The sequence below is a fragment of the Poromitra crassiceps genome (assembly GCF_964638095.1).
Source record: "Poromitra crassiceps genome assembly, chromosome: 3".
Classification (NCBI taxonomy): Eukaryota; Metazoa; Chordata; class Actinopteri; order Beryciformes; family Melamphaidae; genus Poromitra; species Poromitra crassiceps.
In genome coordinates this window covers 41,331,627-41,403,715 of record NC_139625.1, presented here as the reverse complement: position 1 = coordinate 41,403,715, position 72,089 = coordinate 41,331,627, and the positions used below count along the sequence as shown (strand labels likewise).

At 46.3% G+C, this 72,089-nt stretch overlaps 1 protein-coding gene across 2 annotated transcripts; it reads left to right on the top strand.

Moving 5' to 3' along the window:
• The first annotated feature begins 31,451 nt into the window (after nucleotides 1–31,451).
• On the top strand, nucleotides 31,452–60,035 carry LOC310773962 (G patch domain-containing protein 2-like). Of its 2 annotated transcripts, XM_083634001.1 has the most exons (10): nucleotides 31,452–31,480; nucleotides 33,722–34,414; nucleotides 42,251–42,312; nucleotides 43,352–43,510; nucleotides 43,609–43,688; nucleotides 43,799–43,863; nucleotides 44,004–44,043; nucleotides 44,167–44,258; nucleotides 51,380–51,465; nucleotides 59,700–60,035. In XM_083634001.1, exons 2-10 carry the CDS (start codon nucleotides 33,726–33,728, stop codon nucleotides 60,032–60,034), a joined length of 1,608 nt encoding a protein of 535 aa, XP_083490127.1. In that variant the 5' UTR covers nucleotides 31,452–31,480; nucleotides 33,722–33,725; the 3' UTR covers nucleotide 60,035. The 2 variants fall into 2 exon arrangements, with proteins under 2 accessions (XP_083490127.1, XP_083490128.1); XM_083634002.1 differs by lacking the exon at nucleotides 44,167–44,258.
• Nucleotides 60,036–72,089: the final 12,054 nt, after the last annotated feature.

The following is a 72,089-nucleotide window of genomic DNA, read 5'->3' as shown; positions in this document are numbered from 1 at the left end:
ATTCTTTAAATAAATAAATGCAATTTGTTTAGTTTGCACATTTAAAAAATCATCTGCTTTGTGTGTCTTCAAACACATTTATTGCCACAAAATTGCAGCTTGAGCTCAAGTTGACTGAAAATATCCACGTGCCACAGTTAAAGGTCACTTAGGTCATAGAACATTTCTTAATTACATGAGAAATGTAAAAATTATTTCACCAGAAAACTATTAAAACTCAGGAGACTCAAACCTCCCAATGCATGCTCCCACAATGATCAATCATAGAGGGCTAATTAGCCATTTTACAGCTATTAAAAAAAGACACTCAACCCTTTTCATTATAGCCCATCTATTTTCACCCCATTACTGCCTTTTCTCTCTTCTTTTTTTCCTTCAAACTTTTAAAAGTTATGAGAAACCTCTGGTCATTTTAGGTGAAAGCATCAAAGCCAACTTTCTGTATTTGACACCCCGGGGCTGCCTTCAAGTCCATCCAGCAAGTTTGGTCCTTTGAATGAGGTCAGCAGTTGGATCACAAGCGTTGAATGTCAGCTGCTGTTTTTCCATTGAAACATCTACTCCGGTGTTTAGCCCTCTGTCAGGCTTGACGCTGGCAGCCCGGTGACCACAGAAACTGATCCCACATCAGCGTGTCTGTCGCTCACCTGGCCCAAACATGTCACACGTCTCACTTCCTCCACTCTCAGCTCCTCCTCTCCTCTTACCTCTCTTCTCTCTCTGCTCCTCCTCTTATCTTCTCTCTCTGCTCCTCCTCTCCTCTTCTCTCTCTGCTCCTCTTATCTTCTCTCTCCGCTCCTCCTCTCCTCTTCTCTCTCTGCTCCTCCTCTCCTCTTCTCTCTCTGCTCCTCCTTTCCTCTTCTCTCTCCACTCCTCCTCTCCTCTTACCTCTCCTCTCTCCGCTCTTCTCCTCTCTCACTCCGCTCCTCCTCTCCTCTTCTCTCTCCGCTCCTCTCCTCTCTCACTCCGCTCCTCCTTTCCTCTTCTCTCTCTGCTCCTCTTATCTTCTCTCTCTGCTCCTCCTCTCCTCTTCTCTCTCTGCTCCTCCTCTCCTCTTCTCTCTCCACTCCTCCTCTCCTCTTCTCTCTCTGCTCCTCCTTTCCTCTTCTCTCTCCACTCCTCCGCTCCTCCTTTCCTCTTCTCTCTCCGCTCCTCTCCTCTCTCACTCCGCTCCTCCTTTCCTCTTCTCTCTCTGCTCCTCTTATCTTCTCTCTCTGCTCCTCCTCTCCTCTCTCACTCCGCTCCTCTCCTCTCTCACTCCGCTCCTCCTTTCCTCTTCTCTCTCTGCTCCTCCTCTCCTCCTCTCTCTCTGCTCCTCCTCTCCTCTCCTCTCTCCGCTCCTCTCCTCTCTCACTCCGCTCCTCCTCTCCTCTTCTCACTCCGCTCCTCTCCTCTCTCACTCCGCTCCTCCTTTCCTCTTCTCTCTCTGCTCCTCTTATCTTCTCTCTCTGCTCCTCCTCTCCTCTTCTCTCTCTGCTCCTCCTCTCCTCTTCTCTCTCCACTCCTCCTCTCCTCTTCTCTCTCTGCTCCTCCTTTCCTCTTCTCTCTCCACTCCTCCGCTCCTCCTTTCCTCTTCTCTCTCCGCTCCTCTCCTCTCTCACTCTGCTCCTCCTTTCCTCTTCTCTCTCTGCTCCTCTTATCTTTTCTCTCTGCTCCTCCTCTCCTCTTCTCTCTCTGCTCCTCCTCTCCTCTTATCTCTCTGCTCCTCCTCTCCTCTTCTCTCTCCACTCCTCCTCTCCTCTTATCTTCTCTCTCTGCTCCTCCTCTCCTCTTCTCTCTCCACTCCTCCTCTCCTCTCTCCGCTCCTCTCCTCTCTCACTCCGCTCCTCCTTTCCTCTTCTCTGTCTGCTCCTCCTCTCCTCTTCTCTCTCCGCTCCTCCTCTCCTCTTCTCTCTCTGCTCCTCCTCTCCTCTTCTCTCTCCGCTCCTCCTTTCCTCTTCTCTCTCTGCTCCTCCTCTCCTCTTCTCTCTCTGCTCCTCCTCTCCTCTTCTCTCTCTGCTCCTCCTCTCCTCTTCTCTCTCCGCTCCTCCTTTCCTCTTCTCTCTCTGCTCCTCCTCTCCTCTTCTCTCTCCGCTCCTCCTCTCCTCTTCTCTCTCTGCTCCTCCTCTCCTCTTACCTCTCTCTTCTCTCTCCGAGTTCCAGTCGTCTGCTCTTTGCAGCGGCGGGCCCTCTGGTTGGGTACCCGAAAGCTGGTACCACCTGGTCCCACAGTGGTACCAGGTGGTACCATGGTGGTACCGGTACCTTTACAACCGGTACTACACCGGCGGTACCGAATTGCAATGCAGATATACAGTAGGTGCCTCATTTAGGTGCCATGCCCGAGCTGCTGAGTGAAATATCCGCCCTCGGGTGCTCCGAAACCGGCGCTGCACACACCTTCACTAACATTATCATTTGCAGCGCGCCGCTTGAAATGCTCTTAAAAAAAATATATATATATATATATATATATATATATATATATATATATATATATATATATATATATATTCATACACTTAAAATTAGCTTTAAAAAAGTATGGGTTCAGGCACTGTTTAGGCCCCGGTATCGGAAAAATACAAAACCCTGCTGGTGACGCTGATGGCGTCCATATTTCCCTGTTAATGTGGTGGAAGCCCTGTGAACGTTCGTATTGTCTAAGTGATCATTAAAATTGATGGCGAGCTGACTTCATCCAGCTTGCTAGGCCGCGCTGGCATAAGTCATAATTATGTGATGACAGTGTAAGACGGAGCGTCCACACTGGCCCCTCATCCAGGCCAGTTAAATGATATAATTAACCCAATAAGAGGTGAACGCTCCACATTGGATAAGTTATTAAATGTTTGGATGAACCTGAGCTCCATTTCCCTAACTACCGCTGTCTTCCTCACCCCCTCCCCCCCTTCCTCCATTAGCCCATTAGCAGTTATGTGATACTATATGCTGATGGGGCAGTGGACAGAGAAAGTGGGGAAATTAAGCCTGACCATTGGTTGTGTTATGGACTGCTCTTATAAGCCGGCACTGAAGGACACTAAAGTGAACAGCACATCACTGAGGGACATGCAACTAGCACAGTACAGCACATCACTGAGGGACATGCAACTAGCACAGGCCTGATCTGACTGTAATGTGAGCTTAGCTGGTTTGTCAACAAAACAACAGGCTGGCTGACCTTGCTATGCATCCGACACGCAGCACGTTTGTGTTGATGGCGTTAAGAGATGAAGGTAGGGACAGATGATTGTGTTTAAGAGATGAAGGTAGGGACAGAGATGATGGTAGGGACAGAGATGAAGGTAGGGACAGATGAAGGTAGGGACAGAGATGAAGGTAGGGACAGAGATGAAGGTAGGGACAGATGAAGGTAGGGACAGATGAAGGTAGGGACAGAGATGAAGGTAGGGACAGAGATGAAGGTAGGGACAGATGAAGGTAGGGACAGAGATGAAGGTAGGGACAGATGAAGGTAGGGACAGATGAAGGTAGGGACAGATGAAGGTAGGGACAGAGATGAAGGTAGGGACAGAGATGAAGGTAGGGACAGATGAAGGTAGGGACAGAGATGAAGGTAGGGACAGATGAAGGTAGGGACAGATGAAGGTAGGGACAGATGAAGGTAGGGACAGATGAAGGTAGGGACAGATGACAGCTGAGTGTGTAACAAAACATGAACTCAAGTCGGTCCGGCAAACGCATCAAATTTAACCAATCAAATTGCTCAATTTGTCCCTGGTTAAGCTGTAATGGAAGGGGTTGCACTGAGCCTGACAGCATGCCTACCGCTGGGCCCGCGAGCCTCTGTGAGACGTGTGTGTGTGTGTGTGTGCGCGCGAGGGACCGGAGAGGGTCCCACCAAGCGTGACTGCGTGTTATTCACACTGACGAGTTGCGCTGTTCACTGTCACCTCTCATTGTGAGGGGAAATAAGCCTGTGGAGAGAGCCGTGGCCAGGGGAGGGTGGAGGACAGAGGCGAGGCTGCGGGAAGAGACCCTCACAGCCTCCACCCAAGGACTAGTCACTCTTCCAAGGAGAACAGAGCTCCCAGCCTCCGTACGCCTCTCGCTGTTGGCCCACGTATGAACGAAACACTGAGAAAGCTCCTCGGCGAGCGGGCGTACGCCAATATTCAGATGCTTAACAACCAGGTCCCCTCTCCGTTCTAACACATTCTTCCAGACAGTGGGGGCCCCCTGGCTGTGTGTGTGGCTGGGTCTGGGGAGGGGCGGGTGGGTGTTATGGTGTTTGATTTGTTGTGAAGACTGCAGCAGCAGGTCCTCGGCAGAGTCCAGGTTGGACGCAGCAGGCCCGCCGAGAGTGACACTTCCTCTCTCTGTCTCGTCCTGCGGAGAGCCCCGACAGCCAGAACCAGCCACCCACCGTGGGCAGGGGGGACTCGCTTATCTGTGTCACCCCGATGTCCCTCCCCCCTCTCTTCTGCTTCTGGCCCCTCTCCAGAGAGACCACACAAAAAAGCCGGTCTCTCTCTCGCTCGGCTCCCTGATTGTTTTTGTTCCTGTGAGCAGACAAATAGAGTCTGGCCTCTTACAAAAGAAAATGGCGGAGCTCATCTGATCGTACTGCCCTAAGGAGCGGCCTGGCCTGAAGGGCTAGTGATTGGAAAATTACAGTGCTGCTGCAGCCATATTGTCAGGGAGTCTCTGCCTTTCTGTTTGGGTCAAAGGTCATCAGCTGAATGGCCGGCGGGACACTTTTAGAGTGCGTCCATCAATACCGTGAAGTGATTGGCCATCGTCATACCAATTCAGATCCGTTTCATCCTTTTACGCGGTAATCCTAATTTCTGCTCATTTCCCTGATGTGTGAATACAGGGCAAATGGCTGTCAGTGTCAACCTCATTTTGTACATCAATTTGAAACAATGTAAAATTTACATTGTAAATCTTTACTCTGCTTTGTATGATTCCAAAGAAAATCATAACAGTCAAATGAATGCTGACTGAACGGTTGGGTGGGATCCGTTTGAGACAGCAGTGAGAGATTTGGGTCTTTGAGTAAAAATACCTGTTGTGTGATTATTGTTGAAGCCGCCTGCCCCTGTCCCTTCCACACAAGTGGTCTGATAAGTGATTACAATTGGGTGGTGGGGTGGAGGGTGGTGGTGTGGGGGCTGGAGTATAACAAGGGCCTTGTCAAAACAGACCCTCCATCAGATTTGAGGTCAATTTCGCCCCCCTTGATTGCGTGTATTTTTGTGTGTGTGGTTGCGTGTGTCTGTCTGTGGGGGGAGGGAGAGAGAGAGATTACTGTATGTCCATTGGAGCCATCATGCTTGAGACCAGATGTTTGAAGCCAAGTTATCTCTCTCCTCCTCCCTCTCTTCCAGTCTCCCACCCTGCTCTCTCTCTCCTCCTCCCTCTCTTCCAGTCTTCCACCCTTCCCTCTCTCTCCTCCTCCCTCTCTTCCAGTCTTCCACCCTTCTCTCTCTCCTCCTCCCTCTCTTCCAGTCTTCCACCCTGCTCTCTCTCTCCTCCTCCCTCTCTTCCAGTCTTCCACCCTTCCCTCTCTCTCCTCCTCCCTCTCTTCCAGTCTTCCACCCTTCTCTCTCTCCTCCTCCCTCTCTTCCAGTCTTCCACCCTTCTCTCTCTCTCCTCCTCCCTCTCTTCCAGTCTTCCACCCTGCTCTCTCTCTCCTCCTCCGTCTCTTCCAGTCTTCCACCCTGCTCTCTCTCTCCTCATCCCTCTCTTCCAGTCTTCCACCCTTCTCTCTCTCCTCCTCCCTCTCTTCCAGTCTTCCACCCTGCTCTCTCTCCTCCTCCCTCTCTTCCAGTCTTCCACCCTTCTCTCTCTCCTCCTCCCTCTCTTCCAGTCTTCCACCCTGCTCTTTCTCTCCTCCTCCCTCTCTTCCAGTCTTCCACCCTGCTCTCTCTCTCCTCATCCCTCTCTTCCAGTCTTCCACCCTTCCCTCTCTCTCCTCCTCCCTCTCTTCCAGTCTCCCACCCTGCTCTCTCTCCTCCTCCCTCTCTTCCAGTCTTCCACCCTGCTCTTTCTCTCCTCCCTCTCTTCCAGTCTTCCACCCTGCTCTTTCTCTCCTCCTCCCTCTCTTCCAGTCTTCCACCCTGCTCTTTCTCTCCTCCTCTCTCTCTTCCAGTCTCCCACCCTGCTCTCTCTCCTCCTCCCTCTCTTCCAGTCTTCCACCCTTCTCTCTCCTCCTCCCTCTCTTCCAGTCTTCCACCCTGCTCTCTCTCTCCTCCCTCTCTTCCAGTCTTCCACACTGCTCTCTCTCTCTCTCCACCTCCCTCTCTCCCAGTCTTCCACCCTTCCCTCTCTCTCCTCCTCCCTCTCTTCCAGTCTTCCACCCTTCTCCCTCTCCTCCTCCCTCTCTTCCAGTCTTCCACCCTTCTCTCTCTCTCCTCCTCCCTCTCTTCCAGTCTTCCACCCTGCTCTCTCTCTCCTCCTCCCTCTCTTCCAGTCTTCCACCCTTCTCTCTCTCTCCTCCTCCCTCTCTTCCAGTCTTCCACCCTGCTCTCTCTCTCTCTCTCTCTCTCTCTCCACCTCCCTCTCTCCCAGTCTTCCACCCTGCTCTCTCTCTCTCTCTCTCTCCACCTCCCTCTCTCCCAGTCTTCCACCGTGTGCTCTCTCTCTCTCTCCACCTCCCTCTCTCCCAGTCTTCCACCCTGCTCGCTCTCTCTCCACCTCCCTCTCTCCCAGTCTTCCAACCTGCTCTCTCTCTCTCCACCTCCCTCTCTTCCAGTCTTCCACCCTGCTCTCTCTCTCTCCTCCTCCTCGCCTCATCCCCTATCTCCGTTCCTCTTCCGCCCCTCGGCCCTGGCCCTCTGCCTGCTCTTTCGCTCACCCCCCGTGTTCGCAAATCACTTCTTCCCGTGTCAGCAGGTAAATTGTTTTGTCCTCCCATTCCCTGCTTTCATTACCTTGTGTAAATTAAGCGATATGTCGTCCACCGGTGCGCGCCAGAGCACTCACCGCGCCAACGCCAAAATCATGAGATTTGGCATAATAAATGAAGACAAACTGGCAGTAGCAGTGCTCCTCTCCGTACGGACTCGCCTTCATTATTCGCTTAACTTGCCGGAGAAAATGACTTAACCCTGACCTGTGCATTACGTCCCATATTCACTTCAGATAAAAGCCTTTTTACAGCACACAACAATTTATATTCCGGCAAAGAGGCTGCTTTTCTCTGTCAGTTTTCCAATCTCAGCTCCTGAACACACGTCATTAAACTTGTCTTGCCTTCCTGTATTTGTCCATCAGTCCTTCTTTTTACATAAAATCTGGCAGCATTATTCTGGAATTTGATGGCACCCACTCATTTTTTCCCCTTGGAATGTTTGATTGGAAGAAATATAGCTGGGCCGGGGCTATCTCCTCTCTTCTGTGGAATCATGTGCTTGATGAAATAGTGTTCCCCCAGCAAGAATAATAAAAACAGACTTGTGCATTACAGGGGGCTCTCAATCTGCCAGCTGGGCTGGAGCCGGGAGAAAAAACCCACCCCGCCTGCCTCCTGACAGATTTTTATAGTTATCCCAGCAGATAAATGGAAATGGGTGACCAGGCTGGGGAAGGCCATTCTGGAGCCGAGCATGGGGTCCATGGGGGATGAACAGTAGCGTGGGGTACATGGGGATGAACAGTAGCGTGGGGTACATGGGGATGAACAGTAGCGTGGGGTACATGGGGATGAACAGTAGGGTGGGGTACATGGAGGATGAACAGTAGCGTGGGGGACATGGGGGATGAACAGCGTGGGGTACATGGGGGATGAACAGTAGCGTGGGGTACATGGGGGCTGAGCAGTAGCATGGGGTACATGAGGGCTGAGCAGTAGCATGGGGTACATGGGGATGAACAGTAGCGTGGGGTACATGGGGATGAACAGTAGCGTGGGGGACATGGGGATGAACAGTAGCATGGGGGACATGGGGGATGAACAGTAGCGTGGGGTACATGGGGATGAACAATAGCGTGGGGTACATGGGGGATGAACAGTAGCATGGGGGACATGGGGGATGAACATTAGCGTGGGGGACATGGGGGATGAACAGAAGCGTGGGTTACATGGGCGCTGAGCAGTACCGTGGGGTACATGGGGATGAACAGTAGCGTGGGGGACATGGGGGATGAACAGTAGCATGGGGTACATGGGGATGAACAGTAGCGTGGGGTACATGGGGGATGAACAGTAGTGTGGGGGACATGGGGGATGAACAGTAGCGTGGGGTACATGGGGGATAAACAGTAGCGTGGGGGACATGGGGGATGAACAGTAGCGTGGGGGACATGGGAGATGAATAGTAGCGTGGGGGACTTGGGGGATGAACAGTAGCGTGGGGGACATGGGGGATGAACAGTAGCGTGGGGGACATTGGGGATGAACAGTAGCGTGTGGGACATGGGGGATGAACAGTAGCGTGGGGGACATGGGGGATGAACAGTAGCGTGGGGGACATGGGGGATGAACAGTAGTGTGGGGGACATGGGGGATGAACAGTAACGTGGGGGACATGGGGGATGAACAGTAGCATGGGGGACATGGGGGATGAACAGTAGCGTGGGGGACATGGGGGATGAACAGTAGCGTGGGGGACATGGGGGCTGAACAATAGCACCAGGAGGGGTGAACACTTATGGGTCAACCAAGGGGCTGCTCATACAGACAACCACCAGAGCCGTCTTTTCACAATTCTCCAAGTAAGCTCAGTGGGAAAATGTACCAGTAAACTATGTACAAACTCATCTTACTTAGGAACACCAAAGAATTCTGCCTTTGTAATAGAGCATGTTAATCAATGCCTAAGTATGCACCGATATGAACATTTTGGCGGATACTGATGATAACCGATATTAACATTGCTGTTATGGCTGATAACAGATATTTACAGATTACAGATGTTGATATGATCTGTCTACTGTAAAAACAAGTTTCTATCATAATCAAAATTTGTACATTCTGAAAAACCACATGTAAACACTGAATTTGAAAAAATTATGTCTTTCTTTATTTCCAAAACATTTGGGAAAAACCCATAGTATAGGTGACTCACCTGGTACCATTAAGGTTTAGTCAAGTCAAGTCAAGTCAAGTCAAGTTTATTTGTATAGCACATTTCATACACAGAGGCAATTCAAAGTGCTTCACATAAAATGGTTGACAGGAAAAGAAAAGAAGAGAATAAAATGGACATTTAAAAGCATCACAACAAAACTTTAAAAAGAGTATAAAAAGTGCATTAAGCAACAGGCGCAGCAGTTGCAGGAAGAGCTAAAAACTTATAGAGGACTCATTGGGTTTGCATAGTAGCTGTCAGCAGTTAAAAGCGACGGTAAACATAAAAGTCTTTAGTCTATTTTTAAAAGTAAGTAAGGTTGGGGCAGATCTGAGGTCTTCAGGCAATTTGTTCCAGCTAGCAGAAGCATAGTGGGTAAATGCAGCCTTCCCATGATTTGATTTGATCCTAGGGACAGTTAATAAGCTGGACCCTGTTGACCTAAGAGTTCTAGACGGTTTGTAGCATGGGAGCAATTCAGCTATGTATTTTGGGCCTAGGCCATTAAGTGATTTATAGACTAATAACAGTATTTTAAATTCTATTCTATGACACACTGGCAACCAGTGTAAGGACTTAAGAACTGGAGTGATATGATCAGCTTTCTTAGTCTTCGTTAGAACTCTAGCAGCAGCATTCTGAATGAGTTGAAGTTGCCTAAGTTCTTTTTTGGAGAGACCAGAAAAAAGGCTATTGCAATAGTCTAACCTACTATAAATGAAGGCGTGAATTAGTTTTTCTAGATCCTGTCTGGACATGTATCCCCTAATTCTTGCTATATTTTTAAGATGATAAAAAGCTGATTTTCTAATTGACTTAATGTGGGAGTTAAAGTCCTTCCCACAGCCATCCCGGGTTTGATTCCAGCCCGTGGCAGCTTTGCTGCATCTCCTCCCCTCTCTCTTTCTCTCCCTGCTTTCCTGTCTCTACTGTCCTATTTAATAAAGGCAAAATGCTCATAAAATCATATTTAAATCCTAGATTTAAATATGATAAGATAAGATCAATATGAAGATTTTTTCCCGATACAATAAACATGATTAACATTGCTGTTATTTTGCTCATTGGAATGATAACGATATATTAAAAAGTGACTAACATCGGCCAATACGGATATGATTGCGGATATATCGTGCATCCCTACAAATACCTGATAGTTTGGTCTGTATGAGTAAACCTTCACTACTGTCTTCCCATAGAGATGCATAGGAAAGTCCCACGTCGCACCGCGGTCTAGCTCCAGTGAGAAGGAACTGTAAAAGATGGAAAGGGTGATCGCAAGTGTCCTCAGGGTGATAGGTGTTCATTTTCTGATTTGGAAGTGTCAGCACTACGGGAATATCAAGCTCACTTGAATGTAAAAGGTCACACGCACTTTACATGAGTCCACAAAGTCTCTTGTTCATTGTCAATGGAGCAGACCCAGGCGGTACAGTAGGCGGGTAGCAGCTCAGATTAGAGTCTTGCTTCTACAGTCTATTTGGAGAGAGTTGTTCATGTGACAAAAGATGTGGCTTTGTTTGTCTTAGAGCTCGATAGTTTTTTTTGTATCCAGTTTGGATACATGCGACGAGCATACAGACCATGCTTAAATACATAAATACCACGATTAACTATAAAAAAATCAGACATGATTAAAAAAATATGGGCTTAAAGTGTAACTAACCCCCAAAACACTTTTTTTCAGCTTTTAACCAATATATATGACTTTGGGGGTGATGTGTGAAGAATTCTGGTCAAAATTTCCACATTTGACACCAAACTGTTGCCATTTTACCATTTGTATCATTTTTCAGCAGCATATCTGGCATAAGCGCCCTCTAAGGGTCGAACACTGCTTTTTTTTTTCTCTCAAATGAATGGGAGATTAGGGGCACACTGACGTCACAGTGCCCCCAAAGACTATGGGATTTCAAGATAAATTACTCCCCTACCCCCCCTGTACCCTTTCGGCTCCTCAGAACTCCAAGCCTATTCCTATTGAAGTTTGCTCTTAAAATACTGAACCAAACGTCGTCAAAGTTGGCACATGTCTTAATTATAGTTAGTTTCCCGCTGAATGTGTCACTACTTTATTAATATCTTACCTGGATAAGCTCGAATGATGATGTATATATTATCAGTCCGAGTTGGAAGCAGCTGTCTCCAGCCCAGGCAGGCGAGAGAGAGTCGTACTCGTACTGTAAAACCTCATGCACTAGCGCCAAGCTCCGGGTGCGCGCGCAGCAGAAGCTGGGCTCTCTCGGTGTGTCTGTGTGTGTGTGCTCCAAGTCAAGTCAAGACTCCGTTTTGCTGCGCGGATTGGGTTTGACCGTTTGATCAAGCAAGTAGCTCCTGTGCTCTTAAAATACTGAACACCACGTTGTCATATTTGACATATGTCTTCATTGTAGACAGTTTATCGCTGAATGTGTCATTACATTATAAATATCTTACCTGGATAAGCTCTAATTATGTTGTTTATATTATCAGTCCGACTTGGAAGCACTTTCTCTCGGCCAGTCAAACGGGAGAGTCTGCACTCTCATGCACCCGCGGGGGCGCGCACACGCCGCACAGCAGACAGACTGTGAATGGGCGGAGGAGGAGGAGGAGAGATCCGACAGGCTACTCAGCTACTGTGCCCGTCTGTGAAAAGCGTCCTGTCCAGTCGCACCTTCGCAAAAAGATGCGGGATTCCCTCAATCGCACAAAGAAAAATCGCACACCAGCTATTTCTGTCTGTGTTTGTTTGTTGCTCCGTGAGGTTACAGAGCGCCCCATGCATGGAGGAGCCAGGCTGTTTCGCCAGCCAGGGCGCAGCCTGCAACTGCGCTGAGAGGAAAACTTTTGCACAACTTTTAACAAGAATCACGAAAAGCCCCAAAACGCAAATTAAAAACAGATTTCATTGCGCGGTTTATCGGTAGTTGTACGAGGGAATGACGTGGAGAAATCTCGCATTGTGTTACCCCAGAGCGGGGGGTTTCTCCTATTGTGCGGTGATGCTGTAACGAGCCCATGTCACTTTGCTCTCGTAACGTAGTTTTGACACCTGCCATAGAGATACATGCAGAAAAATAATTAAATTTCTAGTTCGCCACTGAATTACCAAATTGATATAACTATCAACAATTTTGAGCAACACTCTTTCCATACATGCCACCAGCGTTGGCTAGTTGTTGATATTTATAAAGATATTGCCCCTCTCAAAAAATTTATTTTTGAGGCGGTAGGCAAACTGTAATGGCGTCGATTTCCGAAAAGAAATCTGGACTTGAACACAGCCAAAGAGTTTAGTATAGACAAGAGCATATGTCATTTCTTGTTTTTTTCCATAGGTATTTTCAAATCACTGTTCTGATACATATCTAGGGGGTTAGTCCCCCTTTAAAGGAATAACTGGAACAAAAGGACATTAATAAAGTAAGTATAAAATAATAATAAAGGCTGACTATAACAATCTGTCTCATTCTGATTGATTTTAAGCACCTCGGGGTCTTCGCTTGATGGTCTTCCTCTTTGGTCTTTAGCCTAAACCTTGATGGTTGCCTGAATGATGTAGATATGATGAAATATGGACAGTGTATACTGACATATCCACCCAGAAATGTTGCAGCATTTCTGTTGAATTTAAATTCATTTTTACATTGCCATTTCTGCATTGAAAGAAAAAAGATGTTTAGAGATCTATTTTACTATAAACAAATATTACAATTCAAATTTGACTTTTTTTAAATCAGCATCATAGCCTATTATTGGTTTGTCAGTCAACAAAAGCATCAGTTTTGATGTTTTCATTCAAGTGTGTGATAGCGGTGCTTTGGATGATACAGTAAGTGTATCAATCATGTGCTGAGCTGGAGCTGAATGAAGACAGGCATAACAGCATTTTCATGACTAACATAAGAGGATGGAAAGTCCTTGGTTTAAATGGAAGATTAAATGTTTCCACTGTGCATTACCTTAAGATTCTGGGGAAAATAATCAACCATAAACAGTACTCATATATCCACTGTTTATTCCTTTTTTATTCCCTCAATAAAAGCTCTTTCAGGCCCGGATTAATCAGCTGAACTGAGTAAGCCAGCGGTTCCCATTCCCAACCGTTTCCGACTCATGACCCGCGACAAAATCCAAAAATGGCCGCGGCCCACATCCGACCGTAACCAGTATGGAGGCCAAATAATGCGTTCTCAGAACACTTTTTATAAACGATAAAAGGAGCTGTCCATCAGCACCACACAGTATCCAGAAACTAAAAGTGCAGGTCTGTCTGCAATACGAGGGATCAGGATTTGGTAAACAAACAACTTCAACAGACTTCCAGGTGCAGTTCATAAACAGCAGTTCATGGTGAAACCATGCCCTGTTTGAACAGTAACGACCCAGAGAGAGAGATCTGCAGCATGCAGTAATGTAGTGTATCAGACCCAGAGAGAGATCTGCAGCATGCAGTAACGTAGTGTATCAGACCCAGAGAGAGATCTGCAGCATGCAGTAATGTAGTGTATCAGACCCAGAGAGAGATCTGCAGCATGCAGTAATGTAGTGTATCAGACCCAGAGAGAGATCTGCAGCATGCAGTAACGTAGTGTATCAGACCCAGAGAGAGATCTGCAGCATGCAGTAACGTAGTGTATCAGACTCAGAGAGAGATCTGCAGCATGCAGTAAGGTAGTGTATCAGACTCAGAGAGAGATCTGCAGCATGCAGTAATGTAGTATATAAGACTCAGAGAGAGATCTGCAGCATGCAGTAACATAGTGTATCAGACTCAGAGAGAGATCTGCAGCATGCAGTAAGGTAGTGTATCTGATACATTACGTTATCTCTCTCGGTATCTGATACACTACGTTACTGCATGCTGCAGATCTCTCTGGGTCTGGTCTGATACACTACGTTGCAGATCTCTCTCTGGGTCTGGTCTGATACACTACGTTACAGATCTCTCTCTCTGGGTCTGACCCAGAGAGAGAGCTCTGCAGCATGCAGTAACGTGTATCAGCGTAAGAACTCTCATGGGTCTGGCGTTGAGACTAATGATTTGGTGGCCCACTTGCCATACCTTTGCGGACCACCAGTGGGCCCCGGCACACAGTATGGGAATGGCTGCAGTAGGCTAATCAATCTACCTCTAGTGCTTTCCACCCTGGCCTGGAGAGCTATTACGTCTTCATCACATACTGCAACATCTCGACTCCCCGGGACATACTGTATGCAAGGATCCTTTTTGTAGTATCCTTTTTTTCCTCCACTACACAAACGACTGCAGCAGGACCCCTCTGTCAAACTCTTGTAGATTGCAGACAACACAACGGTCAGCGGCCTCATCCATGACGGTGACGAGTCTGCATACAGACAGGCGGTTGAACAGCTGGCACTCTCGTGCGGTCAGCACAACCTGGAGCTGAACAAGCTCAAAACTGTAGAGATGCCAGTGGACTTCAGGAGGAGCCCCCCAGGGTGGGGTGGGGTTGGGGGATGATGAAGTCCTTATTTGTGGGGGCTTTCGGGCCTCGGTGAAGAGGCGGATGGCAATTGGGAAGAAACTGTCCTTGTGACGAGAGGTTCTCGTTCTGCCAGACCTCAGTCTCCTGCCAAGGCAGAGTGCCTCAAAGAGTTTGTGGTGATTTTCCGAGACCGCTTCAGCGTCCTGGCTAGCGGTGTGCACGTCCTGAAGGGATAGCGTCATGCAAGCCAAGATTCTGAGCGGGGCAACAAATGACCTTTGGTCACTGCCGAAGTTTTTTGTCTCTTTTTTTTATGTTGACTGTTTGATGCCAGATGTAGAGGAATATCTCATTTGAAATTAACATTAGATTGTTCTGATGTCATTATTCAGTTTTAACAATCAATATTTGCTCCTTTTCGCATTATTCTAAATACTGTATATTTATTTCGAGATTTTTGTCAACTTCTTATGCTGTTATGGTTATTAGCTTAGTCACTCACTTCTACACTGCTGCCACTTTTCTTGAAATCTTAGCTAAAATTGGCTAAGTGGGTGGGCGGTGTCTGTCTGGGTGTCTGTCAGTCACGATTTGTGATGGAAGTGATGTCACTCGGGCTGTGTGTGTGTGTGTGTGTGTGTGTGTTTTGAATACATTTGCAATTGTTCAACTGTGATCTTATCTTCTAATATAAAATTGAGTAAGTGGGTGGGTTCCGGTATCTGTATGTCAGTCACGATTTGTAACACATAGACTGCATCTTCTGCGGTGCCAGTAAATGTTAGTCCTAATGTGTGTTGTTGTCATACAGTATATAAATGTATACTTTTGTCTGTACTGTTACACTTATTTACTTACACTTGTCGACACAGACCTACATTGAATTAGCCCTTACTTCTTGGCAGATTAAGTGTGTGAGTGTTTGTTGGCTGGCCCCCAGCGCTCTCACCTCCATCATGGTGGCTGACAGAGACAGGTTGAGCCGTCTGTCGTCTTTCTCCCCATTGCCTCGGTATGAGATGATGCTAGTTATTATGGTACAGCATGTGCTAATTGGTGTGTTGATGATGGATGCTAGCTGCACTTCTCCCTGCTCAGTGGCCAGCTCAGTGGCCTTGTCGTCTGAGTGTCCGCCCTGAGACTGGGAGGTCGGGAGTTCGATCCCTGGCCGAGTCATACCAAAGACTATAAAAATGGGACCCATTTGCCTCCCTGCTTGGCACTCAGCATCAAAGGGTTGGAATTGGGGGGTTAAATCACCGTATGATTCCCGAGCGCGGCGCACGCTGCCGCTCACCGCTCCCCCAGGGGATGGGTCAAATGCGGAGAACAAATTTCACACATTGTGTGACAATCAGTGGGACTCTACCTTTACTTACTTCACTGTGTGATGATGGACAACAATAGTGGGACTTGTAAATTCATAGTAAGCAGCATCAAACTGATGTAAGTTACATGAATGAGGATACAATAATGATTCTCTGGAATATAATTGATCATTGGTCGTATTAGTGCAGAGCTCCCAACATTCTTTCCTACGGTATGAAGGGCCAAAAATGAATCTGGATGGAAGGCTGTGGGCCAAAAATAAATGTTGATGTTATGTGACATTACATTACATTCAAATGTATTCCATTTCATTGCCAATTTACATTCTAAATCTAAAATGAATTTTCAAAATAATAAAAACACTATTTTACCTGCTTAAACTTAATTGTATTAGTTAAATTTAGAATTGATTGAAAAACAACAACAACAACAACAACAACAACAACAACAACAACAACAACAACACCAACAAAGAAACAAACATATGTAAATGAAAGACCCTAACCCTAACCTTTCTGACAGAAAGTGAATGCAACTCAAGGTGCATAGCCCTAACCCTACCCATAGAAGCCATTCTCATTCAGATATCATGAGGTGACAGGTCAAGGGACCCCTTTGAAAATGGCCATGCCAGTTTTTCCCTCACCAAAATTTGGAGCGTTACATAGCCCCCTTCCCGACAAGCTAGGTTGACATGGCTGGTAGCAATGGATTCCTTAGGTCTTCTACTGTAGTTTATGGTATGAGTATCATGCGCTAAAGGGCAGTTTGTAGTGCACTACAATGTACTAAATCGATTTATGATTGCCCGACGAGCATCGCCGAACGTCAATTATTATTGTCCAATGGACATCAACATCGACGATGGAATATGATCATGGTAGGTCGCAACCATCATAAATTGCTGTACTATAAACTGCCCTTAATATTGGCCACAGACTCATTTATCTATTTATTTTTTGTCAAATCCATGGCGGGTCAAAACAAACGGGGCCCCAAATTGGTCAGCCATGTATTAGTGGTTGCTTTACTTGCAGTGATCACCGATAGGAGGTCATAGTTTACCCACCTTTTTATTTACTGTTACATCATCTATACATACTATATATTTGTTCATACAGATTACAGACAGAATTGTTACATCTGTAATAATGGGGGCTTTTCAATCAAGTGGAGAAGTCCTCTTCTTTCTCTATGTTGCGCTTGAAGAATCAATCATGTTCATCACACACTCCCTGGCAGACATCACCGGGCTGGCCGGGCTGTTTGTTGTTTGCACTGACATGCCATGGAGATATGAACGGGAGAGATAAAGGATCAAATGACTGAGCTCTGCTGCAGCCCGCCACCTGCTAAATTGACATGTCAAACCTACATTGGTGGAGCAGGTTGAGTGGTGCATGTGGAACAATGTAGAGGAGGGTCTCCAGGTACACAGACCAACAAACAAACAAACAAACCCCACTCACTGTTTGATTTGCTTGACAACAAAACAATGGTTTACAGATCAGCTTTTCAGATAATTTTGTTAATAGCTTATGCCATCTGGGGACAGAATACTGGAGCCTTTGAATCCTAATGTAATGAGATACCTCAGGGTTGGCTTTTTGTCAGACAGTTGATGCTACTTTGGTCATCACAGTTATGACTGAATTGGGACTTTACAACAGTGATGACTTAGTAACCACAATCAATGACCAGGATGCCTATCTATGGATTATTTTCCAAAGCCTTTCAACAAATCAAAACAATCTTATATTTTAGATGGAAATGGAATTATGCAGTGATCAAAAAAGGGTTTTGATCACTGCATAATTCCATTTGTGTTATTTTATAGTTTTGATGTCTTTACTATTATGACCTCTGTTTGTCTCATTGTTTGCCGGATTATGGAAAAACTACTGAGCTGATTTCATGAAACTTTGTGGAAGGGTGTAGCATGGGCCAAGGAAGAACCCATCAAATTTTGGGCAGCTCCGATACGACTCACAGAATTTGCATATCACAGCAGACTGGACTATTAGCCTTGGCGGAGGCCTGCGCTGTCCGAGCACCCTTCTAGTTCCAAAATGTGAAAGCTGGTACAAAAAAAGAGGGGAAAAAAGTGTCCTTTTGACTGGTAGTGTATACAGTATATTTTCATGACATATCAGATGGAAAAAGAAAAGTTATGTGGCATTAAAGGTCAAGACCTGAATTCAAACACACAAGCATCCTAACATGCTTAATACTGTTATGAATTTGTTATTGGTATCCTGAATCAATAGCATAACTAGAGGACACTCGGTAGAGTGCATACCTCTGCCAACCTTTCTACAAAACTTTGTGGTGTTGCGTGAATCTGTTTGGAACTTAGGCGCCTTTTTGTGATTGGCTACATCCATTACCACGCCCACTTTTGGCCAGTGGGCGTCGAAAGTTAATCAGTTCTTCCTTGGTCCATGACCTACTTGTCTTCAAAGTTTCGTGGTGTTAAGCTGCCTTCACATGATAGGCGATCTTCTCTTCTCTTACCGGGAGGTAGAGTGGAGAAAGGTCAGTGGTAAGTAGGTCAAAGTTCAAATAATTTGAACTTTGAACAGCGCAGCGCACGGTGGCAAATTCCAGCGGCGCGCGACGCCAAGCGTAGGGCTGCGCGCATAGTTGGGAGGCAGCGCTCTCCCCATAGGAAACAATGGCACAGCTGTTTTACCGCGGATCATGTGTGGGAGGCTTTACATGAATCCGTTGTGTGAATCCGTTCAGTGGTTAGCACTGTCGCCTCACAGCAAGACTGTCGTGGGTTCGAATCCCGGTCGGCCCTAGGTCCTGTCTGTGTGTGGAATTTAATGGGTGCGTGGGGCTAGCAACCCCACCCCATAAAAACTCACTTGTCACAGAAACTGCAATCGCAGTGAGGAAGACTGCCCAGAGCCTGTTGGCATTGTTTGGTTGCGGCCCTATGCTCCACTTACTGTAGGAGCCTACAGGGAGTAAGAAGAAGACATAATCCATTATTAACATGCCACGCATGGCATTGCCACACCCCCTTTTAGCTAGTGGGCGTGGACAGGTAGTCAGTTAGCCAAGGCCCATGGCCAACCTTTCTACAAAGTTTTGTGGTGTTATGTGAATCTGTTTGGAGGTTATATGCGCCTTTTGTGATTGAACATGCCCATTACCCCACCCCCTTTTGGCCAGTGGGCGTGGAAAGTTAATCAGTTGTAAATTAGCCAACGGATCTGCTTTTCTACCAAGTTTCATGCAAATCCATTCAGAACTTTTTGAGATATCCTGATGACAAACAGACAAACGGGGCGAAAACATAACCTGGCCAACTCTGTTGGTGGCGGTAATAATGAATAAGGCTTTCATATAATATATATATTTTTTCAAATCAGAAAACTCTGATATCAAGTCCAATCCAATGTCCTTTTAAAATGCAAAATCCATGGTGTAGTTTGGGATGGACAAGCTTCATTCAGCACAAGGCTGCAACAGGGGAAAGAATCATGCAAACAAAGTAAAAAAAAATCAAGAATCCAACTCATCCTTTACTGTGTGAAAGTTTCACAAGGTCGTTTGGAGAGTCATGTTAACACAATACCCGAATACAGATTTGTTTCCTTGTTCTACAAGTCACGGAGCTGCGGGTCTTTAAGCGATCATTATTACCATACAAATAGACAGATCTATTTAAAAAGCCCTTTTTATCTCATAACACTTATTCTTTACTGTTGCACGCTGAAAGGCACTGAAATGCGTCTCCCTCCTTTTTTCGCAGGGAAATCGTCTCCAGGTTGATAAAGGCTCAGAGCAATAGACGAAGTAAGGCTGACATCTTCTTAAGAGATGATAGGAGAGCCAAATCAAATAGGATGGAGCAGTCACTCTTTTCATAGATAGGTAGCTCATTTCTGCTGGCTGAGAGTTTGCATCCCTAGTGGCGCTCTGCCAGGGAAAGATAGCTCACTCGGACTCCATTCATTATTTCATTCCCTGCCCCTCTTTTCACATCTTAGCTAGCTCCCCCCTTTTTTCCTTTTTTCTTTAATGAGTTGCCTATTTTTCTGAAGTATTGATGGGGATCTCGGAATTTAGATTTTGAGACAAACTGTTTAATCACAAGCCTTTTTTTTCATTTGTGGAGAAGAGGCAAAAATCAATTATTTCTATTAAACAAAGCTGATTGCAAATGAATGGAAGTGGTAGCATTTTGAAACAAAGGCTCCATGGTGGCAAAGATAAGTGTCATTCTTGCCCCCTGAGGTAAGATATGTGGTTTAGCTTGTTAAGCAGTTTGCAAACATTTGCCATGCTGTCCATGCAAGTGTCGGTTTTACCATGCCAGGGAAAACATGAGAAAATACTTGGTACAATCATACTTATAGATAACACATCATAATGCCATCCTATTGCATTATACATATAGTTATAACCATGCATAGACCATTATAATGCTTTATAAATGGTAATGGACTGCATTTATATAGTGCTTTTATCCAAAGCACTTTACAATGTGCCTACATTCACCCTTTCACGCACACATTCACACACCAATGGTGGCAAGCTACCACGCAGGGTGCTGGTACAACCATCAGGAGCAATTTGGGGTTCAGTATCTTGCCCAAGGACACTTTGACATGCGGACATGGAGGAGCCGGGGATCGAACAACCAACCTCTTTTATCCAAAGCGATTAGTGGACGACCCCGCTCCACCTCCTGGGCCAACATTTATAACATTACTCATCATCTGTTCTAAAGTTTTTTCACTTAAATTGTAATGAAAAAGCTTTATAACAGATTGTAATGTGTTTATAATGTATAAGGCATTATAACTCTCTATGCATGATTATATATGCATTATGATGGCATTATAATGTGTTATAAATATGATTATAATGTATTATAAGACACAGGCTTTCATTAATACACAAGATGTTACTATCCCTTGTGCCAAAATCTGAGGTAAAACACATTTAGAAGCCCAATCCAGATTACAAACAAGCTAACAAACAATATACGAATCACCGGTTACCTACCCTAGCCAACAGCAGTATGAAGCATGTCATTGGGGTTTTCAAGTGGGCACCTTCCTTCACCGATGTTTCGTTAACTTAGGCCCACGACACCTCAAGAAGACTTAACGGTGTAATCCAGTGTCCTGGAAACACCCCCCCCCCCCCCATGCTACCACCGCACAACTCCATTTTACCTCACCATCTAAAATCAACTCCACACAAGGCCTTACCTTAGCGAGCTCCCCAGCAAGTATGTTTCCTCCTTAACCACAGCCATTCACTTGCTCGTTCTGCTGTCTGAGACATGTTCCTAACCGCAAGTTTCAAGCTCCGTCCCCGAATGCCCAACTCAGTTAGTAGAGCAACAACAGACTTTGCCACAAAACCACCGCAGCAAACTTCTACAGGCCGCACTCGAGTCCTCCAACCGCACTGCTCTGCCTCTGCTGCCATCTCAGTGTCACAATCCACGGAACACTTAAAAGTGAATTAAAATACCCCAGTCTTAAAAGTCACACAACACAGTTCTGGTTCAAAAAGGGTCTTTATATAAAAATGTGCAGACAGTACAGGCCAATAATTTAAGCAGTGGAATAAGGAGCTAAAAGTCATTAGGCAGCAGCTGGAAGAGTGGGGGTGAGGGGAGCGTTATCCATGGGCAATGGGGAGGGCAAGGGTAAAAGCAATGATTGTTCAGAAAGTCACAGATACCAGTCTTGTTTCCTTTGCTGGGGGTAAGCGGGGGAAAAGGGGGGGAAGCGCCGCACCGACCGCACACGTCCTCCTGGTCTCCTCGTAACTGTACAATCCTCTGCTCCACACTGGTCGGGCCACACTTGCCGTTGTCCGGCTGCCTTGCCCACACACCAGCTCAGTCTGTTGTCGTCCGTGTCCTGCCCGTGCCGCTCCGCTCTCACCCTCCACCTGGCCACACTAGCTCTGCTCCGCTCTCCCTTGCAGCTTGTCACAGCTGGGTTAAATCAGCCCCATCCGCTGATTGCCTGATCCGCTCCAGGTGTGTTGGAAAGGCGGGGGGGAGTGTCTCAGTCCCTGCCAGGCAAGCAAAAGCAAAACAGCAAAACCACTCCAAATAATACAATATGAATAAATAATGAGAATAATTCAGTATGAATGTACACATGCAACTTCACACTGGCTTTGCTTCCTGGTTACTTCGTGACACTCCTCCCACCTTTAAGGATTGTCGTCCCGACAATCGGTGCTTAATGTAAATAACGATCCGGCTTAGCTCCCAGATTACTTCTCGTTGACCTACGAGGTAGGTCAACCTCTATCTGACCTGGGTTAATTGGGTCCTGTGAGGCCTCTCCAATCTCTGCCACTTCCTCCCCAGTTACTGCTCCTGGAGCCTGTTCATTCGGCCTTGGCTGGGCTGGCGGGGCCGGTGGCCGGCCCTCTACTGCCGTTTGTGCTGGAGTCCACTGTGGCCTACATAAGAGCAGAGGAGGAAATCGAAATGTGCTCACCTCTGGGGTATTTTGTGGGCTCACCGGCCTGGTTTGGGACAGCGGTGGGTCTGGGCAGGGCCTGAGGTGGTTGCGATGAATGGTCCTTACTGGACCTTCGGGTCGGATCCTGTATGCCGGACTGTCTGCAGACAGAGTGGATATCACAACGAATGGCTCTCGTACCCACCTAGGGGTCAGTTTGCCCTGGGCCCGCCATCGAAAGTTCCTCACCAAAACTCGCTCCCCCGGCAACAGCGGTAAAGCCATCTGTTTTTTATTATACCTCTGCTGGTCTCGGGCCTGTCTGCGCTTGGAGCACTTGGACACAGCTTCATACGCTTGCAACAATGTCTGGTGGTGAGCCTGGACCCATCCTCCCTGTTGATTGGAAGGTGCTGGTGTGGGGGCTCCCACCAAAATATCCACCGGAAGGCGGGCATGCCTGCCAAACATAACAAAGAAAGGGGAGAGACCAGTAGACTCATTAACAGCATTGTTATATGCATGCACCAATTCTGGTAACCTTCGAGACCACTGTGCCTGCTCCTCCTCTTTCAAGGAGCTCAAAAGAGTCAACAGTGTATGATTGAACCTTTCGACCGAGCCGTTCCCCTGGGGATGGTATGGGGTTGTCCGACTCTTCCTGGCTCCATACATTTGGCACAGTTCTGCTAGGACAGCGGATTCAAAAGCTGCTCCTCGGTCTGAGTGTATCTGTTCCGGGCAGCCAAATGGCTGGATGATGTGTGCCCACAGCGCTTTTGCTGTTGTGGCCGCCGTCTGGTCTCTTGTTGGCACAGCCCATGCAAACCTGGAAAACACATCCACTGCAACCAAAATATAGGGGTGCACGTCTCCTTGCCGGCCCAATGACAGATAATCCACGGCTACCAGTTCCAGTGGGTAAGAGGTAGACACAGGATTTATGGGAGCTCTTACCTCCCGATAGGATTTCTGGTGCAGACAGTGGCTGCAGTTAGTTGACCATTGGTGGACATCCTCCCCTTGTCCTGGCCAATAGAACCGGCGCTGCAACACAGACAGAGTTTTGGTGCCAGCCAGATGGCCAACCGCTTCATGGTAGTGTTTCCACACCAACCTTCTCCACCCTGGGGGCACTACAATTTGTTCAAGCAGTTCAGTGTCTTTGTCTTCTACAGTCTTTAGTAGAAGACCCCCCTTAACCCTCAACTGGGCCCACGATTTGGCATAGGGCTGCAACAACTTCACTCTGTGTTCTTGAGCATGCTCTGAGATGCGTTTACCTTCCAGTATCAAGGTTTTCACCACATCTAGTGTCGGGTCTTCCTGTTGACGTGCTGCCCAAAGCTCAGACTGCTCCTGGCACTCTGCACCCTCTGTGGTGATAGCCATGGTGGCGGAGGTTTCCGGTGGTCTCCGTGACAAGGCGTCCGCATTGCCATTTTCTTTTCCTGGGCGGTATTTAAGAACATAGTTAAAATTTGACAGCTGTGCCACCCACCTCTGCTCCACCGCCCCAAGCTTTGCATTGTTCAAGTGCACTAGTGGGTTATTGTCAGTGAACACCATAACCTCCGAGCCCCACAAGTAATCTTTGAATTTTTCTGTTATCGCCCATTTAAGGGCCAGCAGTTCCAATTTGAATGAGCTGTAGTTCTTATCATTTCGCTCATTAGGATCCAGGGATCGGCTTGCATACGCTATTACCCGTTCTTTGCCCTCCTGCACCTGCGAAAGAACTGCCCCCAAGCCTTCAAAACTCGCATCAGTGTACAGTCTGAAAGGCAGGGTAAAATCTGCGTAAGCCAAAATGGGGGCACTCACCAACTTGTCCTTCAAAGCTTCAAAGGCTGTTTGGCAGCTAGAGTCCCACTTTACAGGCCAAGTCTTTGAATTAAACTGTTGCACGCCATGTGTTAGAGCTTGTAAGGGGGCAGAAACTCTTGCGAAGGCATGAATAAAACGCCTGTAATACCCCACAAAACCCAGGAACGAACGTACCTGGCGTACAGTAGTAGGTGGGGGCCAATCCCTCACCGCCTTGACCTTCTCGGGGTTAGGTGACACTCCCTGCTGGCTCACCAGATGGCCCAAGTAGTGTACCTCCTTCCGGAACAGAGTGCACTTCTTTGGTTGCAGTTTCAGTCCATGGTCTTTGAGTTTCTGAAACACTCGTTCTAGGTGGGCAAGATGTTTATCAAAGGTCTCAGAGTACACAATGATATCGTCTAGGTAAATTAAGAGAGAGTCATTTACCTGTGAACCCAGACAACGTTGCATCAACCGCTGGAATGTGGCTGGCGCATTGCACAGCCCAAATGGCATTCTCTCAAATTCGAACAGCCCCAGCGGTGTAGTGAAAGCGGTTTTCTCCCGGTCCGCTGGGTCCATTTCGACCTGCCAGTAGCCACTGGCAAGGTCCAGGGTTGAATACCACTCAGCTTTGGTCAAGGTGGTGAGTGACTCCTCGATGGGTGGCAAGGGGTAGGCATCTTTATGGGTGAGGTCATTCAGCCGCCGGTAGTCCACGCAGAACCTCCATGACCCATCCTTTTTCTTCACGAGAACGACCGGTGCTGCCCAGGGGCTGCTGCTCTCCTTAATGACCCCCTTCTCCAGCATGGTCTGCAGGAGGGACCGGAGCTCCTGGTACAGTTTTGGGGGCACTGGCCTGTACCGTTCTCGGGAGGGGGGTGCATCACCTGTGGGGATTTGGTGTAATACAGCGTCAGTGCGCCCAAAGTCTTCATCATCCTGAGAAAATATGCCCCTCCATTTTGAGAGGAATTGTTCCACTCTCTCTTGCTGTGGTTGTGGAAGGTTGGGACAGAGAGGGACCCCACCCGATGTACAGTCCTCAGCAGTCTCTTGGATGGCTCGCACTGCCACCTCCAACTCCCCATCTGATTCCTGCAACACGAGGTTATTAGCATCAAGTTGTTCAGGTGATATCTGACAGATTTTGGCCAATGGCTGACGCTGTGGTATTTCAATGGAGTAGGGGTGTGGGTTACATAACATTATAGGTACTTTGTTTCCTTTTACCTCGACTACAGCATGTGCGACTTGCCACTCATTATCACTTTCCAGGCCTTCTATCAGAGCTGTGTAGTGCATCTTACCAGTGTTCTCTGGAACATGTGTCCATAGCACCATTTCGCTTTCCGGGGGCACGATCACTGGTTGCTGTTTTGTCAAGCGAGCAGTCATTGGTCTCACTTCAGTGGGGCCGGATACCAGGACTCGTTGACAGCAGGCAAATGCCCGTTCCCACTCCTTTTGAGACACAGGTGGAACTGTGGACTTAAAAGCTTTGAGCCCTGGATAAGCTCCTCCCTCCACAGCCTCCCACACTGGTCTGATCACATTCATGCCCAGCAGCCCCTGGTGGGGCCCCATACAGTCATCAGAAACAATGAGGACCCCCCTCTCTGGAACATCAATCCCCCCCACTTTAAAATCCAGCATGGCATAACCTACATAAGGAATCTGCAGGCCATTTGCTGCTTTCAATTTTAGCCAATTTATCTTTGTGCCATTTTCTGTCTGCAAATCTTTAAAATGAGTCTTTAAAAAAGTTTCACTGAACAGAGTTACCTGTGAGCCTGTGTCCAAAATACAGGGGATGTGTGTTCCTCCTGCAAATACTTCTACTGCTGGACATTCTCCAACAAAAGAGGGCTTTAATGCTTGTTCTGTTTCCAGACCTCCGTCCACTCGCCCTACAGTGGCTGGCCCTGGGAGTTTAAAGAAGCCTGGTTTGTTTGGCGCTGGGGGCACTCTCGCCGGAAATGTCCGGCCTGTCCACAGTGTAGACAAATGGGCTGTCCCTGGTCATTCCAACGTGGGCGGGTCTGGGGGGCCCTATACCTGGGCTGCTCATGTCCAGCTTTGGGCTGACTGCTGTTCTGCATGGCGTTCACAATCTCCTCTTTCAGGGCTTGTTTCAATTCTGAAACCATATTAAGCAGCTCGGTGCGAGTTTGATCTTTCCACTGGGCGAGGGGGTCAGCAGGGGGGGCAGTGTAGATCTTGTGACACAGTCCATCTCCCTCCTCCATCCAGCCTTCTTTCTCCAGCTCTTTAGCCTCCTGCAACAATTCAGAAACAGTCAGATTTGAGTTCCTACGCACCTGCCTCTGGAGCTCCTTCTTCAGGGAGCCAGCTTGCAGGCCCAGTATCATCTGATCTCTCAGTGTGTGTTGCAGAGAAGCAGAACCATCGGGCTCGGCAGCCCCCCACTTTTGGAAGGCTTCTCTCAATCGGAGGCTAAAATCTCCCAGTGCCTCTCCCGCACCCTGTTTAACTTTAAAAAATTGCATCCGCAGGTCAGCAGTTGAAGCCCGCCCTCCATACAGACCTCGAAGAAAGTCAAATATTTTGTCAGCAGAATCTCTTTGTTGCGCCTCCATCAGCTGAACTTCCCTCCTGGCATCACTCTCTAGAGAACTAAACAGAAAGTCAATTTTTTGTTCTGGAGTGAATCCTTGAGCTCTAAGAAGGGCTTTCATCCTGTTTTCCCAGTCTCCATACTGCATTGCATTTTTTCCATCAAACTTTGGGGCCATTGGAACCCCCATATACCATGGCCACGTCATGTTAAAGGCCTGTGTGTCAGCTACTTCGTCTGCCATTTTTTTTTTTTTTAAACCGGTGTGCTCAAGAACTGGGGTATCCTGCCAACAAACGCCAAGAAATGAGTGTCACAATCCACGGAACACTTAAAAGTGAATTAAAATACCCCAGTCTTAAAAGTCACACAACACAGTTCTGGTTCAAAAAGGGTCTTTATATAAAAATGTGCAGACAGTACAGGCCAATAATTTAAGCAGTGGAATAAGGAGCTAAAAGTCATTAGGCAGCAGCTGGAAGAGTGGGGGTGAGGGGAGCGTTATCCATGGGCAATGGGGAGGGCAAGGGTAAAAGCAATGATTGTTCAGAAAGTCACAGATACCAGTCTTGTTTCCTTTGCTGGGGGTAAGCGGGGGAAAAGGGGGGGAAGCGCCGCACCGACCGCACACGTCCTCCTGGTCTCCTCGTAACTGTACAATCCTCTGCTCCACACTGGTCGGGCCACACTTGCCGTTGTCCGGCTGCCTTGCCCACACACCAGCTCAGTCTGTTGTCGTCCGTGTCCTGCCCGTGCCGCTCCGCTCTCACCCTCCACCTGGCCACACTAGCTCTGCTCCGCTCTCCCTTGCAGCTTGTCACAGCTGGGTTAAATCAGCCCCATCCGCTGATTGCCTGATCCGCTCCAGGTGTGTTGGAAAGGCGGGGGGGAGTGTCTCAGTCCCTGCCAGGCAAGCAAAAGCAAAACAGCAAAACCACTCCAAATAATACAATATGAATAAATAATGAGAATAATTCAGTATGAATGTACACATGCAACTTCACACTGGCTTTGCTTCCTGGTTACTTCGTGACATCAGCATACCTAGCTTTCTTGCGCTCATTAGCCTCCTCAACTCAGTCTTCCCAGGGGACCCTGAGTTCATAGAAAGTGTCACCAAATCGTAATAGTTTATGGTAACAATACTCATGATTAAGTTATTGTAAAACAGAATGGTGTAGCATGCCCAAAGGGTCAAACCTCGGAGATGTTGTTGGCACGATGAAGGCCTTGCTTCTCTCATGGTATGTTTAGATATCACTGCATTGAATTTAATATTGTCATTTGGACTTTACTGTCCTTTTTTTCCCCCACCCATGTCACGAGTTGTAGGTGGCACCACAATGAAACTTCCCAACAAGTTGCAGGAAGTTTTCTCATAGGCTAAGGCTACACTATTTACTGCCAAACACAAGCTCCATTATAGGATATATATTCAACCTGTCACTTCTTGAAGAGCACTTTGCTATCATATCCCACACATTCTTTGCAAATCCCTTTGAAAATTATTTATAAAAATTAACTTCTCTTGCAGAGGGCTCATTGAAAAGAAGAATTACACGACAGATAAAACACGTTATCACCAGTGAAAGACTAGACAATGTACGTCGAGAAATTGGGAAGATGGGAGAAACAATGAATATTAAGTGCCTAAGAATCTAAAGCTGCTGACTAAATTGAAACTGTATATCCTGAGGGGGCAAGGTTTCCAAATTGCTAATTACTGCCTGTGAAAGGGGGCTGTTTCTGATATGTTTGCCTGTGTGAAAGGCTGCTGCTTAATGAAGCAGTGGCTGAAGTTTTTTCTTTTAATATTCCCACTCTCCGGCTTTCAGTGCTCTCCCCGGACCGCCTCCCAGGCCAGAACAATGGCGGGCCCAGGAGCCCGGCTTCCCCACAGGCCCGGGGAGAGAGCAGGCCGGGGGCTGGGTACTGAGGGAGCTGCGCCGCATGCTGAAATATGGAGGTGACAGATAAGGCGGCTGCAGTAGAGAGAGGCCCTCTCCCATGTGCCCAAGGGGAAATTTGCAGTTATTAAGAGGAAGATGAGAGAGATTAAATGGCTTTTGTACTCATTTTCACAGACTTTTCTTTTGGGGGGGGGGGGCCGCCTTCATCTGAGAGATGAAAGTAGTGGTAAATGACTTTTTGCTTCATTCAGCAACACACTGGCTTTGAGACAAACCTTCATTATTGGGAGTTGTCACACATCATAAAACACTTATTAGGCCACTATTGTTTTAAAAGGTATAGGACGTGACAGAATTACTATAAGCTACTCTAATCACAAAGTTAACACGGTTTTGTATTTTCTTTCAGGAAATTAACAAAATGTTACAGACGTTCATAACAATGGCCTGGCTATATGTCTCTTTATCATGAGCAGCATTTTGGGCTTCTTGATACCTACATGCTCAGACAACAAATACATGAATGAATAAATAAATAAAAGTTTAGATGGGTACTACACACATTTTACATGGAATTGAAACCTTATCATGCATCCACTATTAAATTATTCCACAGAGATTCAGGCGGTGTCTCGTCATAGAAATCCCCCACGGCCAAACGTGTTCCTCCATGCAGAGCGACTGTATCTATACACTGTATGGATTCAAGACATTAACAAAATGTATGTTTATAACATATGGCCGGTCTATCCACAAATAAGACGCTTTGAAATCCACATGCCCTGACAAAAATAAATAAATCCTAGCACAGGATTTTTTTTTTTTTTTCTAGGTCTAGGAGACAAAAAAAGTACCTACAGTAAGATCACTATAAACTATAATGAGCAGCACCACACTGTAAGTCCCTATAGGAACAACATTATAGGAATATTACAGTATTGTCAAATATGATTTTGTCCAGACTTCCGTTCCATCTGTTTTGACGGTAGAGAGATAACACTGAATCTTCTTGTAATTAAATAATTTTGAATTTAACAATCCATCAATTTGCTGGGGACCCCCTAGAACCCCCTCAAGGACCCCTGTGGTCCCCGGACCCCACATTGAGAACTACTGCCATGAAGTACCATGTAATGCCCATAGACTACTTCTTTAGCCTAGCAAGCTAGCTAACCCCAGGGGTTTTCAAAGTGGGAGTTGGGCCTTGCCAGGTGGGCTCCAAACAGTTTCAGGGGAGGCTCATGGAATGGAAGTGAAACATATTACAATAGTTATCAAAAGGAGATCACATAGAATAGTGAAAATGTGTGTGATTTGGTTAAAGAGATAGTTCAGCGATAAAGTTTTGGGGAATTTGACTGTTTTCCCCACTTTCCCAGAGTCACAAAAAACAATATGCCTTCTTTCAGACAGACTTTTTTTTTGGTGTGGTCTTAAGTTATATTAAACAGCCAGGGTTGGGAGGGTTACTTTAAAAATGTAATCCGATACAATTACTAATACCCCGTTCAAGACAACTCGGACCGCCGGAAAAAATGGGTTCCGACCTGTAAAAAGTGAATTGAACGGTCGTTCAGGCCAGAATTACAGCTCGGAAATTCGGGTATCATTCAGAGCTCCGGTTTCTCCGAGTTGACGTCACAGCCACATCAAAATGGCTACTTGCATCGTTAATGATAATCACAGAATTATTATAAAGACGTTTGTTGACGTTTTAATACACAAGTTGAGTTCTTAATTATGTAATGTTAACGTTTCATATGTGTTTGTATCATCTGTGTTTCGCTCTGTGTGAAATTCAGCATTCAGCATGTTCGGTTAGCATTGTTCGCTAGTAGGTAGCTACCATGCTAACGCGGGTTGCTATAGCAACAGTTTGGGCTTTCCCCCCGAGCGGGAGGTGCAGCGTGAACGCAAATCTGTCCAGGGCGGAGGTTCCGTGTTGAAACCTCCGGCGGGCCGAGTTGTCATGAATGCGGTATAATTACCTGTTAAAAATTGCAATCAGTAACATAATCCAAGTATCACAATATAAAAGTAATGTAACTGATTACTTTCTATTACTTTTGAACAGATTTCCTGCATTTGAGTACTGGAGTCTGGGGGGATGGTCCTCAGGAGGACCCCCCCCAAAAAACAACAACAACAACAAACAAACAAACAGCTCTTTAATACTCATTTCAGACTTTGTGTTGAAGAGAGCAGGTTTTCAGCCAATCTCGTGTCGCCTGTTAATAATAATAATAATAATACAACAAAACAATAATAATATTTCCATCTTCGGATTACAGTGCACCAATATTATTTGGTTTCTAGTCATTAAATTTTTTGGGTGCACTGGTCCTTTAAAGAGCCAAGTGTGTTTTTTTCTCCAGGGTTTTAGGTTTTATTTGCACAATATCAAACATAAGAAGAATAAGAAGAGTCTGTCTTTACAGTGCACATCCAGCCACCTGGATAAATATACAATAAATGTATTTTAAATTGTAATCCTGCTAGTAATTTATAGATGTAACTGTAATCTTGATTACATATTTTTTTCTGTAACTGTAAGGGATTCCAGTTACATGTTTTGTATCCTGATTACAGTAACCGGATTACATGTAAACAGTTACTTCCCAAGCCTGTAAACAGCAATATCATCTATCTTGGCTCAATTGAGTGGCAGTGGGATCAAATAAAATAATCCTGATGGTGGGGGCCGTGGGGGCACTTTGTCCAAGCTTTGTCTGGGGGGGGCTGCAGTTTCAGACTTTGAAACCCCTGCCTCGATCAAAGAAGTAACACGATAACACGATGACGTCTCCGTCGCCGTCTCCCGCGCTGTTTATTTTGCTGGAAAGCTATTGCGAGCCGGATGTTACGTAATCGCTTTGACAGCAAGGCGGAAGTGCGTCAGGGTGTCACAGCAGCTGAGAAAACAAAACAAGTAGGGGAGCTGCGACTGGTGAGTGTCCCCCAAACACAGCGGACTGTCCGCTACGATCACACGATACCACGGTAGCGCTTCTGAGTAGGCACGGGACTCGCTTTACCAGATGGTTTTCGCGTTATATGCTGTTAAACGGCGCGCGTGGCTGATATTTAACGTTAAAGCATGGGATATGTGTGGTAGGCTGTCCTTGTCATTAGCTCACGTGTTAGGTGTTATGTAACACTGCACAGAGGATGCAGCGGACAGCTCGAGACCCTCTGCTATTGTTGTGTTGTGTAGCACTCACGTTATGTAGCTATACTACAGCCGATCATCCCTAGCTAGTTATGACTGTGCTGTAACTGTGCGTTTGCCTCTTATGGATCTGCAAACACTAAAAGCAGCAGGTTTGTTGTGATACCCTCAGTCATACGCCCCCATTTTAGGCTGCTAGGTCTTGAGCGCTGTAGAATCATATTGACGCTGTTTTATGAACAGTCAGCCATGGTCTATGTTCATTTCTGGGCCCATGTTGTTGTTTCGGTTCCGCTTTTTCTTCTTATTACCGTGGATAACTGGCCAAACGTGGGACAATGTGACGTCACGTCTGTCCAGTAGCAGTCCATCCATCCATCTTCAACCCGTGTCCGTGTCTCCCTGTCCCAGCAGGGGATCCCAAACTTCCCTTTCCCTGGCCACATAGCCTAACCTGATGCTGCCAGATGGGGCGGTATACATTGATTAGACAGCTCTGAATGGGATCCTGAGGCATTCCCAGGCCAGCGTGGAGATATAATACTAGCAGTCCAGACAACAGTAAATAATGTCATCTTTTGCAATCAAGCCCCCAGAAATAAAAGTGCTCATGCTTCTTTCTAGACTCACTTTGCAACAATCATAGAGGGAGAAATCAGTAATAAATAATAATAATAATAATAATATTACCTTATATGTGTGGTGGCCTGAAAAAACCCTTCACATGGTGGGAATGTGACATTTTCTTTTTTGTAATATTTCCATAAATTAGAAACTCTTCCCTATATATCCTCCTGTAGGAGGGTCCTAGGAGTGACATGGTAAATGCACAGCACAAACAAAACTGTGAAACAGGAGAATAGATACAAAAACTGGCAGGGGCTCTTGAGCTGTTGATGGAAACTGCAAGATGGAGAAAGTTACAGTGGTTCGGATACGTAACAAGAAAAAATGGGTCCCTAGCAACAAATACCATCATGCACGGTGCACATGAAGAAGAGGTGTAGGAAGGTCGCGGGGAGAATGGGTGATGGACATAAAGAGGTGGACGGGGAAAGCGGTGGTGGAGTGCGTGAGACTGGCAGCAGATCGGGATGTTTGGAGATGGGTGGTGATGTCATCAAAGTGCCCCAACAGCCCCGGGCTACAGGAGAGACCTGACCTGACCCCTATATATGACTTTTTGAATGACGGTGATAGCTCTCTCGGATCAAAAGTTATGAGTATTTTAATCTTATATGTCTAAAAGTAAAATGTCAGAAAAATGGCTTTAAACATTCAACATCAATATTTGCTACAGTGGCATTCCACCAAAACCATAAAAATAAATATTTTCCCTTTTGTTTTATGAAAATATTTTTTCACCATGATGTAGGCTACTATGGTAGTCTATGGAGATGAAAGTAACCAAATCACTCAAAATCTCAAAATACCTGCAAAAATCATTTTGGACCTTCTTTGACTCATTGCTAACCATGTGCAGCAGCGACATATGCAATGCAGTCACATAGACATTGCATTGAGTAACAGGAGTCACTTTTTCTTGACTAGTGCTGAAGTAGAGGCAGGGTGAAGGAAAGTGGGTTGTTTGTACACCAAAAAAGTAAATTACAACACTATCACAAAATATCTCATGTAATGTATTGATCATTATAAATTGAGGATATTTAACAGTGTAAGTATGAGTATATTCTTCCTGTAACAGTCAATGCATTTTTGGTTGTACCCTTTTACCTTGCAATTTAGCAAGCCATGTCCTCAACTTCTTGAGTCACCAACATCCACAGATATCTTCCCTGCCATCCCTGTCTCCTACAAAACGCACATTTGCGTCAGCATTCATTACATGCGATTATGTCATTGTTGTTGCGTGCCAAGCAAACCAGTGGACTGCTTGAGTTACCCTGCTCACACCTAACACAATGTATATTTGATGTACCGAGATCTAAATTGTTTAAATAACTGTCACAACAGCAATAAAGTTAAGAATCTCATGTCTTGTTTTTCCCTGGGCTTCAGCAACATGATGGATGAGCTGGTGCAGGACCTGGTGTCCGCCCTGGAGCAGAGCTCGGAGCAGACCAAGCTGGGGGAGCTGTGGGAGGAGATGGTCCTGAGCCCGTTGCAGCAGCGCAGGCAGATCCGCCGACGCAGAGGCCGCAAGCGCCGCTGCGACTCCTCCCTGTTCCCGCTGGTGCACCGGCGCTGCCTGAGCGAGGCCTCAGAGTCCAGCTTGGACGAGGCGGCCAAAGACTTCCGGGGGGAGAACGCCTTCGCTGCCCCCTCCACCACCACGCCGTCTGCAGCCAACTGCAGCGACTCGGACGACATGATTGTGACCGACCGCTGGCACTCTTTCGCCGGCGGCTCTGCCAAGACCAGGCAGCACTCTTGGCCGGAGTCTGACTCCTTCACAGAGAATACCCCGGGAAGGCCGCTCCGCAGACGGCGTAAGGTCAAGCGCGTGACCTCTGACGTCACGGTCAGCTTGCAGCAGAAGTTAAAGGTCTCTGGTGTGGTGGAAAGGCGGGGCTGTGGCCACAGAGCGTCGAAGAAGCAGCGTCTGTTGCAGGTAAAGAAGAGGTCCGGCTGGGTGGGAGCAGACAGACAGGCCCAGGGCACCGCCCTGATGGATAAGGAGTGCTGGAGGGATAAGATCACACTGGAGGCCAAGGAACAGAGAGATGCCTCAGATGAGAACATGTCTGAAGGGTAATGTGTTACAGTATATTCAAACTCAGCTCTTCCTTCATTGCATTATTACACAGTCAGGCCCAGAGGCAAAGATCCACTCACCATCTGAAGTCCATGTAGATGTTTAGGTCCATTATCTGTGACAAATAAGCATTTTCAGTTCCCAAAGGCCTACATTTAATTTACAAATTTGCAGCAAACCAAATGTTAACCCTGCCTTTGGTTAAAGAGACAGGATTAAAGACACGTTGGAGGATGTGCTCAAAATGCTAAAAGCCCTTTTTACCCTTTGAATGGAAAGTTACCAAGGCAGTTAAACCCATAATATAAAAGTCAGAGGCATAACTACTATCAGACAGAAGCAATTAAACAAGGCGACATTTAAGATGATCTATACTGCCTGTCTTCATCTAGCCACTTGTCAATATTCAGTGTGTCCTCATCTAAACCAAAGAATGTATCACAATCATGCCACTCCACTTTAAAGTATTGAGTTGACATTAAAAATGAATGATATAGTCCCTTCATCCTCATCTCCTGTAGCTGAGATGATCACCAGGGAGGGATCTTTGATAGTTATGCCTCGGGGCATCTGCCAGCTCATTATTTCATTTTGAGAAATATTGTCACAAATAAATAAGTGATTTGGGGTGGTATTGATTACTTTTGAAATGAATTCCTGTCTTGGGCCTGGTAATTAAGGGCTGTGCCTGTCCCACCATCCCAGAGTGCACCCTCTTGTATGCATTTTATTTAGCGACAGTAAATTTTCTGTAACTGAAAGCTGATATATGACTAGCACCATGCTTCCTCCGACACATGCACAGTTGCCAGCCGCTTCTTTTCACCTGACGGGGGGAGCTTCACCGGCAGGACATGGATCCATGCACGTGGATCACGCTATTCCCACCAGTTCCCTTCCACCCCGACCAGAGGAGGCGCTAGTGCAGCGACCAGGACACGGATCCAGCTTCCCACCCACAGGCACCAGCCAATCGTGCCCGTATGGACGCCCGACCAAGCCGGAGGTAACACGGGGGTGCAAACCTGCGACCCTCATGTTGGTAGGCAGGGAATCTACCACTACACTACCTGGACACCAGCTTATAAAAATAGTTTTACTTGCTTAAACCAAATGACACCAGCTATATTTAGAAACAGGAGAGACCATAGAAAATTTCGATTTCAAAACGTAAAAAAAAAAAAAAAACGTGCACAATGTTGTTCACAAATGTCCTCAATGGACAATGACAATGAAACGAATGGAAAGGACGTAGTCACAGAGGCCCTTCACACTGCTAAGGCCTCATCCCTCTCCTCTGTCCTTGTCTTCCTTGACCTGTCTGCTGCTTTCGATACAGTCAACCACCAAATCCTTCTCTCCATTCCGTCTGACCTCGGCATCTCAGGTTCTGCACACTCCTGGTTTGCTTCCTATCTCTCTAACTGCTCATACCAGGTCTTATGGAGAGGGTCCCTCTACAGATCCTGCCCTCTTATCACTGGTGTCCCCCAGGGCTCAGTCCTGGGCCCCTTGCTTTTCCTTCTCTATATCAGATCTCTTGGCCATCAATCTTGGTAAGACAGAGCTACTCTTCCTCCCAGGGAAAGACTGCCCTCTCGCAGATCTCTCCATCTCCATTGACAATACCACAGTGCTTCCCTCCAACAGCTAAGAACTTTGGGGTGATCCTTGACAACCAGCTGTCTTGCTCGGCCAACATTGCTGCGACAGCACGCTCCTGTAGGTTCTCCCTGTACAACATCCGCAAAATCCGTCCCTTTCTCACGAGGGAAGCGACGCAACTCCTGGTCCAGTCACTTATCATCTCCCGCCTGGACTACTGCAACGTGCTTCTGGCCGGCCTAACTGCCTCTGACATCCAACTGCTTCAGCTCATTCAGAACGCTGCAGCCTGTCTGGTGTTCAACCAACCCAAATTCTCTCATGTCACTCCCCTCTTCCGGGATCTTCACTGGCTTCCCATCTCGGCACGCATCAAATTCAAGACACTGGTACTGGCCTACAGGGCACAGACAGCTCCTCTGTACCTACAATCTATGGTCAGGTTCCAAACCTCTCACCGCTCTCTCCGCTCCTCCACCAGTGCAGGACGCCTCGCCCCTCCTTCGCTACGGGGGCTCAAAAGTCACTCATCCCGATCGCGACTCTTCTCGTCCCTGGCACCGCAATGGTGGAATGAGCTCCCACCTACTGTATGGTCAGGATGGCCGCTTCACTGCCAATCTTTTGGCAAAGACTAAAAACACACCTTTTCAGGATCCCCCTGGCCCCTTCTTGAACTAACATCTTTCTCTCTCTTTCAAAAAAAAACTTTACCACTCTATTCCTTCAAGAGTTATAGCTGTCATAGATTATGTTGCATAGTTGATTTCTCTATTGTTGACCAAATATTTTATTGTAAGTCGCTTTGGATAAAAGTTTTACGTAAATTACGTAATGTAATGTAGTGTAATGACACAGTTATGGGCAAGCCTGTAACATGTTCAGTTTAAAGGGGTCTCAAACAATATAGTGTTGCTTGTAATACGTATATGCTTGCCTATTGGTAAGGTAAAAAAAAAGTAGCCTACAAATGGTGAATAAAATAAAGATTAATGAATGAAAATAATTTAGGCTAAGCCGAGCACAGGCAAGGACACTATTTAGGCTGAACAAAAAAGATATTTCTAAATATCCCGGTATAGGCCTTATTCGATTGACGTCACTCACGTACGGGCACGCCCACCGCCGCCATATTGTCGACCTAGCGCTGCAGCTCTATGTGACAACCTATGTGAGAGCAGTGTTTATAGGAAGCTAGCCGCCGTTAGCGTTACCTGTATCGTTCCTATTTTGTTCGGATGGTGACCTGCGTTAGGCATGGCTGTAGTAATGACAGCAATACAGTCCCCGTGGTTTGTTTCTATCTCTACCGTCCTCAGACGTGAAGGGAGCGAGACTGGGGATACGTCAGCAGCACAGGAGATGTGTGGATAGTTGGACAGGTGAAACTTTCTGACAGCTCCTCACAGCAAAGTCTGTTCACCTCGTTCTTTTGTTTATTTATTACAGGCATTAACGGCAGCATACAAACAACAACTCTGGGGTTTTTATTGCTGTCATTACCATCGCTATTTTGTAATGGAACAGAAACGACAATAAGGCTGTTACTAGTTGTCAGCTGCAGCGCCGTGTGTGCGTGCGCAGGATGGTATGTCAACAATATGGTGCCGTCCAGGGTTAGCGAATAAGGTCTATACCGTAATACCTTAATAGCGCCCAAGCCTAGTGAAATCTTCTATGATCTCACCTGATTCTAAATATAGTTGAATTTGCTTGATTTGACCAAGTAAAAAAAATTATAAGCATTTTACGAAATGTCTAGATGGGAAAATGAATGGCGGATGAAATCTCTTGGTGCGCATGCTGAAGCAGGAAGTGATGTCGACTTTGGCTCTCTCTCTATATATAGTGGCATCAAACAGACAAATGATCAGTTCAATTCCAAAATGTGATTTCTGACAATTAAAAGCAGCCACTTTTTCTCAGAAAACATTTGCTGGCATAAAAGTACTCATGATAGAATACTATTAAAATTATTAGCAAACCGAGATTGTTTTGCTTGTAACATAGTAGCACTTTTCGTGAAATCATTCTTATGTATGAATTGTTGAGTAACCTTTTCTTTCTTTCATAATGTATATAGTGTTTTAAATGCCTCAAATGGTCCATATTATTATGTATAATGGTCTGACACCTCGACGAATATGGTCAGTGTGTCATATGACGTACAATCTAGGGATCTTCTTGAGCTAGTTGTTTGAGCCTGGCTGCTCCCATTCCCAAAGCCTCCCCTCCTGCCACACTCCTCCACACTGTATTCCCCTTGATGATCTCATTATCTGTTGGATCATAAAAAAAGTGAGAAGAAGACGTTTGCGGTAACCAATAATGGGACAGACAGAGGGCTTTACATCTTCTGGTTTAATTTGTGCTGACCTCCCTAGCCCCTTAACGGTGCTTGTTTTCTTACTTTATGGAAAAATCAATAGCCGTTCTGACAGAAAACAGCTCCGGAGAAGAAATAAATGGGAACACCATGGCACACTGTCAATCATTTCTCACTTACAACAGCAACGCTCTTGATTGCTGCTCAGTAGACTGCCACACTGTACCGAAGGCTGAACAATCTAATGCTGGGGCCATAGGATATGAAAACATTGCAGCCATGATGAAGGCTTGACAGTGGTACAACAGCAGTGTTTATACTCAGAGAGTCCATGGTCCATTTGATGTCAGACACAGATGCCATTGTTGAAATGCCTTTTTAACCACCTGGATTTCTTCGCTCTCCATTCATTCCATTAACCTTTTCCTGCAATGCGTCTGGTCTCTTAAAACATCCCTTTCCTCAAGGTCACTTGTCATATCGTGCATACTGAGCAGAGCGTTCCTCAAGGTCACTCCTCATATCGTGGATACTGAGCAGAGCGTTCCTCAAGGTCACTCCTCATATCGTGCATACTGAGCAGAGCGTTCCTCAAGGTCACTCCTCATATCGTGCATACTGAGCAGAGCGTTCCTCAAGGTCACTCCTCATATCGTGCATACTGAGCAGAGCGTTCCTCAAGGTCACTCCTCATATCGTGCATACTGAGCAGAGCGTTCCTCAAGGTCACTCGTCATATCCTGCATACTGAGCAGAGCGTTCCTCAAGGTCACTCGTCATATCCTGCATACTGAGCAGAGTGTTCCTCATGGTCACTCCTCATATCGTGCATACTGAGCAGAGCGTTCCTCAAGGTCACTCCTCATATCGTGCATACTGAGCAGAGTGTTCCTCATGGTCACTCCTCATATCGTGTATACTGAGCAGAGCGTAGCCACCCAAATGCAAGGGGAGCAGATGTTGGCAGCTCCGGTCGGGCTCCACATCCTTGATTAGACCTGGCCCACCCTGCCGGCAGTGAGGCCACCTGGCGCCCAGGCTGGCCCAGCAAGCAGGCCTCACCTGTGGGTAGACGCCGTCCCAGGCTCAGCCTCCGTCTCCAGCTGTGTGTGTGCTCTTACTGGTGATGTTGATTTCACCACGGGCAACCTTGCCACCGGAAAGAAACAAAGCCATTGTACGCGCTTTTCTCACAGCCGGCTTTTATCGAGCTCCAATTTATATTTTGAAAAGTCGGAGGAGTTTTTGGTAAAGCCGAGCAGCATTTGCCGAAGTTCATTTTCATAAATCTCTGAGACTAATCCAATTACTGCAGCTCAGGGAGGGTGGGATAACCTTATAATCAGACACCCATGGAAGAGGGCATGGATTTGGGTTGGGGCAGCTTGTTTGAAGAGCCCACAGATCCATTGTTATCAGCGCTTTGCCCCCCTCCGTCTCTGCCTCTGCTTTCTTCCTCTGCAGAACGAGCCCGGGCTCAATAAATGGCGGCGAGCCCATAATCTGTGTGCAAACTGCTGTGCCTCTCCCACGAGCCCAGGATTATATCCTAATGATTAGTGTGCTCATCTGGATACTGTGTTTTGCTTCACCTCTCTGCCTTGTATAGAGACAATGGGGCCATGTGGGGAATCGATTAGTTCAGCCCTAAAACACTGGAATACAGTTCTTGTGTCTGCCCTTGTCTTTGTTTCACCACGGACATATGGTATATTAGCTAATTAAGACTTATTTGTTGTTATGGTACCTCATGCTAAATAAGTTGTCTTATTTTTCTGAGTGGGGGAAGTGCTATTTTCTGCAAGGCCTTTGGCGTCGGTCCCGTTTGATGAGGTGTAAACAAACATTGGAATGTGATATCCCTCCACTTGTAGTTCTACATGAAACTAAAGACAAAGTTGGGCAACAATGTTTGTCAACTTTTCTTAACAAAGGTCACTGTTGAAGAAAGAAAAGAGGTGTTGCTTTTGCTCTGGAGAAAAATGGCCGTCTCAATTATTCATGGAATTAATTAGGCAGTACTTAATGGAAACGGTCTCACATCGGCCCTGGGCTGCTCCAAGCGACATCACATTACACCTTTAATACGGATAAATACTTAATGGGTGTCTCTAATTAATTGTTTATACCTGTGATTCTTTTTCAAACTTTGCACAAAATCCCTCTGATGAGGAGCAAACACATTTATCAGCATGGAGGAAGACGCCATACTGCTGCAAATTGTTTATCATCATCGGTTCATTTTTCTGTTTTTAAAAGTCGACACCTAATCGATAAACAGCACTGGGTCCACCATTGAATTCTATGACTCTGGTAGCACCTACACACTTTACTCTGGTAGCACCTACACACTTTACTCTGGTAGCACCTACACACTTTACTCTGGTAGCACCTACACACTGATGCTGGTCAGGGGAGCAGTGCACTCCAGATGCCAGGCTGTGTGTCCAGAGGTGGGGTACAGCTGAGCCGAGGCCTGGGGAGTCAGAGTCTGGGTGGAGATGGGGCACAGGGACGGTCCCAGGCCTGCTTGGCTAGGCCAGACATCCTCCAGATTCCCTGGAGAGGCCTGGTCCCTCTCACATCTGCTTCTTGTGTATGTGAGATGATGATGCAGGACCATCTGGCCAGAGAGAGGTGAGATGATGCAGGACCATCTGGCCAGAGAGAGGTGAGATGATGCAGGACCATCTGGCCAGAGAGACGCACAGGCCGGACGGCCGGGTTTCTGATCCTGCCGTCACCGTCACGTCTCTGCAATATGGCAAAGCACCGTATCAGCGCATATCTGTCAGCCTCGCTCTGCAAGGTCAGCGCTGATCACCATGAAGCAAAATGCAAGGCAATCAAGAGCATCAGCCTCAACCACTCCCAATGGAGAATACTCTCCTAAAGGAGTTTGAATGGCCAGTAGCATCATTTAAGCTAGCTGGCATTCTGTGAGGAATTTTAGGAAATATAAGGAGCCCATCTCCCCCAACCTATGACTTACAGTAGATGTAGTCAGATGTATTGGAAATAGAATTAAACATGAATATCAATTTAAAGAAAGCAGCTAGAAATACATATTAATAGATGCAAAAATGTCTTGCAGGTTCATCAAAAACAATGGCAATAATGTGACAATTGGTATTTTGTCAAAAAGAAGAAGTAGTTTTGTGAGCACCTATCCCTCCATCACTATCACCCCTCCGGCTCTCCCCGTGACCTTGGAGTGTCTGGAGCTCCCAGTCCACGGTGGCTGAGGTGTGACAGAGGCAGAGGAGGAGCTCAGGGCCATGTGGGGGATCGGAGGGGGCACAGAGGGTGTGGAGGCAGTGTATACAGGGGTTGCCTGGGGGTGTGGAGATCAGCAGCCCAGGCAGCAGATGTTGTCCAGTTGTTGTGTGGAGGCACGTCTGTGTGGGTGTCTCTCTCTGTGTGGGGCACACCCAGAAGGGGGGGTGGGCAGGGGAATGTGTTTTGCTCTCCTGTCATCCTCCACAACGCAGGCCAGATTAGATTGGAGCTGACAGCGGAGGATATTCAATTAGATTGTGCATGTCACTCAGTGGCTTCCATCAGACTCCTTCCCCTTGCCTTTGTGTTTGCTCTCGCAACAAGGGAGAACGGAGCGCGCTCTGTCTTTTTCTGTCATTTCCATTTATGTCGACCTCTAGCTCCGCTCCTCTTCATTATCCTTATTATTGAATGTTACATGTTAAATGTTGACATTACGGGGGCATGTACATTTTTGATTAACATTGTTCACTTCTCAAATGCTACAACATTGTCTGACCCAGGGACCCATCAATTTTGACATTATAAATCAAAATAGAGTTCTTCCTCCTCAAATGTCATTGTAGAGTCAAAAGTCAATGATATTTGATCGTTCAAGTATGTTTTTCCTCTTCCTTTGCAGTGAAACAAGCAGTATTTGCAGCAGTGACCCTGGCCTTTACACCACTGATGAAGGGAGACAAGGTACAAGACAATTTATCATTCTAACATACAGGGAACATTACATTTTCTCCGGATTGTGCAACATTGTCATAAGGTACTATGGTCAAACAAACAAACAAACAAACCAAAAATGCAAATGAACGCAGCTGATTGATTTTGTTTTTCCATGCTCTTGTTATAGAGTCTTTGCAGCTTACAGAGCTTTCTTGCTTGAGGAAAGAACGGCGCCGGGTGGTCAGAATTGGACTTTGTGGGAATGCCGGGGCGAGAGAGAGGTTTTGATACAATGGGCTGGTTGCTGGGCAGCCAGGCGACTCTAATAAGACGTTGTCATGTCGTGTTAATGAGCGCTGAAGCCTTTGCTAATCTCGTTAGCCGTGGTGGGGCCAGGCGGCCTCTGATTTAACAGTTGTCACTACACCTTGACTGTGAAGAGGCATGCTTCCTGCATGCACTGTGCTGACTGACAGCTCTGAGGAGAGCTCGCTGTCTGGGGATGAGACTGGCTTGGGACTGTCCAGCTGTCTGCTGGTGTGTCATTAAAGGGATAGTTCACCCCCCAAATGGAAATTCAAGTAATTATTTCCTCAAATCCATGCCATTTGAAACTCCATTGCAGTGTGTAGGACCGTCAAACATAGAGCGAGTTATCCCCTCTTGTAGTTCCATCTCAGCCTTCTCAAGATGACGGGTTCATCTTTTTACAGCTCCAAAAAAGCATAGATAAAAAGTCCATCAGATTTAATCGGAGTGTTTTGTAGCCCAGTGGCACTGTGGGTCCAAAACGTCACACGTGCACACTACAGCTTTCTGGTGGGAGACTGCTCACTACTATCACTACTGTAGGGTGACTGTGCACATGACCAGAGCATTATCAGAGAGGACAATATAGAGATAATGAGGTAAATGTTGTACTTTTGAACCCACAGGGCAATGAGTAGGATTATGCTGCATGATTTGATTTATGCTTTTTCCATTCCTCATTTTTGGGGTGAACTATTCCTGTCTACGTATGTCCGTTAGAAAAAGTGTTAACCCATGTGCTTTCCTGTGCGTGCAGGTGATGATGAGCAGAGCGACTGGTTCTTCGAGGGAGACTGTGGAGCAGGGAAGAGCGTGGCCAGTCTGCTGCCCAGCTGGGACTCAGACACCCAGCTCTCCCTGGAGGACAAACGGCCCTCGCCCACCTTCCTGCAGCCCGCACGGCCCTCACAGAGAGGTGATGGAGGACGCTGTGCTCTCACTTACATAAGCACTCATCTTCTTGTCTGAGCCTTCCTCAACACAGGAGAGTAAATGCGGTGTGTTCCGTTGCAGGGTATCATGCCCGCGTTAACCGACTGCCTGGCACCGCTGCCCGTTGCATCAGGAGGGGTCGGAGGAGGCTTCCCAGCAAGGTGACAGCAAAGGCGCCAGTCTTCATCATCTACATACTCCATCTCTAGACCTACAACTGCTGCCTGAAAAGCCTTACACAGTGTTCACATTCTCATTTTCTGTCTTTCAGGACAACACTATGCCAATGTTTGTGGAGAGATTGAAGCACTTTTCTCCAGATTCTTACCAGAGAGAGTAAGATCCACTGTTTAGAATTGCTTGGTTCATGTCTTTTTTTTTATTTTTAGAAAAGTTATATACACTCTTGAGGCAGTAAGTCCGTCTGTTTCACAGCTTTACATCCAGTCATTCTACTTTGATTATCCTCCTTTTAGTTTTTGGCTGCCTTCTATTGGAAAACGAGACCGAAGCCAGGTATGTGACAATATTGCTTTGCTGGTTTTCACAATTTTACAAAGCTTGATCTTTTTATACCAATTTGTTCAGACTCTTCTGAAATGGCAAACTCTAAACAGTATTGGTACTTGTTATTTCCAGTTCAACCCTTTATGTCCATTACCTGTGTATCCCATTGGCATGGTGTCAGATAGCTCCCATCGCAGATGTTCCTCCTCAAACTGCAAAAACAGGTAGGTGATGCCATGCGAAATAAAGCAGCCTCTCAAGGGCCTTTTGGAGACACCATCGAGTATTTTCCTGTAAAGCTCAATATATTGATGGACAAATCCATGGTCTACTCTCTTAAATGAATCAGTTACAGAGCATAGGTCGCTTTTAACTATAGAGTAATCTATCTTAGGTTTAGTACCTCAGAGACTGTGTGTGTGTGTGTGTGTGTGTGTGTGTGTGTGTGTGTGTGTGTGTGTGTGTGTGTGTGTGTGTGTGTGTGTGTGTGTGTGTGTGTGTGTGTGTGTGTGTGTGTGTGTGTGTGTGTGTGTGTGTGAGAGAGAGAGAGAGAGAGAGAGCTGCTAAAGAGAGCCAAGCAGGTCTTTAGGAGCCCTCCTCCAGTGACCACTTTACCCTCCTCTCAGACCCCCCCCCCCCCCAGACTGTTTGGGAAATACTTCATGCGATTGACCATCTCCATCTCAACCATCAAAATAAGATTAACATGTAGAGGAGGGGAATCAGGGAACAGGACACACACCCACATGTGTGTCAATTAAGATGAATGAGTTGTTACTCACTCACTCTCTCTCACACACACACACACACACACACACACACACACACATTTTTGCCTTGTAAATTAATGATTTCAAATCAGTCATGTTTGAAAAATAAAATATTCATGGTAGGACCCAGTGAAAGGGAATTTTCATATTATATGTGATATATTCCTATGTGGTATATTCCTTTGCTACAGAGAATAAACCATTTAAAAAAAAAACATGGAGAAAAAAACAAAACGAAAAAAAAACAAAACAAAACACGATTTCAGACGGACAAGCCCGTCTTTATTGTCACACGGTTACACATCAACACATGCACGGAGGGCCACAAACACACACATGCTGACGGTGGCCGGTGAAATTTGTCCTCTGCATTTAACCCATCCTGGCTTTGTCCTTTCCTCCGGGGGGCAGGCCAGGAGCAGTGGTCGCTTTCTCGTACAGCGCCCGGGGACCGACTTCGGATGTTGTCGTCACTGGTCGGATGACGATGACGATCTGATCTTCTGCATGTTTTTAATGGGGGGGGGGGGGGGGGTTATATACGGAGGAACCCCCCTGGGGGAGCACGGGGAGAACATGCAAACATTATGATGCATACATGCAGTACTGTAAACACACACATACCATATGTTTACAACGAAATGGCAAGGCTTTGGACTCTGGGATGAACTGACAATGGATAGCAGCAGGTGGAACGCATAGTTTCAGTTGGGCTTGAATTTAGTAGTTTTCAAGGTCAGCTTTCCCAAATAGAGAAATATAGTGTTGACGTATGACATGCAGATTCAATTCCCTGGATTTCTGGAACTGCAGAAGATTTTTTTTTTTAGTTTATCTAAAAGATGTTTGTCAAAGTCTCACATTGCTCCAAGTCATCCCTGGAACTGTTGGATCTGCATGGGGGACTATTGAGAGGCTGAGCAGCCCCTTGGCCTCAAGACTGTGGGACTCTATTGTTTCCACTCTGCCTATTTATGATGCATTCTTAATTTTGTTTCAAGCGCCCCCCCCTCTCTCTCTCTGTCTCTCTCTCTCTCTCTGTCTCTCTCTCTCTCTCTGTCTCTCTCTCTCTCTCTCTCTCTCTCTCTCTCTCTCTCTGTCTCTCTCTCTCTCTCTGTCTCTCTCTCTCTCGGGTTGTTTCACAGAGCGCTGAGAGCGCTCCACCACTCCTTGATGAGGGCAAAAACACGACCGCTATGAAAAGCCCCCAACTTCTTAGGGCTTTCTTTTCTAAACTGGCCCTTTCTTCTCCACCTGAAAGGTTCCTTCAGATTCCAGTTCCAGGCATTGTGAATACTAATTTCTCTCTATTAAAAAGCCCTCATATCCCTGCCATGCTCTCATTTGAATGGCGGACCCCGGGGAGGCCTCTTAATTCCTTTATAGCGGCACTCAAGACCCTTCACTTCAAAAAGTAGAAATCATACTCCCAAATGAAGCAGGCAGAGAGGGGGGATTGACGAGAGGGGCTTCTGATGTGTCCCGTCGGACGGCGCGAGCTCCATCCATCTCCCCAAGCTGCTCAAATCCACTCTCCGGTGAGATGGCTCCTCTGTCCTTACCGAGCCAGCTCTGCACACATGGCACCCATTGACTTCCCTCTTCTCCCTCAGTCAACTCTGATACAACACAGTTATAACTAATGATCCTTATGCATAGCGCCTCTACCTATATATAGCCTAGCCCAATAACGATAGCAGTTGTATTGTGTATAATAACAATGACAGCTCCAAGATTAAACTGAGAGATTGTGTAATATTGTTCATGCAGCAGCTTGATCCCAGCAAACTTAAAAACGGCCAGTCTTGACCTCTTCACTATATTTTCATTTCTTTTTAACAACTTACCCGCATGATCGATTTTCTTTAGCGCTGAGCTCCCATACATCTGACTTGTCTTTGTTTTCAAACACCCTTGAGAGAAAAGTGTTTTCTCTGTGGGCAAAGTGTAAGCATTCATCTTGTATCGCGGCCAGGTTGAAATGATACTGTATTAATAAAAGCTGTTTGGCGGGAGTTGACGGCAACAATCAGAGATTTGATGTTAAGTGATAAAGGCTGTATGGGGTTGCGTGAGATTTATCCTCGTATCGGCGCATGAATAGGGGCGATGCTTTGTGGGATTTGGCTCTAATGCTCGGGGCTGGCGGCCATGTTAAAATGCATAGCCACCTCCCACCTCAGCCAGGCACCAGCAGCTTTTATCTATTGACTTATTTATTTCTAAATGACATTTGCACTGTGAGATAAATCATAGTCTTACGCCACTCCCTTCCCAGTTCTCATTTTAATTGTGAGATCTCGGTGTCAGCAGTTAGTATATTGGTGTGAGTGGCCTATTGATTATTGATTTGGAGCTATTGATTCTGTTCCCAGGAGACCCTAATCCTTTCTGATTCATTTGAATACCTCTATTAATCTTGAGATCCTGCTCACACCTGAAGCGCCATGTACCCTAATGAAAATAGATGGCCATTTTGTAACTGCAGCTCCTCGCTCCCCTTTTGATTTATTATTTTTAATTGATATATCTGCTTTTTGATGTGGGCACCAAAATTACAATTGACCCTGTGTCACTGCTGTTTAACTCGGCACCCTAAGGGACGACACTGCATTTAGAAGTGTCTCATATGACCTGAACACACATTTTCCTCAATGTCCTTTTGTCTTTGATAGAATTTAGTTGTTGACTGTCTTCATTGCATATAATTAGTTTTTCCATTGCTGCTTTTTCAGTCGTAGGAGTGTTTAGTTTTCTAACCACTATTTAAAAAAAGTTGAGGGAAAGCAACCAGCCAGCATCTGCTCTGCTGTATAAGATGAAGTGACAGATGTTAAACGATATCAACTGTGTTCTGCTTTTTTGCCGGTTCATTTAGACTTACGCTGAGCCAGCTAACGTGCTTATAAAAAGCCTTTGGGTTCCTCTCTGAGATGAATGGCGGTGTTTTGCCTCGGTTAATGAGCCAGCTGATGGTATTCTCCTGTTTGATTAGCATTGTGCTAAGCGTCTCGGCGGGCTCCTGGTGGCTCTGCCTCTCAGCCCTCGGTAGCAGGGGAGGGCCCTCACCTCCCTGCAGGGCGCAGGGCCCCCAGAGAGCTGTGGCCCCGCTGTAATGAGGGAAGAGATAGAGAGATGGACCTCCGCACATTAACACCAAATGCATCAGGGTATTACTTTTAATACTGCGGGCGTGCCCCGTGAAATAATGCGACGTTTAAACGCGGATCGATTTTGGAATTAAAAAGTTAGTTTGCAAAGATTTACTGTGGGGAGTTCAATGTCTGAGCTCTTTATCAGGGGTGCAAATGGCTGGTTATGTGCTGTCCGACAGAGCTACGATTGAGGGATCGATAGCTGCGTGATTTACTAACTGGAGAACAGGTAATCAATAAGTATAAAAGTAAATGAAATATGCATTACTGGGATTTTATTAGAGAGGGGTAGCAGGGAGAGAATAACGGTCAAGCCATTTATTTTTATATCTATTGATTATACAACATAGAGACTTCGCTCAAAGCGCGCCCTGCACAGCTCCCGACGCCCCGCGCCTGCACCCCGTCATGTGATTTATGGGTGTTGAGGTCATGGAACACGCAGCCTGTTAAAAGGCTGCCCTGACAGGACCGTCGCCACACGTGCCTGCCTGCCTGCCTGCCTGCCTGCCCAGGTTGTGAGCTTTATGTAGCCTGCAGTCCTTAGATGAGCTGCCATGGTTAACGAGGAGATCTCCTCCTCATGGCACGCTGTTGTTCTGCAGTGTGTCAACAACTCACTTTTTTTACAGGTTGATTGGCATTTTCAAACAGCGCACCATGTTATTTAAATTGTCTCTTGGATGCAGTCTACTGTAGCTGTTTATCAGCGTCGTAGTTCTGCTTGATTCTTCTGCGTTATCACGGTTTCTCATTATAGACGGTTTTCACGGAATTGTGTTGCTAGGGAACAGTTTGGAACCTAGCTTATGTCCTGTCAGTTATTGTAAAGCAAACACTGCAGCAGGAAGTACGCTGGGGCAATTTAGAATGTTTATATTGTCGAGTTGAAACCGTCTATAGCTCACTCACACTCAAAATCTCTCTTTCCCCCCCCCCCCCCCCCCCCCCCCCCCAAAAAAAAAACCCCTCAAACACACAGAGTGTGAACCTATCACATTGACTGCCCCCGCCCCCCACCCCCAGTGATGCAGGGGACCTTGACCTTAGGTTTACATCTCAGGAGTCAGGGCTATGAGATCGTGGGGGGGCTTTTCCTATTTCAGGGCTCCTGACATATGACACAGGAGGAGGCACAGAGTAGGTGTAATTTGTTTATGTGAGCTCTGCAATGACTCAGCCACACGACCCCGACACCTCTTCCACTCCTCATCTAATATATCTGAAAACTCTTCCACTCCTCATCTAATATATCTGAAAACTCTTCCACTCCTCATCTAATATATCTGAAAACTCTTCCACTCCTCATCTAATATATCTGAAAACTCTTCCACTCCTCATCTAATATATCTGAAAACTCTTTCACTCCTCATCTAATATATCTGAAAACTCTTCCATTCCTCATCTAATATATCTGAAAACTCTTTCACTCCTCATCTAATATATCTGAAAACTCTTTCACTCCTCATCTAATATATCTGAAAACTATTTCACTCCTCATCTAATATATCTGAAAACTCTTCCACTCCTCATCTAATATATCTGAAAACTCTTCCACTCCTCATCTAATATATCTGAAAACTCTTTCACTCCTCATCTAATATATCTGAAAACTCTTTCACTCCTCATCTAATATATCTGAAAACTCTTCCACTCCTCATCTAATATATCTGAAAACTCTTCCACTCCTCATCTAATATATCTGAAAACTCTTCCACTCCTCATCTAATATATCTGAAAACTCTTTCACTCCTCATCTAATATATCTGAAAACTCTTCCATTCCTCATCTAATATATCTGAAAACTCTTTCACTCCTCATCTAATATATCTGAAAACTCTTTCACTCCTCATCTAATATATCTGAAAACTATTTCACTCCTCATCTAATATATCTGAAAACTCTTCCACTCCTCATCTAATATATCTGAAAACTCTTCCACTCCTCATCTAATATATCTGAAAACTCTTTCACTCCTCATCTAATATATCTGAAAACTCTTCCACTCCTCATCTAATATATCTGAAAACTCCTAATATATCTGAAAACTCTTCCACTCCTCATCTAATATATCTGAAAACTCTTTCACTCCTCATCTAATATATCTGAAAACTCTTCCATTCCTCATCTAATATATCTGAAAACTCTTCCATTCCTCATCTAATATATCTGAAAACTCTTCCATTCCTCATCTAATATATCTGAAAACTCTTCCATTCCTCATCTAATATATCTGAAAACTCTTCCACTCCTCATCTAATATATCTGAAAACTCTTCCACTCCTCATCTAATATATCTGAAAACTCTTCCGTTCCTCATCTAATATATCTGAAAACTCTTCCACTCCTCATCTAATATATCTGAAAACTCTTCCACTCCTCATCTAATATATCTGAAAACTCTTCCATTCCTCATCTAATATATCTGAAAACTCTTCCATTCCTCATCTAATATATCTGAAAACTCTTCCATTCCTCATCTAATATATCTGAAAACTCTTCCACTCCTCATCTAATATATCTGAAAACTCTTCCACTCCTCATCTAATATATCTGAAAACTCTTCCGTTCCTCATCTAATATATCTGAAAACTCTTCCACTCCTCATCTAATATATCTGAAAACTCTTCCACTCCTCATCTAATATATCTGAAAACTCTTCCATTCCTCATCTAATATACTGAGAAGGCTCACGAGAGAGACTGAGGGAGAGGGAGAGAGAGGGGAAGAGAGACTGAGGGAGAGAGAGTAGAGAGAGAGGGGGAGAGAGAGGAGAGGAGGAGAGGGAGGGACAGAGGAGAGGGAGGGATAGAGAGGAGAGAGAGAGGGGGAGAGAGACTGAAGGAGACGCGTGCCAATAGGGCAAGCAAGGCCACACAGCAGCCGAGCTGTGGGCAAGGCCACGCAGCGACTTGAGCTGCAGGACAGGCGAGGCCACGGTAGCGCGCTGATGATGTCATCAGTGATGTCATAAGACTGATAATGACATTAGTGATGTCATAAGGGGGCACACACACACCCACGTGCATGTAAACTTAAGGGGAATAACATTTTGTGAGCAACACACACACACCCGCCCGTGCCAATAGGGCAGGTGAGGCCACGCAGCAGCCGAGTTGTGTATGCAAGCTGCAGGGCGGGCGAGCCCACGCAGCAGGTGAGCCTAGGAATCGAGTGAGCGAGATACCTAGTATCTGAAAACTCTTCCACTCCTCATCTAATATATCGGAAAACGCATGCAAAATCAGGATGTGGCAAAATATGCCCCTTACGGTTGCAGTGTTTGGATCTGTGTGGACAGGCTTTTAGTGTCGTCTATGACATTATTTCATTTATACACTGGAGGGACATGTGTGTATTGTGGGTGGGGTTGTGTCACCACCTTTAACGTGTGTCTGGTGTGTCTCTCGTGTCCCCCAGGCAGACCAATGCCCCTCTGGGACTGTTATGTACAGGAGACATCAAGAGGAGGAGGAAGACTGTTGCTGTGTCCGTCACCACATCAGGTAACAGACAACACACGCTAAGGAATCTCTGGCCTTCTCCACTCTCACTTTATGTTATTAACCGTTCTGTTATTAGACACCCCCTCACACACACAGGTTAACCCCATGTTTAGAATGATGGGCCTCCTCTGGCTGGTCAGGGCGCCTGTTCGGGGGGGGGGGGGGCACTGGGGAGAATAGTGTGATCCTCCCATGCGCTACATTCTGCCAGTGAAACTCACTGTCAGGTGAACAGAAGGGGTGATTGATTGCACATGTATCAGAGGAAGCATGTGCTAGTCTACGGCTTGGAGGGTTGGAGCAACAACTGCGACAACAAGGGGATTTGGCCAAGTACAATTGGGGGGAAATCCGAAAAAACGTATTTAAAAATAAATAAATAAAATGTCGAGAATGATAGCTTTTACGCAAACAAAGCACCTTGAATTGTAGGTATTTTTCTCAGATGTAAAAAAATCTAATAAAAAATCTACCCGCAATCCGACATCACAATATGCAAAGGGTGAGTCTTGTCTATTGTGAGTGCAGATTTGCGAACAGCAGAGGGAAGTCTACTGCACAGTGAGGAGAGCAGGACAGAGCAGAGTGTAGAACAGCAGAGGGAAGTCTACTGCACAGTGAGGAGAGCAGCACAGAGCAGAGTGTAGAACAGCAGAGGGAAGTCTACTGCACAGTGAGGAGAGCAGCACAGAGCAGAGTGTAGAACAGCAGAGGAGAAGTGTGATGTGGGCCGGGCCCTATTGGAGGTGGCACTGAGCAGTTTGGGCCGGTGGAGCTGCCATTTCTCATTAGTCTGACGGCTCGGGGCCTTGTGTCTTTGCCGGATTGAAATCTGAATTGGTTTGTCCACCTTTTCTCCTAAGTCCCCTCTCTATGCTCCGCTCCTGCAGCTGCTGTTTGTCATTTAAATAACAAATGCTGCTGGTTCCCTGATTTAGTGAGGGGTGCAGGCCTCTGATGTATATTAATATTGCCGCACAGTGCACTGTACCGGGGTCCATCATTCATTTGGATAAAAGAGGTGGAATTTAAAAACAGCCAATGCTTTACTGGGATACAGATTGCATCCATTTATTGCACTGAGTGATGGAACGGCCGGCAACTCTGTCCTTCACCTCGCCGGCGCTGAACCACTTCCCATAAAACTAAGAAAAGATTCACCCCTGCCCCTCAAAGACCCCTCATATCCCACATGAGAGAGGGGCTTCCCTCACTTCCTCCCTGCACAACTACACTTTACAGCTCCACAGTCAGTTGGCAAAATAAAAAGTCACTTCAACAAACATGATAGATTGTTTGAGAGATAGTTGTTTCATTTATTTTTCACAAATTAAATTAAATATTGGGGTATTCCCGGGGTGGGGCGCATATACTGTAATAAACTAATAAAAACGAAGTACAAATAAGACAACAAATGCTCACAATAATATTTGAATAAACATAATTTCATTAAATGTTATTATACTTAAATGTGTATACTTAAATATTGAAGCTCTCTAAGTGACTAAAACAACATCCGTGTTTTTTCCGCGTGTTGCATAAAAGAAGGGTTCCAGTTTAGCTCATCTCCCCATGGCCCTGTTCAGAGTCAGTTTTCCTGCTTCTTGAGTCTAGTGCCCCCTCCCTGTCCACCGTGATTTATCATGCATCCCGTGTCGGCCAGTGTCACTTTCTGCAGCTGCCTGCAACTGCTCTGTATAAATCTTGACTTTGGCAGCCCGCTGCACCATGCCTCTCCTCAGTAATCTCACCACTGCCGGGGAGATGCACATTCGCTCTGACAAGCCTGTACACTTTATGTGTACAGATTTTGGTTGCGGCCGTTCTCTTCCTGTCATAAATGTGTACAGGCGCAAAAGTAACCTTTCCCTCAAATTGGGTGACCTCAAGATGGGGTGATTGATTGAGTGGTGGAGTTGTTGTCTGGTAAACACCTTGTTTGCACGGGAAGGAATGTTTTCTGTAAGAATAGTATGGCTCCCTGTGCCGCTCTTAGTGAACAAGACAGGCGACTCTTTGTTTGACTTGGCCAGAGGAAGTGAATTGTTGTATGTGTTTTAGTGGTTGATTTGAGTGAAAATGGCTTGTGGCTGGAGGTGTCTGGCAGGGCTCTGAGGGGGAATTGCTGAGGCGGTACCCAGCTGTTGCTTTCTCTTCTTTTCTCTAGCCTTTTAGCACTTCCAGCCAGTGTTGAAGCTGCTGTGAACAAAACCAGCAAGTTATCAAGCCAGGTATCTGTTTGGATTAGATGAGCCTTCCATTTCTCAGCCTTAAATTGGCCATTTTCTGCTTTTCCCACCACCGTCAATCCACCTAGAGAAATAGACAACAACTCTTTACTAGATACTATAGAACAAAGCATGGCAGGTTTTTGTTGTGGTCATGGTATTGTTAAAATAAGGATTGTAGTTGATTATGAGTTATGAGTTTTGTTACTCAAGGTGTATTCATACAGGCTTTGTCCATAAGGATATTGATATTTCTGTTCTCCACTGAGAGGATGACTAGTGGCTCAGAGAAAACAGCATAATGGGGCGCCGCATCCGGGTAGTGCAGCGGTACATTCCCTGCCTACAACACAAAGGGTCGCAGGTTCGAACCCCCGTGCTGCCTCTGGCTTGGTCGGGCGTCCATGCAGGCACAATTGGCCATGCCTGCAGGTGGGAAGCCAGATTAAGGGTATGTGTTCTGGTTGCTGCACTAGCACCCGGGGGGCGGGGGGGGGGTTGGTTATCCTCCCATCCCACACGCTACATTCTGCCGGTGAGACTCCTCACTGTCAGGTGAAAAGAATGCGGCTGGTGACTGGTCGTGCATCGTGGAGGAAGCATGTGCTAGTCTACAACTCTTCCCTGATCAGTAGAGGGGGTGGAGCAATGACCAGGACACCTTAACAGGGAATTAACCAAGTACATTGGGGAGCGAATGGGGGGAAATCTGAAAAAAGAAAAGGGGGGAAAAGAAAAAGAAAATAGCATCATGTAGCCCAGGGATGGGCAATACAAATAAATACATTCTACACACATTTTGAGAGAGAATTATTTGTAAGGCAGAGATGAATCAGTAAGTGTAAAGATCCTGATGGATTTTAATAGCCTTGGCTCGTCTCACACGCAGACTAATTAATTATTGCAACTTTACTCCTCCCCTGCTGTCTCCTATAATGCCCTTCATCTTTATCTTTATAAAGGGATGATGGTAATAAACTCAAACTCGCACCCATTCAGGATGCCACATGTCAGGAGGGGCGTGGGGAGTTTGGTGTGGGGGGTAAATAGGTGGGGTAGTTAACCTTCGGGCCGATTTTAGATTTTGACGAATGCAGTGAAACAGGTTATTGAAAGTTATCTTTATATGTTGAAAGCACCATGAGCTGGTGGTGGTCTGGAGGCCTGCTGCCTCTCTCCCCTCTCCTCTCTGTCTGTGCGTGTCTCCTTGCCTGAGCCAGACGGCTGTGTGACAGATCACCTGCGTCGGGGGCCCGGCGTGTTCCTGCCCGGCGGTCCGGCCCCCTCTCATTAATGCCCAGGCTGGTGCGAGGGCCGTATGGCAGCACAAGACAAATAACGCTACCACTCAGCCATCACTTCTGCTGACAGAAATGCAGCCCACCGCACTATTTCGCCCTCTCCGGCTGCACTCCGCACCCCCGCTCGCGTCCTTCAGAAAATCCCACCTCCTCCGTCTCCACCTGCCCCTGCCTCCGCCACTCCGACCCAACTTTCACGGTGGTTTCGCTGGAGGCTGAGCGAGACACTCGAAAACACACACAAGTTGGTGTAAGGACAGCCCTCACTTCTTCTTTTTTGACATTTAGTTTTAACCATGAATTTACTGCCTTGTTCACTTGTACTGTAACCATGCAAAATGCTTTCTTTTCACTTTCCTAATTGTTGAGCCAGTTTTATTTAGCAGGCTCTCTAGTGTGATTAGCTAGCTGCCTGTAAGTTGGTCAGGTGCTGTACTCTTGACTGCCTGTCAGTTGGTCAGGTGCTGGACTCTTGACTGCCTGTCAGTTGGTCAGGTGCTGGACTCTTGACTGCCTGTCAGTTGGTCAGGTGCTGGACTCTTGACTGCCTGTCAGTTGGTCAGGTGCTGGACTCTTGACTGCCTGTCAGTTGGTCAGGTGCTGGACTCTTGACTGCCTGTCAGTTGGTCAGGTGCTGGACTCTTGACTGCCTGTCAGTTGGTCAGGTGCTGGACTCTTGACTGCCTGTCAGTTGGTCAGGTGCTGGACTCTTGACTGCCTGCTGTCCAAACCCTCTGACTCTTTGAATGCCCTCCCTTTTTCCTGTTGTGTGAAATGAATGGTGTGTATGTGCTGTGCTTGTGCGCAGTAGGAGAGAGAGAGAGAGAGAAACACAAAGGCTAATCATTAAAGAGCTACTCAGCCCTGTTCGTTTAAGTGTGGGAATCAGCAGGCCCATTACTGTCAATGTGTAATTAGCTGATTAATAAACAGGGGGAAGGGAGTGCTCCAGGAAGGCCTGTAATGATTGTTTTTAGAGAGCATCACATGAGAGCTTATTAAGATGGTAAGATGGTTCCATTCAACAGCCCATTATCACCCCAATAAATGCATGTACTGTAATTCTCCCACTGACAGGAAGCCTTTACGTTATAATGTCTTCACTGACCTTCATGTTAAACCAATTCAATGTAAGTTTAGGTGTTTGGGCCAAATGAAACAGTCCCTGTTTATTCACCCGTCGTTTCTCAATTCTCCTTTTTCAATTAGTGTTTTTACACATTCATATGCTGAGAGATCATATTCAGATTTGCTGTTTATGAGTTGGTGCATGTGAACGCCATATGTTGCTTACCTGCATAAGCCCTTATCCCAATCACGAGAAAATTTAATATTTGTTTACATGGATATTCTTGATCATGATGTGATGCAGAGAAACAGCTTATCCTGAACATGACCTTGACCTCGGATACGAGCTGTATCTGGAATGCTGCGTGCATGTCGATCTATTATACTATCAATGGTGCATGTACAGTAAACACACAAAGTGAATCAATGTTGCCGGCCATTCCTGTTTATGTGTCAAATATGAAAACCCCAGATGTTTTGATCCAGGGCTTTGACTACCGTATGTAGTGGAGTGTTTGGATCCAGGGCTTTGACTCGTATGTAGTGGAGTGTTTGGATCCAGGGCTTTGGCTACCGTATGTAGTGGAGTGTTTGGATCCAGGGCTTTGACTACCGTATGTAGTGGAGTGTTTGGATCCAGGGCTTTGACTACCGTATGTAGTGGAGTGTTTGGATCCAGGGCTTTGACTACCGTATGTAGTGGAGTGTTTGGATCCAGGGCTTTGACTCGTATGTAGTGGAGTGTTTGGATCCAGGGCTTTGGCTACCGTATGTAGTGGAGTGTTTGGATCCAGGGCTTTGACTACCGTATGTAGTGGAGTGTTTTGATCCAGGGCTTTGACTACCGTATGTAGTGGAGTGTTTGGGTTGAACCTCAGCAACGGTTAGTCATCGTTCCCTCAAGAAATATTAATCAATTATCTTGGCCGCCGGATCAGTTTGGGGAAGAAGTCATCTGGAAAGAGGCACAAGCAGATATAATGGGAAGGAGCAAAAGCACATGCCAGTGAATGCTGTAATGCCTAATCCTTTGAGACAGCCCAGAGCCACAATGTCACTTCCAGTTCCCTTGTCCTCTGCTCTGGGACCGCCTCGCAAATGTCTTGTGTGACCGCCACTAACTTTTTGGGAGACCAGGGGAGAGATTTATTTATCAATGTGAAGTAGGAAAGCGGAAAGCATGTTAGCGAGCGCAATTGTTTTAGAGTTCCTCTGCCTTCTGTGGAACTTGGCCCAAGTTCTGTTTCAGATTATTTTCCCCGCTCCCCGAGACGAAAAAGTTTTAAAGGTGAGCACGATCAACAGAATGAGGATCTTTAAAAAGTAAGGTAGTCAGTGAGATGTGAACGTGTGATGAATGGAGTTAAGAACACACAGCTCCTCACACAGCATAAAGTGTGTGGGGGGGGGACACAGCTCCTCACACAGCATAACGTGGAGGGGGGGGGGCACAGCTCCTCACACAGCATAACGTGGAGGGGGGGGGGGCACAGCTCCTCACACAGCATAACGTGGGGGGACACAGGTCCTCACACAGCATAACGTGGGGGGGGACAGGTCCTCACACAGCATAACGTGGGGGGACACAGGTCCTCACACAGCATAACGTGGGGGGGGACAGGTCCTCACACAGCATAACGTGGGGGGACACAGGTCCTCACACAGCATAACGTGGGGGGGGACAGGTCCTCACACAGCATAACGTGGGGGGGGGGGGGGCACAGCTCCTCACACAGCATAACGTGGGGGGGGACAGGTCCTCACACAGCATAACGTGGGGGGGGGGGGCACAGCTCCTCACACAGCATAACGTGGGGGGGGACAGGTCCTCACACAGCATAATGTGGAGGGGGGGGGGGGGGCACAGCTCCTCACACAGCATAATGTGGGGGGACACAGGTCCTCACACAGCATAACGTGGGGGGGGACAGGTCCTCACACAGCATAATGTGGGGGGACACAGGTCCTCACACAGCATAATGTGGGGGGGACACATGTCCTCACACAGCATAACGTGGGGGGGACACAGGTCCTCACACAGCATAATGTGGGGGGACACATGTCCTCACACAGCATAACGTGGGGGGGGACAGGTCCTCACACAGCATAATGTGGGGGGACACAGGTCCTCACACAGCATAATGTGGGGGGGACACAGGTCCTCACACAGCATAATGTGGGGGGGACACAGGTCCTCACACAGCATAATGTGGGGGGGACACATGTCCTCACACAGCATAACGTGGGGGGGGACAGGTCCTCACACAGCATAATGTGGGGGGACACAGGTCCTCACACAGCATAATGTGGGGGGGACACAGGTCCTCACACAGCATAATGTGGGGGGGACACAGGTCCTCACACAGCATAATGTGGGGGGACACAGGTCCTCACACAGCATAACGTGGGGGGGGACAGGTCCTCACACAGCATAATGTGGGGGGACACAGGTCCTCACACAGCATAATGTGGGGGGACACAGGTCCTCACACAGCATAATGTGGGGGGGACACATGTCCTCACACAGCATAACGTGGGGGGGACACAGGTCCTCACACAGCATAATGTGGGGGGGGGACAGGTCCTCACACAGCATAACGTGGGGGGGACACAGGTCCTCACACAGCATAACGTGGGGGGGACACAGGTCCTCACACAGCATAATGTGGGGGGGACACAGGTCCTCACACAGCATAATGTGGGGGGGACACAGGTCCTCACACAGCATAACATGGGGGGGACACAGGTCCTCACACAGCATAACGTGGGGGGGACACAGGTCCTCACACAGCATAACGTGGGGGGGACACAGGTCCTCACACAGCATAATGTGGGGGGGACACAGGTCCTCACACAGCATAACGTGGAGGGGACACAGCTCCTCACACAGCATAACGTGGGGGAGGGGGGGACACAGCTCCTCACACAGCATAACGTGGGGAGGGGGACACAGCTCCTCACACAGCATAACGTGGGGGAGGGGGGGACACAGCTCCTCACACAGCATAACGTGGGGAGGGGGGACACAGCTCCTCACACAGCATAACGTGGGGGAGGGGGGGACACAGCTCCTCACACAGCATAACGTGGGGAGGGGGACACAGCTCCTCACACAGCATAACGTGGGGAGGGGGACACAGCTCCTCACACAGCATAACGTGGGGGGGGGGGACACAGCTCCTCACACAGCATAACGTGGGGAGGGGGACACAGCTCCTCACACAGCATAACGTGGGGGGGGGGACACAGCTCCTCACACAGCATAACGTGGAGGGGGGGGACACAGCTCCTCACACAGCATAACGTGTGTGTGTGTGTGTGGGGGGGGGGGGGGGGTAAGCCATAGGAGCAGCACAGATTGGCCTTTTAATAACCGTGTCCACAAGTCATATGGGGCCAAATTGGATTGGGCTCACTTGACCAAAACCTCATTAATACTTAGCCTATTAGGACAAGATTGCTGCATTTCAATATACCTAAAATGGGGAGTGATCCATGAGTCGTGGACTAAATTTAATTTTTTATTGGGGAGCCATTGAAACAATCTAGGAAAATGAGAATTATGTGAATATCTTTTACAACATTTGCTCATGGTGCTGTTCAGAATATGATATGTGCTTTCCTTTTCCTTCTGCAGCCAGCAGCCCCTTCCACATAGACGTCCTGGGAGAAGAGGCACGGGCAGCCAGGAACACCTTAACCCCAGTGGCTGTGGGGGGAGAAGAGGCACGGGCAGCCAGGAACACCTTAACCCCAGTGGCTGTGGGGGGAGAAGAGGCACGGGCAGCCAGGAACACCTTAACCCCAGTGGCTGTGGGGGGAGAAGAGGCACGGGCAGCCAGGAACACCTTAACCCCAGTGGCTGTGGGGGCTTCAGGGGCAACAAGTGCAGCGGGCCCACAGCCCTCCACTTTTGAGCAGCCAGACCTCATCCAGCCTGACAGCTTATTTCAACCCCAGGAGGAGAACTGAGAGGGCCGGGAGTCGGGACAAACACACCCTAGCTTGGAAGGACGCTCTGTGACAAAAAGGAAAGCTATTGTGCCAGAGAATCATAATGCTCAAACTCCTCTTGCTGCACAAACTTTATGATAAAAAAAGAATACAGAACACATCGTTACTCTTCAAATCACCATTTTACACTTAACGCCAAGTCTTTCCACTTAGTGTTTTTTGAGGATGAGAAATGTTAATGCAATCAAGCCTTGTTAAATGCTCCTTGCCAGCTGCATCCTCAAAGAAGAAGGCAGCTTCAAGAGGCTGCTGCTCGAGACTGCAGTAGCAGGCGTCTCCTCCTACCTCTGCACAGTCTCCAGGCCAGCCGCTCCCAAACAGGCCCGACAATGATGTCTTCTCTGGTAGCCCAGCGTTTGTCAGTGGGGGACTGGAAAGATGGTCAGGAGTGGCCGGCGGCTCTGCTCTACTTTACGCCTGCCAGAGCGGGACCAACAAGGCTGTGTAGCAGCACGTCGCTAGCTCCGAGACAGGAGAGCATCAGAATGTTTAGCTGCCACATGCTGCTACAGGGTTCACAGAGGCGACCGCCGGTAGAGAGCCACACAAAGTACAGGCCTCCTATTAGCATGGATTTGAAAAGCTACACTTGCTACAAAGGTGCTCATTAGCACAACATAGAGAGTGTAGTCGTGGTCCTCCGAGGGCCGCCTCTGTTCTCTTCAGCTTACCTTCCATATTCAAATTTCCCCAAACGTGTTTTAAGTTCAAGGCCAGCTGAAAATGTGTTTGAACAGCCTGTTTTTCAGCAGCGGTGGATTGGTTGTTTTGGGAGCTGTGCAGAGAGCGGGTGAGAGCGAGCAGAGAGGAGACAGGAGAGGAGAGTCGTACAGTCGCCTCGGCTTCCTCGGTATCTGATGCATTAAAAGAACAAGGCAGCATACAGCCAGATGAAAGAGAACAGGCATCCTTGCTCACAGTGATCCTTTGCAGCTATAGAGTTCTCTCCAAACCACACAAGGAATATCTTAAGAATGCATTTTATATATAGGAGTCAAGTGATGTACATGCCGGTTTACATGCACTGTATAAGTGACTTTTTTAGTGAAATTAATCGCATAATTATCAACTACATACTGCATGTCTTTTTAGACAATTTAAAGCCATACATGGGAGAAGATTCACGTTGAGTAGAATGAGATTTGTCAATTAACATGAGTTATACTTCTGCAATCATCCCTCTAAGAAGGCTTTATGTGATCATGTTGGCACGGGATGACATTTATAAATGCTGTGTGTGCACACTCTCACAAGACATCCCGCCACAGGAATCAGTCAAAGTGTTGAGGCAGGGAGCAGCCTGCCCCCTGGCCACTGCAGCTTTCTGCAGCTTGACCAGAGCAGCTGCAGGGAGTCCTGCGGTCCCGGGACTCTTCTAGCACCTTTCCAGGAATATAGACCTGATTGATAGGAATAGTGCCGTTCAGGCTCATAATTAGGAGGGAAAAAAGGCTTTTGTTAAATCCTTGGAAAGGCTGCTGCCAGACGGATGCCCCTGAACACGTTTGACAAGTATTGACCGTGTAGCGTTTTTAAGGAGAGCTTCTCGCTCCGACAGGGACGGAGGCCACAGCAGCTCAGATTAGCTTCTATTAGTAGCCGGGGGGAAACGCCTCACCTGCCTCCGTGGTAATTAGCAGTCACCGTAATGGCGTCTCAGCCGGACCGCATGCCCCCAAAATGAATTTCCAATGGCCAGGAAGCGGGGGGGAATGGTTTCCGCGCAGCCAGTCAATCGCCCGGTTACAGTTAAGGAATCGGGCAGGCTGGTACCACTCATATTTCATCCCAGGTAAAGATTACCTGTCAGGCCCATGGGAGATGTATTGATCTGTTTTCCTTTTTCCGCCAGCAATCACCTGACAAAGGCACCTAGGAGGCGAGTGAATGAGTGATGCCTGGTCTGTCTCCTCCAGCATGGTGGCTCCCAGTGTCCACTGATGGGTGGAGAGAAGATGAGGAGAGGGAGAGATAATGTAGTCATAAACTCTGTTTGAACCTCCTCTCTATGCACGCTGGGCAAGCCCCTCTGTCCCCCAGGTCACTACAGGTCAATGGGGAATTTGCTTCTTTTTTTGGTGGGGAAGGGGGGGGGGGCTTTCTTGTCAGTGGCATTTGTTCTGCTGTGTAGCAAGTGATGGTAGAAACACATGCAAAAGAGTCTTTGGTTGGTGCTGACGGCTGCATGTTGCGAGTCACCGCAGTTCAACTCACTGCAATCAACTTCATGTGCTCTCTGGATTTCCTGTGACTGTCAGTATGGTGGTGCTGCACTAGTAACTAGTAATAATCAATGTACATGATCTCTTATATTCTTGGCAGCTGAACGTATTTATATATTTGCCTAGTTCAATGGAATGTCAAAATGTTGATATTGTCCATAAAGCCACACATTCAAAATCATTGCACTGTGTATATATATATATATATATATATATATATATATATATATATATATATGTATGTATGTATATATATGTGTGTGTATATACATGTGTGTGTGTGTGTGTGTGTGTGTGTGTGTGTGTGTCTGTGTGTAGTATTTACGATGTGATCCATAATTACTGGTTCATCCTTTGAGGATTTAAATTTGCGGACGTTAAATCCATCAATTCAATTTCATGATAGTACAGTCGATATGTCTCTAATTTTTTACGATAATATTTTTTAATTTCATTTACAAGGATTTAAATCTATCTCGCCCCATATCAGGGCTCTTAGGCAGCTATCTCATTTGATATGTAGCACAAATAGCATCTTATCTCATAGGCTGTTATCTTCATATTTAATAGCAGTGGAAGCATGCCTAATTGCTTTGCAAATGATCTAAAGAGGATTACTCCTTCCTTAGAAAGCCTGCATGATGTCACAAATGTTAGATAGACATTACAATGGTCAAATCCAATCAAAGCTGCAGTGCAGTGTTTATGCAGAAGCTCCCATCACCACCCAAGGCTCGGTCAAAATAACTGCTAGCAGGTGGAGACTTTTCCTGAGCTGTTGCATGAACTCTAGGAACAGGTTTGATTGTATTTAGACTATTTTTTGAATAGGAAGCTGATTTAGGTCTATTTATGACCTTTGTTCAATTTCATAATTATTCAAATGTGAAATGTTTAACCGATTACATGTCTTGCCTATAATAGGTGATGTATTAATCATTCCTGTGTGTCATGAGTATTTATAGTAAGCATACAGTATGCTTTTCAAAATGTATTTATTCCAAATAGTAAATCTGTGTTCAATAAATGAGATTCATTGGTTGTGATGACTGTGAAAATGTGGCTTTAATTCAAGGTTGAACATCAGACCAATAATAATAATCTGCTAAACTGACTTTGCATGTGAAATTGTAATTTGTTTTGTGCTTTTATTTTTAAATTTGAAATCACATTCTTACACATGCTTTACTGCCTTGGTATAAATATTGAATATCCACCTTATTTTTGAATGCCCCACTGTAAAAAAAGAATCGTGGGTACAAGGTCCGGTTTAACGTGACTCATTGTTGCCGCTTGCCATTTCCTTTGTTATACTCTGGCTGCAGACCCGAATTATAAACCGGAAGCTGGAGTCCGTTATAAAAGTTATAAATATAGTCACGTTATAAACAACTAACCAACGCTGGACGTCCGTATGGAAACTCGAAATGTGTGTTACTCGAAATGGTTAAAAGTTAAATCAATTTGGTGGCGTTTTACTGCCATGTAACATAGCTAGCTAGCCGCTAACATTAGCCACAGTTAGTAGCCGACTACCCACAATGCATTACGTTATCCCAGCACCCGAACGACACGGCTGTAGAGCAGAATGGCTCTGCTGTAAAAGGGTAAAATCCTCATAGACGTTTTTTTTTGTCGGGGGCTGGGGGGTTATCTAAATTGGTTACACCGGAAATAGAACCCATAGTTAACGTAAGGCAAAATGGCCGCCAAAAATAAGGTGGATAGAATTACGCAGCCTGAGTCCCACAAGATTTGACAGTGCTTCCATTGAATCTAAATGGCAGTGTGGCTGTGTGTGACAGAGGAAATACTCCCTCGGCCTGTGGAGATTATCAATAGATCCCCCACTGTTAATCTTGCAGCTGGATGCTGAAGAAGGTGGTAGTCACTTCGCCACGTGTTGAGAGTTGGAGCAATTCTCTCCGCTCACCGCTGGGCCACAGTTACAAATCACATCATCAGCTGTCGGAGCGCCCACAGCCACCTCTTCTCCCCCAGATTGATGGCGAAATGGAGGAAAAATCAATGGCTTCCTCTCGTCAGAAAGAGCCAGCTCTGTCATGTTTAGGAGCTTGATGTCTCCCTCTCTTACTCTCCCTGCCTTACTCCACTGTGGGAGATTGAAAGTTGAATTTGAACAAACTGACAGAAGTGAACAGACTGGAGTCTCAGTTCGATATAATGACCCATTTCAACCTGATACGCAGTGTTGGGGAGTATAGTGAACTACATGTAGATGAACTACGTAGTTGAACTACATTTTGCAGTAGCTTGCTGGTAGTTCAACTACATTCATATTTGCGTAGTGAGTCAAGTAGTTAAAACTACTTTTAGGTCATTTTTGTGTAGTTTAACTACAAACTACAATTTTGGGCAATAAAATGAAAGGAACAGGCATGGCTCCAGGATTTTTTTCTAGGGGGGGGTTCAGGGGAGGCTAGACCAATATGTGGGGGATGCTAAGGAAATAGTAGATTTTCATGACTTCAAAGTTACTTTACAATGAAGTCCCCCCCGCCCCCCAAAAAACCCAGATATGGCACATATCCACCAGATATGATATGTGCCAGATATGGCACATATCCCCCCCCCCCCCCAAAAAAAAACTGATTTGGCACATTCAAAACTAGAACGACCGCAACGCGGACTTATGCCTCCGCCATTAGTTCATTCTTGAGTCCAAATCGCCATTTGAGGCAAATTGGAAGAAATTCTGTCAAGGCGGTCCTATGATGTTGCGTTACAGAGCTTGGAAATTGGGTGTGTGAGGTCACAGTGACCTTGAACTTTGACCACCAAAATGTAATCAGTTCATCCTTGAGTCCAAGTGGACGCTTGAGGCAAATTTGAAGAAATTCCATCAAGACATTCCTGAGATATCGCGTTAACAAGCATGAAAATGGCATTCGAGAGGTCACAGTGACCTTGACCTTTGATAATCAAAATGGAATCAGTTCATCCTTGCGTCCAAGTCGATGTTTGAGCCAAATCAGAAGAAATTCTATCAAGCCGTTCTTGAGATATTGCGTTAACCAACTTGGGAATGGCGTTTGTGAGGTCACAGTGACCTTGAAGTTTGACCACCAAAATGTAATCAGTTCATCCTTGAGGCCAAGTTAATGTTTGAGGCAAATTTGATGAAATTCCGTCAAGGCATTCCTGAGATATGGCGTTAACAAGCTTGAAAATGGTGTTGGAGAGGTCACAGTGACCTTGACCTTTGATCACCAAAATGTAATCCTTTCATCCTTGCGCCCAAGTCGACCTTTGAGCCAAATTGGCAGAAATTCCATCAAGCCGTTCTTGAGATATCGCTTTAACGAACTTGGGAATGGCATTCGTGTGACGTCACAGTGACCTTGACCTTTGACCACGAAAATCTAATCAGTTCATCCTTGAGTCCAAGTTGATGTTTGAGGCAAATTTGATGAAACCGTCAACGCATTTCTGAGATGTTGCACTAACAAGCTTGAAAATGGTGTTGGAGAGGTCACATCGAACAGGTCGCACTTGAAAATGAGATCTAGGTCTCAAGGTGATTCACCTGTATAAATAAAGGTTAAATAAAATAAAAAAACAGTGACCTTGGCCTTTGACCACCAAAATCTAATCAGTTCATCCTTGAGTCCAAGTCGATGTTTGAGGCAAATTTGATGAAATTCCGTCAAGGCATTCGTGAGATATCGCGTTAACAAGCTGGAAAATGGCGTTTGATAGGTCACAGTGACCTTGACCTTTGACCTTTGACCACCAAAATCTAATCAGTTCATCCTTGAGTCCAAGTCGATGTTTGAGACAAGTTTGATTAAATTCCGTCAAGGCATTCCTGAGATATCGCGTTAACAAGCTTGAAAATGGCGTTTGAGAGGTCAGTGACCTTGACCTTTGACCACCAAAATCTAATCAGATCATCCTTGAGTCTAAGTCGATGTTTGAGGCAAATTTGATGAAATTCCGTCAAGGCATTCGTGAAATATCACGTTAACAAGCTGGAAAATGGTGTTTGAGAGGTCACAGTGACCTTGACCTTTGACCTTTGACCACCAAAATCTAATCAGTTCATCCTTGAGTCCAAGTCGATGTTTGAGACAAGTTTGATTAAATTCCGTCAAGGCATTCCCGAGATATCGTGTTAACAAGCTTGAAAATGGCGTTCGAGAGGTCACAGTGCCCTTGACCTTTGACCACCAAAATCTAATCAGATCATCCTTGAGTCTAAAGCCTTGGCCACACTGATCCGTGGTGTCTGTCCGTGTGCGTTCATTTCTCTGTTCACTTCCATTCATTTTCAATGACAGCTGTCCGACTGTCCGTGGAGTACTCAGAAGCGTACCTATCCAGAAAATTTGCATACGTTTTGATGGAGAGAAAGTTGAAGAGGGATGAACTTTTTCTGGATGGACGTATCGGATGGTCGGATAGTCACTGTCCGTTTAGCCAATCAGAGTCGAGGTCTCGAGAGGAGGCGTTCCGAGATTTGTTTCAACTTTTCAAAGAAGATGGCGGCCGAGGCGGTGAAGGAGGCTATAATTAATGCTGTGTACACCATCCCGCTGTTGTACAACGTGATAGTCAGTGTCACCGTCTGATTTCACCATCTAATCTGGTCATTCGGTGGCATTTTATTGCCACATAAGTAACGTAGCGCACAGAGCTAACAGCTAGCTGACGCCAGCTTTCTTCTTCTCTCGGTTTATAGGCGGGTCGCTGACACCTTCAAGGTGCTTACCGCCACCTGCTGTACAAGTAGGTTACTTGTACATGCAACGGACATAGATCTATCCGTCTATCCGTTCTGTCCATTTTCTGACGGATCAGTGTGGCCAAGGCCTAAGTCGATGTTTGAGGCAAATTTGATGAAATGCGTCAAGGCGTTCCTCAGATATCGCGCTAACAAAACATCGTACGGACGGACGGACAGACGGACATACGTACGGACGGACAACCCGGATCCATAATGCCTCCGGCCTGGCTGTCGCCGGCGGAGGCATAATAAATTAAATGAATTTGGCCAAAGAATATACAAAATATAGCTATAATACTACAAGTGCCCACAAGGCAATGGCAAAAACTTTCACATGCAAAAGTTTAGGCATGAGGAGTGATTGGTTAGGTTTAGGCATGCAGAGTGATGATTGGTTGGGTTTAGGCATGATGGGTGATGATTGGTTAGGTTTAGGCATGAGGAGTGATTATTGGTTAGGTTAATATCAAGGTAAGAAAAAGTCCACAATGGAAATAAGCCTTTTGATTGATTGGTTGATGGATTGATTGAATGTATATGATAATTGATGAAAAGATATGTATACAACCGCCCAGCAGGAATACATACAGTACATTTAAAAAATCATCGAGGTTGAGAACACAATAAAACATCAGGGACCATGTTGGAAATAAGTGTTTACACTTTTACATTCTATCCCTTGGATCTTTTATTGTCTCTATATCCATGAATAAAGTCAATCAAAAGGCTTATTTCCATTGTGGACTTGTTCTTACCCTGATATTAACCTAACCATCATCACTCCTCATGCCTAAACCCAGAGATGGGAAGTAACTACTGTAAGTACAAATACTTGGTTACTGTACTTGACAACTTTTTACTTTTACAGCCTACAATTTAACACAAATATCTGTACGTTTTACTCCTTACATTTTCAAAACAGGCTAGTTACTTTAATTTTAATGCATGACAGACAAATATGATGTAACGTTATTTGTTTGTCTCTCTCGACTCGCGCTCCCCCAGCTTTTATGCATTATGTGCACCTTTTTCATGGAAAAACCATGTCACAAACTGACAACTACTACCAATCACAGTATGGTAAAAAATGGTAAATGGCCTGCATTTATATAGCGCTTTACAATCAGTAGGTACATTGACCCATTCACACACCGATGGCGGCGAGCTGCCATGCAGGGTGCTGGCACACCAACAGGAGCAATTTAGGGTTCAGTGTCTTGCCCAAGGACTTTGACATGCAGACTGAAGGAGCTGGGAATCGAACCACTGACCTCATTTATCCAAAGCGATTATTGGACGACCTGCTCTACCTCCTGAGCTACAGCCGCCCCACTATAATGCCTGAAGCTCTAAAATAAACTTCTGGAATTGCTGAACTAGAAAGTTTACCACAAAGGGACTAAACCCTCAGTCTTCTGATCCAAAATCATATACCTTGTCCATTAGACCAGGTGATTTGACTGCTGGGTCAGGCTAACTTCTTATTTATTTGCCACTAGAGAAAAGGTTTTTGTTAAGTGTCTAAAAGCCCATCATAAAACCGTTGTCATTTCACTAGCAAGGACCACGCCACAACAAGAGTATCGTTAAGGTTCTTTACTGAAGAGAATGAGTTGTGTATGGTGTAGTGTGGGTGCGAGATGAGCCGTCTGTTCCAGGAGGTCACGTGTTCCGGGGGGAACGTCCTGATGACCGGGGCAGAGGGAGACTCAGGGTGGGGGTTCCGTCTCAGACGTGGTCTGCCCGAGCGGGTCTGGCGTGAGGCGTGTTTCAGCCCGAGCAGATTTCAGGCCCCCCCGGATGGATCCTAGAACGAGACGTGGAGAGGCATGCACCGTGCCTAGTGAGAGGGAATGAGGATGTTAAGGGTTGAGGGGTGCGGGAAGGGATAGGGGATTGAGGGATGAGATATACAAGGGAGGGAGGGTGGGTCGAGAGATCGAGACAAACAGGGTGAGGCAGGTTAACCAGGTGTAGTAATATTGCCACGTAATTAGAGGAGTGGTTTAGAGGGGTGGTTAGGAAGTTGGGGGAGTGGTTGAGGCGTGGCCCAGCTCCTGAACTTAAGTTAAACGTTAACTTTCATCATTTGCCATTCAATCATCTGCACATCAACTACACCCTTGAAACATCTCCCTCTGGGTCCTCAGACTTTGATGGGTGTGCCACTGCCAAGGCTTGAAGTGTAACCAGCAGTCCCTCAGTTTAGCACATGGTCTTTATAGCCTTGGCAGTGGACATGGATCAGAGGAATCAGCAGCAAGATGAGAAACTGATAAGGAGATCCAAACTAGAGCCAAACCCATCAGAGTAAAAACAGCTGACACAAGCTCACAGATGGAACAGAGCTTTTCTAGTTATGCCCTCTGAACAATGGCCTGTTTACCACACACACACACACCACTCCCTGACTTGAGGAAACCTGTTTGGTGGCCTCACACAGATCAATCAGCATCCAGATCTACTGGATCCCAGCCAATTTAGTACCTGGAAAGATCTGGTCCAGGTGACATATAAAGACTGCAGGATATCGTGTGTCCTAGTGGCTCACCTGGTAGCACATACAACGGAGGCTCGGGTCCGAATCCGACCCAAGGTCCTTTGCTGCATGTCATCCCTTCTCTCTATCCTCACCTTTCCTGTTTACCTACTGCCCTGTCTAAATAAAGGCAGAAATGCCAAAAAAAAGGATATTTACTGAAGGCTCTTAAGTCCGGAAAATAACTTCCTAATAGTGAAGCGCAACTTTCTTTTTCAAATCACACACTCATATTCATCTCTTAGCTCCTTCTTGTCAGACCGACTTCAACAGTCACAGATCAAGGCTACAATATGAAAACATTGCAAGAGGAAGTGGGTTATAGCTCACTCAGCTAAACATGTCGATGTTGTGTGATGTTCAGGTTGTTTGTTCAATCCCTGACTCAGGCACCATGAGTGATAGTATTTTTATCATCATCATCAGTAGTTTGAACACTGATAGAAATAAGCTAATGTAGGAGTCTCGTCGGTCTCTGACTCTAGCTCACTCAGATACACAGCTGCTCACTTGTTCAATTCCAACTTATCTCACTCTTTATGCTCTCTGTGTTGTTGTTAGTGTGAACACAGTGTGTAGAATTCAGAAGACACTCTACAAGCACCTCATAGCTCAGCAAGATGAGTCGCTGTGTCTCTGACTGTCGCTACCTGACAGGTGGACTATTGGTTTGATTACCAATGGAGGAGACTAGAGCACCGCCCTGTCTTTAATGTCACCAAATGTTTACGCCTAGCGGCCGGCTTTAATATCCTCAAATTAATTAAAAGTGTAATAAAATCTAAAAGAAGATGTTACGCCTGTTTCCACTTTTATACAAATACAATAACTTTCCTGCCTAAAAAACACATAATAAGTTCAGTCTGTGCAAAATCATGCACACTGTATTTATACCAGGGTTACTGTGGGAGGTCTGAACCTTACATGGTAAACTACACACCCCAAGTTTAATTTAACTGAATGTACCTGAAGGTAGCCTGGCTTTCCTTTGAGTGAGCGACATAGAGTGAGAGAGAGAGAGAAAGAGAGAACAGAGTTTGGCCAAAATCCCGCTGTAAAAAGTTTGACCTGTCTGGTTTTAAAAATGTTACATTTCAGCAGTCAATCAACGTAAAGCTGGTGTGTGTGTGTGTGTGTGTGTGTGTGTGTGTGTGTGTTGGGGGGGGGGGGGTCATAAAGTCTCAGAACAATTTAATGGTAAAAACAAACAAAAGTAAGAGCTCTTCCTTTATGTTTTTTTTTATTACAGACATTTTATGCTTTATTGACAGACGTATCGTAAGAGAAGGACACAGAGGTGTGGGAGAGAGACAGAGATAGAGAGAGAGGAAGAGAGAAGAACATGCAACAAAAGCCCACAGGCTGGATTTGAAGCAGGTCACTGTGCAAGGACTGAGGCTTACATGGTAAACTACACACTCAACTCAGTGTGCCACCCAGGGACACCTTCTGGTGTTAATTAGTAATTTTTTCATTGAACAGCCAATCAGTATCCTCCAACAACCTGCTAGAGGTTTGAAATAGGGGTGGAGCCGAACCCGGTATTCGGAAAGGCACAAATACACAAGTTTTTACAAATGTTATTTATTTCATAGAAATATTTATAAAAGTATTTGTTTCCTCTGCCTCTGTCTGTGTGTCATGGATGTGTAAGCCTGAGCTCTATGGGTCTGTCTGTGTGGCTGAGTCGTGAGTGCAGTTGTCTCTGTTCTGATAGACGAGGAATCAAAACATACCTTTAGGAACCCTCATTTGCAGTATAGTTTATTGAAGAACATGTTAACACTTTAATATCCTCAAATTAATTTGAAGTGTAATAAAAACTAAAATAAGATTTTTACACCTATTTACACTTTTATTCAAATACAAATAACTTTGCTGCCTCAAAAAACAGATGAAAGTTCAGTCTGTACTCATTCCAGCTTAGAACACACAACCTCTTACCTCAGGAGGCAGCTGACATAGATAGACAGTGAACCACAAAGGCACTGCCACTGATGCTATATTTCTCACTGTATGAATTTTGAAGTGCCTGGCTATAGGTCAAAATCTGGAAATGGCTATATTTTAGCTTTTAGTCAATGTAGAAAAACCTCAGTAGACTGGTTTGGACATAGCTAATCTCTGGGTGCTTTTGTTTGTTTCCTGTCTGTCACCATTCAAAACAGACTGAGACTCAAACCCACAACCCCATGACCTCAAAACCAATTGAGGCCTCAATACTGCAGGGCAGCAAGCTAACCCTCTGTGCTACCAGGTCAGACTTCTTAAGGCTGGTTTTCTCAGTGGTTTTTACTCTTTCCTCTGGCTGTTGCCATTCAAAAGTGACTGAGGGTTGGGCGGGGAAGTGGGGGCTGACTGTCTGTAGGAGGCGCTCTGTCAGCCGGTGTGTTTCCAGCCATGTTAAAGAGATGGGAGAACAGTTTGAGGAACAACATTTCTCCTCCATCAGCAATCGAACGAACCCATGTCATGCAGAGACAGAGAAACAGCTGCTCATCCCGC

Bases quoted from the DNA above. Each gene is read 5' to 3' on its own strand.
- LOC310773962 (XM_083634001.1), top strand. From the start codon at position 33,726: ATGATGGATGAGCTGGTGCAGGACCTGGTGTCCGCCCTGGAGCAGAGC. The intron at 34,415-42,250 runs GTAATGTGTTAC...CTTCCTTTGCAG, and splicing joins GATGAGAACATGTCTGAAGG to TGAAACAAGCAGTATTTGCA. The intron at 44,044-44,166 runs GTATGTGACAAT...TGTTATTTCCAG, and splicing joins GAAAACGAGACCGAAGCCAG to TTCAACCCTTTATGTCCATT.